The sequence below is a fragment of the Citrus sinensis genome, chromosome 4, assembly GCF_022201045.2.
Source record: "Citrus sinensis cultivar Valencia sweet orange chromosome 4, DVS_A1.0, whole genome shotgun sequence".
Classification (NCBI taxonomy): domain Eukaryota; kingdom Viridiplantae; phylum Streptophyta; class Magnoliopsida; order Sapindales; family Rutaceae; genus Citrus; species Citrus sinensis.
This window is the reverse complement of record NC_068559.1, coordinates 840,916-909,596: the sequence shown is the minus strand read 5'-3', so window position 1 is coordinate 909,596 and position 68,681 is coordinate 840,916. Positions and strand designations below refer to the sequence as shown.

Genomic DNA, 68,681 nt, shown 5'->3' with positions numbered 1-68,681 from the left:
TGATCAATCTTATGTATGGTTTGATGCAGTGGATTTTCTGGGTGGGACCATTCGTTGGAGCTGGACTTGCAGCTTTGTACCACCAAGTCGTGATCAGAGCCATTCCCTTCAAATGAAGCTGATCGCTTCATCGACGTTCGTGATTGCACCTGCATTTGTTTATGGCTGTTGCTGGTTTGCTTATGTGTATTATAAAATATTAATTAGTCCTTTGTTCAAATCTGCTGGTGCTGGACCTGGACCTGCTTCTGTGTTTTCCTTCCTTAAAACGTTTTTTTTTTTTTTTTGAAGAGAGGTCGATGATGATGACGGATGGGCCCATGGCTAAGTAGGTGGGCGCTGTCACTTTGTACATTTGTATGGCTGTGGATTTGTGCAATGTCATCTTGGTAATAATATGGACAAAACTAGTTCTATTACTTTTATTATGTGATCTTTTTACATTGGTCATCTAAATTATTTCTTTCTAGGATTTACCTATACGTATGTTATATATGTGTATAATTGTGATTGATGGATCGGTACCTGCCGTTGCTTTCATGCATCAGCACCATCCTCTTGTTCGCGTAGCGTGGGCCTTGCGAAAGAAGATAGAGCTTCTATTACTGACTCTTTTTTTTTTTGTTTGGGGGCTTAATTTAATATTAATTAGTTAAATAAATAACATAAAAGTATCCAAGCATATCCCAACGGCGATTGGAGAACTTATGTGTCCAGAGATTTCCAATATGATCCGGGTTTATAAATCATACCATGAAATTGATAAATTAAGTTACGCGCAGACTAGAAATATCTTGCTCTTATCTAATTTCTAGAGCGCTCTTCACTCATGCATACACCGCAGGGATAATGATCTCTCTTTTTAAGTCATGTTTGAAATTTAGATGTTATGGTTTTTTTCATAATTTTTTTTTCAGATAGGGGAACAATATACGCATGACATTGTTTCACAGCGCATCATAATAAATAAAATTATTATAAAGTTTTAGCTCATCATTTATTTAGTTAAACCCTATATTTGACTGGACGAATTTCCTAATCAACTAATTTGTTATTTGAGATTGTACTTAGTTTTTGAATTTTGGAAAATATGAGAAATTTTTTTCTTAAAAAAATGACGCAATAACCCTTTTAAGTTATATTTATTTTTTAAAGGTAATTAAGTGTGGGTAAATATTTGAAAACCAGTTAATTAAGTTGATGTCTTAGCAGCTTAAGTTATACGTTTATTGTATTTAAAATCCAAAAAAGAAAATGATTTCATGACATATTAAACATAATAAATTTGTTGTGGACTTAAAAAGGGGATTGGTCCACAGGGTCTCTGGATAAGCTCAAGAAAAACATGCACAGCTATAAATAAACGCGTATTAGGTAATCTATTATGATTTTGAAACTGTGCAAGACCTAACTAACCCAATCTTATATTCAGTGCTTTCTGGAATCGCGATTCGTTATACAAGCAGCCAACAATAGCAACAAGTTACAGACCTTTTTCTTCGTTCTTTTGTTCTTTTTTTTTTTTTTCTAACTTTTCAAATTGGAATGAGGCGAGCTTGGATTAGCGAGAAATTTGCATTTATTTTTTATTTGATATTTGAATAAATCTAAATATTATTGAAGTTTAAATGGATCTGAATACATACGTTAGAATAATATATTTATTTTTTATTTTTTTGACATCCAGTGTAAGGGGTAGTTTGTTTGTTTTAATAAACTCAAAAAATCTTAAATATAATATTATTACACTTATGACCCCGAAGGTAGGGACGGCAAAAAATCCAACCTGATTTTTAGTGGTGTGGGGAAGCCTACCCTATTCTCCACTCTATTCCTCAATAAATTTAGGTAGTGTTTATTTTTTAGATTGAAGTGAAAATTTTAAGGAGTGAGAATTTTAGAATTGAGAGTGTGGAGTGGGAGTGAGAGTATGTTGTTTACTTGCACTGGAATGGAAGTATTAAATTGAGATAAAAATTTAATTTATGTGTTTACTTTATTTTAGATTGGGAGTAAATAGTTTCAAATTATAATTTTATTCTTATTTAAAGAATTATAATTTTTAATTATAAAGTTAATAAAAAATATATTTAATGAATAAACATTTATTTTATTATATTTATAAATTTATAATAATTATTAATATTCTTAATTATGTACATTACAATTTTCTATTAATTTTAATTTTAATTATATAAATTAAAAATTATTGATAAGGGCAATATAAATGAAACATTTTTACTATTAACATAGTACGAAATTAATATTTTCTTAGAATAAACTATTTGTTATTATTAATTATTAATATTAAATAAATATAATACTATTATTTTTAAATAAATATAATAATATTATATTTTCAAATAAAGATCGTATATAGTAATATTATTAATTTCCTATTAATATAATAATATTATTTTTAAGTAATGTAAACTTAGAATCAAACTAAGTTATTATTTAGTTAAATATAATAATATTATTTAAATAAATTTAATATTATTTAATTATTTATTAAATTTAATTATAGTAAATTTAATAAAAGGAGGGTAAAAAAGAAGGGTAAATATAAAATGAAACATTATTTTATTTAATATAATTAAATTAAATTAAAATATAATTAAATTAAATTTATTATTATATAAAATAATAATATAATATTATTTAGTACAAAATTATTATTTTTAGAATAAACTATTTATCATTATTGATTATTAATATTAAATAAATGTAGTACTATTGTTTTTAAATAAATATAATAATATTATATTTTCAAATGAAGGTAGGATATAGTAATATTTATTAATTCTCTATTAATATAATAATATTATTTTAAAGTAATTTTAACTTAAAATCAATGCAAATTATTATTTAGTTAAATACAATAATAATATTCAAATAAATATAATATTATTTATTTTATTTTATTAAATATTAAATTTAATAAGAAAAAGGGGTAAAAAAGGGAGAGGTGGGAGTGGCCATGGGAGTCCCACTCCCACTCTCCACTCTAAAAATGGGTGGAGTCTACGGAGTGGGATTCGCAATCCTCTTTTAAATTGTTGAAGTAAACACTGGAGTGGAAGGAATTCACACTACTCACTCCCACTCCAGAAAGTAAACACGGCGTTAGTGGAGTGAAGATGAGAAATTCTCATGAGGGAATAATTTCCCCATTCTCACCCAATTCCGTATTTACATATTTTATAATAGTTAAAAATTAGACACTTAAATAAAATTATTAGCATATTATAAAATATTTAAATTATTTGAAAAAATCTCCAAAAGATTGAAATAATATCTTGAAATGATAGTAAAACTAAAAAAATGTTTGAAGAGAGTAGCATTTCAAGAGACAAAAGAAAAAAATAATAATGTTTTAGGGTTGAATAAAAATTATAATGTAGGGTTTTCTTTTATAACACAATTATATTAGGTAAAAATAAAAAGAAAATTTAGTAACAACATTGTAATTGATAAAACAAAAATTATTGAACAAAAAACTAAAAAATATTCATATATAATTAGAATTGTGGTTGGGGGTGGAGTGGGGGTACAAAACTAAAGTCCACCCCATTAAGAATTTGAAAATTATTTTTTCTCCATTCTCACTTCATTCCCCAAAAGTTATTCAAAATTCACCTCATTTGTGATGAGACCCATGAAACTCTAAACACGTGGAGGATTTTACTATTTCTACTATTGACCCAGCCTTCAATTTTGACCCAAATTTAAGAGTCAAGGATTGGGTTAGGACTTAAATATTAGAGCCGATCAAATTTGGGTCAGGGTTCAAGCCCCACCCAACTCAATCCTAACTCTCATTATAAAAAAAAAAAAAAAACAACTTCGTGAAAGACACTACACAGCACAAGCACGCATCACACACCGTGACGCTCTCATCTCACACACGCTACACACGCACATTATAGATCACACACTCATAAGTCAAATTAACAAACCCTAACATTTTCACCTTTGACAGAAAGAGAAGCGCCACTGCCGCTGCCGGCTGTTCCAACACCACCTAAGCAACACCAACATTCTTCCACCTCACTGAGAACAGCGGCCGGTGGCACAAACTCACGTTGTCACGCGTCACCGCCAGCCAACCAGGGTTCGAGTCACTACCATGTCAACAGCCGCGCAAGAGAGAGGCTTGTGTCACCACTTCCTACCGCTCTAGCCACCCGCCACCACGGCACCACACCACTGCCAGCCAGTATCCCACAAAATTGATAACCACGCATGACGGACAGCTTGTGTCACCACTTTCAACATAATTGTAAATGCGTGGTTAATTATGTTGTAATTGTAAATATATTGGTAATTCTAAATGCGTGTCACCACTTTCTTAATTATGTTGTAATTTTAAATATCATATTTTACCATATAAGGTTATAAATATTAGTTATTATGTTGTAATTGTAAATTCAGTTTAATCATGTTTATTTATATAGTGATATGTTTCAGATGTTGAGTGGAGTAATTTTTATGCTTATGTTACTTAAACAAGTTCTTTTTTTTTTAAAGGACTTAAATAAGTTATAAATCTTGTAAATTTTAATATATTGGTTGAGGGTATGCCCTTTTTTAAAATTTAACATTTTTTAAATATCAAAATAAATAAATCTTTAAAAAATTATGATCGAGCTCAAACAAAGCCTGAGCCCGACATTGAAGCCTGATCTGAATTCGAAAAGATAGACTTTTTTAAATGTAGATCCCTCTATTTTAGTTATAGGGTCGGGCTCGAGCTAGTCCATTTCTATCTCTGCTTGAAAGTTTTATATATAATTGAAGTTTAAATAGATATACATTTAAAATGTTTTCTAGTACAAAGCTTTTTCTATCTTATAAATATTTATAAGGTAAGCATTTGATATATAATTTATGAAAAATAATTTTGAGAAGAATATTTTTTTATAATTTAACATAATATTTATACATAAAAAAGTTGTTATCTAATAATAAAAGAATTTGTTTAAAATTCAAATTGAATGTATGTTAAGTATTTAATACTAAGTAAAATTTGCAATCAAAGAAAATTCTAATACAACATCTAATAATTAGTAGGAAATAAATGCATCTAATGAGAGTATTTGTGGGAAAAAAATTAATTTTCCATTCAAATATTCTATCATTTAGATAGAAATTGGAATTTAGTTTTTATTCAGATAAAAATGTCATATAATAAGACTTCACAGATACAACAAACAAGATGAAATATCAAAACATAATAAATTAAACCAGATTAAGACTTGAGACATAAAAACAAACAACTCCTAATTATTGAAAGAAAGAAAAGCAACAATACAACTTGGGGGCTTGACAGAGAAACCGCAGCACTCCAAGATAAAAGAAAGAATTTTCTTATTGAAAATGACTGCGCTGACCGTATAATTTTTATTTTGTGATAATATTATTATTCAATGGTCAGTTGCCTTTCTCCTTAGCACGACAAGGAAGCTGAGGACCTTGTATTCTTCATTTGTAGCCATATCTTCAATTGATATCTGAGTGAACTTGTCATACAGCTTGTCAAGTATTTCCTCTCCAAATTGGTGTGAAATCATGGACTCTGTGACGGATCTCATGTTCTTGAAAAGCTTATCCGATAAATTTTTGTCTCCAAAATTAATTGGAAATGTTTCCAGCTGCTCAAGTTCAAACGATCCCTCTTTGCTCACTATACCCTTGAGCTCCTTCTGTGATGGGGCATATACTGGCACATTAAAGGAGTCTAACTTCTCTTCTTGAATCAGTCCCTACATGTTGCAAAAAAACAAAAGAACAAGTATTATTGACTCTGCGTTCATTTACCGATTCTTTAACGCTAGTTAACTATTTGACCTGATTCATCTGAAAACTCAAAACAGTTACGAATAATTTGTATTCCCAATAATTATGAAAAATTTACTGTAAACCCTCATGAATCAATTGGATATTTATTATTATTTCATTTTTACATAATGAATGGCATGAGGCGTACGTACATAATAAAATACCACTACATCAATAGACTTTATAAATAGAGTATTGCTCAATATGAAAATGCTCTGATTAAAAAGTTAAGGAGATTAATATTAATTGCATATAATTTTATTTCTATCGAAAATTTTCCGCGACTTGAGTTGGTTATAAATTTTAATATCTCATTTCGTTTCTAACATTAAAACATTGATTAACACTAGAGTATTCAAAATGGGTTGTACGCATAATTAAAACGAGGTATGTATCACGCACGTCATAATTTAGAAGATAACAATAATATAATAAACCGTATCTTTGTGACAACGTACGTAACAAGAGCGAAATGAATTAAGAGATAAAATATTTTAACTAAGGTCAAAATGAAAGTGTTAGTGTTCTATCAAGTTTGAGTGAACTTAGAAAAGATTGGAAGTTACTGCGTACCTCAGAGACCATGGCAGCAATGGCCTCAGATAAAGATTCCCATGGAATTGGATAGCAGTAGTCTCTTGTAAAGTCTGCAGATGGCCGTCCATTGAAAACCAAGACAAGACGGCCATTGGGCACCATCTCTTGTGAGCGTGACTTCAAAAACAAGCTGAAATCTTCTTCAAACTGTCTAAGGTATGCTTCTTTTACAGCAACAGGGCTTGTCTTAGATATGAATATCTTCCCCTTGTTAATTAGCGGTAACCCCGCTTCATCCGTCAATTTTGGTACCTTTCATTTCATTTTATTCCATGCCATAATTAGTTTTAGCTAATCAGGAACCAATATATAAATTCTGTTCAAGTAATTAGATTATCTGGGTATACCCATCAAGAAAGCTTTTGGTGTTAACAATCAGTTTGTGAATGTTTCAAACTGATCAAAATCACTCTTATATGGTAGATTTTGACAAGTAGCGACGGAATCGCTCTGCAAATTAATTTTCTCAATAACCAAATTTTCTTCTCTATAATCATCTTAATTCTTAGCATAAACATTCAAAACCGGGTTGTCAAAATTAAGTTGTTAAAGTGTTTAGTAAATATTTTAGAAGTAAAGTTGATTTGTCATAGCTTCCATTTTAAGATTGAGAAATGCACCTTAGAGAGCCAATGGACCCCATAGGAGGAATGAGCAAGCTGCAAGCTGTTGGTCGGGAAAAGCCGGCCATAGAAAGAACCAGGAGCCCCCATCATAAACAGTGACGCATCATTATATCTATCAGCAAAGCTGGAGAGTCCCTTAAACAGTGTGTTAAAATCGTTACCCGGCAAATCATTCAAGTACAATTGAAACTCCGGTATTGGAGCATTTAACTCCACACATTTCTTTAGTACATTTTCGATGACACTAGACATCACCGAAAACGTGCTTGCATTTGAAGCACAACCCAAATCAGCTACGTTGAATACTTTGTTCCAGATAACTTCTTCTCCGAAGAGAGATTGAACTGCACTCTCGAGTACTGGCTTTGATAATTCGATCACCCTTTGCTGCATTGCATTTATATATACATGGAGACTGATGGTTATTTAACTACGAATATTTAAGAAAGAAAGAAAGAAACAAACAAACAAACGAATGCACACACCGTAAACGGAGAGTTTTGAGCATAGCTATTTTCGCCATCTCCTTTGTTCATGAAGAGCACTTCCTTTACATCCATGTTGAGTCTTATAATTTGCCTCAATCGTTTGTGAGTTCACTTTATTGGCAATATCGATATTTATAGCCGATTTTACAACTTTGCTATATTATGTAGGAGAAAAGTCTATCGATTTTACAACTTGCTATACTATGTAGGAGAAAAGTCTATCGATTTTTCATGCTTTTTTTTCCTTTTAATATGTTACATGTTAAGCACAAATATGTTGAAGATTTTAATTTAGGGCATTAATTTGTTCAAAGCTGACTAGTCTTGTGCTAATGATACAGTCTCTTATAATATTTCGTTACTATTTATTTTTATTAATTATAGTGTAGTTGTTTTTAATTAGTCAAATAAAGGTAACGGTACCTTATTTTATGTAAAATATGTTATTTTCGATAATCATAGGGTAGAGTTATGGAGCATAATGTAAAAATATATACATTATATTTTTATTTTTTAGATCTGTAATTTGTAACCTAAGTTGTATATATAAAGGCATAAATGTTATTCATTAGAAGATTGTCTTGAGTATTATTAGCGTAATTATTCTGAGATGTACGATATTTAGGAGATGCTGACCACTAAAAGTGCCAACTATATTCTTTTGGAGGCCTAGATTTCCTCCCTAATCAATTCATGTAGTTGCCAAATAATACAAAAAACACTCATTATATGACACTAGGTTTTATATACAGCTTAGCTTAAAATTGTAAATTGAAAAAAAAAAAAGTGTTCTCACGTCATGTTCTATGAGGCCAATGACTCTATTATGATTGCAAAGTAAAATATATAGTAAATTGTCAAAATAAATAATAATAAGGCAATCCCTATCTTACGTGCATGTAAGATAGGGGGATTGTATGAGTTGAATATTTTTCATTGACCATCGCGTGTTGCACATGGCTACGGTGCACAAGCTGCAAGTAACTGCTTCGAACTTTCCCATTTCCATCACCTTGCATTGGGACCTCTTTCTCTCTCCTCTAGCACCCGTGCAAGTTCCCTGATTCCTTCTGTTACTTACAGAAGTCGTAACATAGACTTGTCCTCATGTGTTTTATACAAGGTCATTAATGAAACACATTAATTGTCAAATGAAACACATTAATAATTTGTTGACTATTCAAAGCAATAACTTTCGTATTCTTCCATTATTTAAGCCATAATTTATTAGTCTACTTTTAATTTTGCAATGAAAACAATTTTACTCATATATTTGATTGAAATTTTCATACAATTTGTTAACTTTTTCTATCCCAAAGTGATGCGAATAAAATCAGAGTCTCTGTTTCACAAAATTCAAATACAATTACAAGCATTTTGGTCACTTTCTAGTAATTCTTAACAAACCAACTTTGTTGATTTCGAAAGATCCGCGCGTACTTGGTCTAGCACACATCTTTGACCTCGTGTTTGGATGGGGCATATAATATGGAAAAGTAAACAAGTTCGACTTCTTTCAGTCAGCCCCTCTTTAATGAATAGAATCATTTGTTGATGATGGGCGTTTGCAGATATTTCAATTGATTTTGCTTTGAACGTTCAATGAAGTGAAAAACTGACCGTTCAAAATGAAAATTAATGTTGATGGGGCCAACCGTCCGTGTCAACGACCTTTTTGAATACTGGGACTGCCTAGGTTACATTTAATGTATCTTACGGTTTTTGTTTTACTATTCTTGGCAAATTTCATATAAGTCCTTTCATGTTTCTTTATTTTTAATTTCTATAATTGAGGAAGTATTTGTCTTCTCACATCCCTTCTACACCTATTTTTTATTCTTTCTAAAGTTTTATTGATTTCTTTAAATAACAATAAATGATTTTCTAATTCATATAAACCTATTAATTCAGAATAAACTTCTGGTCCTAAATTTATTAATCCTATTCTTTCTTATTCTAATAAATCTATTTTTTGGTCTATTAAATTTATATATGTATTTACTATGGTTTCCCATCCTAGACACATACGTTCCATACTATTTGCTAATCCTTATATTGTATTAACAGCTTGATTCATAATGTTTCTATTTTATACCAAAATATTAAAAACTTTATGAAATTATCAATAAATTTCATTTTCTTTTCTATTAAAATCTCACCTCCTGTTGTATCTATAAATCTTTCTCTAAGCTCCTCGGTTAATTCAAGTTCTATGTTTCTTATATTATTTTTATCAGTTTTTAATGCTTTTATTAAATTTTTTATTTCTTCTTTATTATATACTTTTAATGTATATAAACTATCAACTATTGCTTGTATAGGATCCATTTTATGATTCTGGCTCTAATACCATTTTTCCGTGTTAGGAATAATAATAATAATAATAATAATGATTTATCAAAATTACAAAATGTTCAAAAATTAACCAGAATAAACTTACAAAAATTTAAACAGAATAAACTAAATAATGAATTAAACAATAATTACACATAACTGGATTTATAAAATTCATGAAAATACTAAATCAAATTAATTACAAACAAATATGTATGATTAATAGATTTATACAGATTTGGTATTCATAGATTAATAGATTTATATAGATTTGGTATTCATAGAGAGTATATTTATTAAAGATAAAAACAAGTACGTGGCGTTGTTCTACCCCTAGGTACAACGATCTAAGTCGCCCTTTGGATCGGTAGCCCGCAACCCGAAGAGGTTTCCAGCCTATATATTTTTCAAATCTCAAATTCTTCTTCTGAATTATAAGTATATGCAGGCCCTGCCTCGTAATTTCTATGCTCTATGTATGCTTTAACTATATCAATTTCTTCTTCTATTGTTAACATAATTATATTCTGTTTAAGAGTTTCTATTTCAATATTTTTTATCATTTTTCGCTTTATTTCTTGAGGTAAATCAAGAGAATATACAGCTAACAAATCTTCTGTTCTTACAAGTTCTTGTTTACTAAACATATATGAGCTCTGTTTAAATGATCCTAAATTAAAATCGATTATCATCATATAATCATTGTATGTTATTTTAGTAGAGGGATTTATCATATATTCTTTTGATTTTCCTAAGTAGAATCTGTGATTTATGTTTTAAATAAAATTTATAAAGTCTGTTTTAATTAATAAGAAAACTTTTGCTCTTCCTCCATAAATCATCCCATCAGCAACCTCCAACAACTTCCACCAAGAGATAAAAGTTGAGTATTATTACCTAAATTAACAGCTCTTATTTCCCTTCCGATCTCCTTCAAGTGACCTGCAGCCTGGTTGCCCTATTCCCTTAACGGCCTCCTGCCTCAGCGGGATCTGTGGACTCAGTTGGCTTTACTGTGTAGATCCTGATCGCTAAGTTAAAGAAGTATTTGATAGTTTAGGTTTCTCTTCTTTTTCTCTTATGGACTTTGTTTTTGATTGATGAAGTTCTGATTCTGGATTTTGAGCAAGAGAGTGTTTAGTTATTCATTGTTTATTGATTTCAGAAAATTATCAAGATTCGGAAAGCTCTGAGGTCTCTCCCCCATTTCCTCCATTTTATTTCAATTCCAAAAAATCTTTCTATTACATTATTGCCCTTCTATTATTGGCCTTTACATTATTGGCCTCTTACATCATTACATGATTACATCTCTACATGCCACGTGCCTTTCTTTTATCACGAGCATCTTCTTTTTGTTGGCCACGATCTTTCTATTTTTATCTTCTCTGTCTGCCACGAGCATCTTTTTATTTTTCTTTGTCTGCCACGAGCATCTTTTATTTTTCTTTGTCTGCCACGAGCATCTGTTTATTTGTCAGTTTGTTTTATTTTCATAAGCTGACAAGCCTGTTGTATGGTTTCGCTGCTGCTGGGAAATCTCATCGTGCTTATCTTGTTGATGAGTTCCAAAAGGATGTTTGAAGGTGTATGGCTGTCTTCTGAGGTTACAAGAATATAGTTTTGGAATCGGATAATTGTTCTATAATTTCTTTTGTAGAGATCTTTTGCAATACTCCATATTGTTTTTATTCCCTGAGCCCTTCGGGTCCTAATCCATGGTTTGGTTATTTATGGGACAGTTGTATACTCAGTCCCTACTTCTAATTGAAAGTTTTTTGTGAGATGTCCCACTGAGATCATATAAAAAGCTTGGTATTCGATATTTTGGTGGTATTCTGGGCTAATGGTATAGAATTGTAAGTATATTGACCTTTTTTAGGCGAATTTAGAGACTTCTTTGACTAATAGCTCATCTAAACTAGCTATTTCTCTTATATATGTATCTGGGTATACTAAGTCTAGATATCCGTATTTGGCTATTTTCCCAACAAGGAATGGATCTACCCCTTTTACGGCTATCATTCTGGGATATATATTTTTTCCTGGGGATTTGAAAATGGTATTATTGTGGGAACAAATAGAATATACCCACATGGAAAATTGTTTATATTCGTCTTCTTTTGAATTTAGTGGGGTAGGTTTTTTTGCTTCTTTTGATGGAGTATTGTCTATTTTGACAAACTTTTTTGAAGAAGTTACTTTTGGTGATTCAATTTCTATGGATATGGTTCGGCTGAAAGATGAGTCAGAGATTGGTTCTTGTTGTGGGAATGGTCCACTACTGCTTCCTATATTTATTAGGCTAGTATTTATTGAAAGCCCTTTTGTTAGGTCGTTTATGTATGACTCTAACAAATGTATTCCCTTCTCATGGCCCTATGTGGCCTCTTTCATGTAATTTATTGCATCGATCATGTCAGATGCCTCGGCTTTAAGCCTTTGTATTTCTGTATTTATCACTGACAAGATTTTATGTACTTTTGTATTCATTCTCCGAATTCTATATTCCTACTTAAAAAATCTGCAAGGAAATTGTTAGTTCCTTTTATATGTACGATTTTGAAATTATAATAAGACAAATAAACTTGCCATCTATGTAATCGTCTATACTGGGGTTCATTTGGTAAAATTCTACTAACAAGTGAACTTACTTGGGAATTATCTGTTTTTACTATAAATTGTTTCTGGAGTAAAAATAATGAGAATTTTTTAATTCATTTGTATATTGTAAGGAATTCTTTTTCATGTACAGGATAATTAACTTGTGCTTGATTAAACATTCCACTAGTATATCTGCAAATCTCATTTATATCAGTCTTAAGGATTGCTCCCCAATATAAATCAGATGCATCAGTTTGAATTATTAATTTATCATTTTCTTCTGGCAATTTTAATGCTGGGAGATTTTTACATTCTTCCTTTAGGCTCCTTACTGCTTCTGTATGTTCTTCGTTCCATCCCCGAGTATTATTTTTTCTAAGTAATTTTTGAAGTATTTTTCTCTTTTTTGCTAGATCTTTTATAAATCATTCTGCATAGTTTAGACATCCTAAAAACTTTTGTATCTGTTGTTTATTTTCCAATTTATTTAAGAATTCTATAATCTTTTTTCCAATATGACTTTGGAGTCTTATTCCTTTTTTATCAAGAATCATTCCTAAAAATTCTATTTTCTTATGTTCTATAACTGTTTTTCTTTCTGATAATACTATTCATTCTCTAATGCATACATTAACAAATTCTTTTAAATGGTTTCTATGGTCTTCTATTGTTTCCGACGCAATTAATATGTCATCAACATAGACTATGATATATTTATATTCTTTAAATATTTTATCCATTCGACTTTGAAAGATTTGATGGACATTCTTTAGTCCAAAGGGCATTACTAGCCATTCGTAATGTCCTTGTGGGGTGCTAAAAGTTGTATAAGGAATACTATTTTTTTTCCATTTTTATCTGCCAAAATCCTGATTTACAATCAAATTTTGAATAGTAAGTTTTATTTTTCACAAGATTTATTAATACTTCTTTATTCGGAAGAAAATATCCATCAAATTTTGTGTATTTATTTAGTTCTTTATAATTTATTACCATTCTTGCTTTTCCTCTTACCTGTTCTGACCTTTTTCTAACCATAAAAGTTGGACTATTATGTGGGCTATTGCTATTTCTAATTAATTTTAAATCTAATAGCTCTTTTATTTGGATTTTAAATTCTTCTCTATCTTCTTTTGTGTACATCATGGGTTTTAATCTTATTATCCTATTTTCAATTAATTCTATTTTTGCTCTAGGATGGTTTGGTTTCCATAATGCCAATGGGTTTTCTTTATAAACTTTTTCTAGTTGCGACTTTATTATTTCTAGTTGTATATTATAACTCTGTCATTGTTGAATTAAATAATGTTTTTCATAAATCTACTTATCACCACGCTGGGCTGGTTGGACTCTGTATGGTTAAAATTTGCGAGGAATACAAAGAATATGATTACAATGGGTTTTTAAAGTGATCATATATGTAGTTTGTTGATAATATTGGAATTGTTGTATAAAATCATTCCTTAAGAGGATATCACATTCCATATTATTGTATTGAAATATTTGATTAATACGTACTATTTTACTTCCCAGTAAGATTTCAAAATTTATCAAGGATTGATTAACTTGTTGTTTATCTCCTGTTATTCCAATGATTTTTAACTTTCTATTTGATTTCCATTGGTTTGATAAAAAGGATTTCATAATAGTTATTTCACTTCCAGTGTCAATTAAGGCACATGTATCTATATCCTTTTCTGTTATATTTATTTGTATATAAACGGACATAGGATACTTTATATAAGCTTGTTTTAACATGTTTCACAAACTATTTTTTGACCTCCTATTTGTAAGGTTATTTTATGCTTTTCAATTTTATAATATTCTAAATCATTTAAGAAAATATTTCCTAGTACTAGATGTTTTTCTGGATCTGTGGTCATAAATGAATCTATATAACAAGATACTACTATTCTAAGTCCTTCTATGATTATAGGGACTTTAACTTCGTGTTTACAAATATGTTTATTGCCATTGAAATCAGTATATTCATACGGAATTTCTTTTTCTTTTACTAAAAGTCCTTTATTTTTAGTGTGATTCATATAATTATGACTTGTACCGGTATCTATTAGTATAGGTATTTTTGTTGTATAATCTATCCCATTAAAGTATTGTCCTAGTATTTTTATTACATTATTTGTTGTCATAAATCTAACTATTTGTTTATCAGTACTTAATCTTCTAGATGAACTTCCTCTAATTAATGTTCTTCCTGCAAAGCTTATGGGGATAATGGAGTTTTCATTATTATAATCTAAAACTTGTTTTCTATCATCTATATTTAGTTTATAATTAATAGGAATTTTATAATCTTGGATTACATGTTCTATAAACGTTGCTATGTCTTCACATTCTTTATTTATTTCTATATAAGGTTTATTCCCATATACTTCTCCATAATTGGAGTTACAAAAACTGTATAATACTGAATAATGTATTGTCATTAATCTATTTCCTTCTTTCATTAAATTCTTTTTTAATAGTTTAAATGTAAATTTAATGTTTCATCTATATTTTTATCTTTTATGTGTACACAATATCTAGGGTGACATGTAAATAATAATTTAGTGTAACATAAATTTCCTTCTATTGTTCTTAAATGTCCTATACTAGGGTTAGTAAACCTCTGGTCATGTATTGACAAGACTATAGGACTATCTATTCCTTCCTTAAAAAGAGATTTTATTAATATCTGAATTTCTGCTAAATATACATACTGAATCTTTTCTTTTGTTGATTCGTTTTTTATTTTCTTTAATGCTAAATTTATAAATCTTTTATTTATTAAACTGAATCTAATATTTTCTTCAGCTTGTGTTATTGTTACAGCCTTTTCTTGTTCATAGTATTCATGCAACACTATTCGTTTTCTTTTGAACATATCTCTAAGCTGATGTATTATTCCATATTCTGGTTTTTCCATATTTATTTTCAAAAGTTTATTATATTTTTCTTTGTTAAAAGTGGCAACAAGACTATATCCACTTTTATTTTCTTCTTTTTCTATTTCTTCAATTTCTTCTATTTTTTCATTTTCCATAAGTTCTTCCTTATTCTGACTCATCTTCTAATTCTATTGCCATATAAACTTCTTTTCCTTCATAATCTGATAAATCACTTATTTCTTCTAAATCATTCTTTATATTTTCAAAATTTTCTTTTAGAAGTTTAACTTTCGTTTTTGTACAATTTATGCTAATATGTCCCATTTCTCCACAATTCCAACATTTACATTTGGATTTGTCTAGTATTTTTCTCTGGTTTTTATACTTTCTTTTATAATACTTTCTTTCTGGTTTTCTGTATTTTTTTTAAAGTTATTGTATTTTTTATATCTTTTTTCTTTCTTATATAACTTTCTTTTTCTTTTATAAGGTGCATAACAACCCCATTGGGTTGGCATTTCTGTTTTTTCACAACATATTTTTCCTATATTCTTACTTTTTTTCATTAGACTTCTTTGAATACATATTTCACTTAGTCTTGTATTTAAAAATCGTATTCTAGATCCTAATGTATCTGGGACTCTATTATTGGTAGTATTACTGTATTTTTCATATTCATTACTAAAATATCCATTCCAGGGGTATGGTAATTTAGAATAATATAAATTTTTATAAATATTTTGGTCTTCATGACTCATGAATTGAGTATAATAATATTTACTAAATTCACAAGTATGTTCTTTTACAAAACACATGTTACAAATTGTTAAGTTTATTAATTTCATTCTAGAGTCTAATTTATCATTTTTTGCTTCATTTTCTAAATTTTGTAACCAGTCTTCTCCTAAGAATTCACTAGCAATATATTCAATTATTCTTTCAATTCCTAATCCTCTATTTCTTCTTAATGCTATTTTTGTTGAATCTTTTATTAATTTTTGTGTATCTTCACTTAATCCTTTTCCACCAATTGAATACATTTCCTGTGAAACTTGCTATTAAAATATCAGCAAATATATTTATTTTTTCTTCTTCAGTTTCTACATTCCAATCATCTCTAGATCCATTAAATATAAAAAATAATTTCATTTGCATTCCCCACTCTACTAAGGCATTTCGAGGATCTATTTTGCAATCTAAATCTAAAAATGTACCTGCATTACTTATTGGTATTAGGTGGTCATTATTAGGTTGGTATTCTTTTTTCCAAGGTGTATTCTTGATGGGTGGATAATATTCGAAAAATTGTCTGTTTTTCTTTTTATTTGTTTCATACCTATGACTTGGTTCTCCAACATTAGGTTTCATTTCTAGACCTCCAGCAGTATTCATTTTTATGCAATATTCTTTTTCAAAATCTTCTAGATCACTAAGATTTATATCACTAAATTTTTCAGTTAATTCTTCTAAGGTATCTTCCATTAATCTGAATCACTTGGATTAGCTTCTTTTATTTCCAATTTTTCTTTACCTTTTTCTTTATTTTTTAATTCTGCTGTTTCTTCTAATATTCTCGGGTATTGAGTTTTTATAAACCAATCATCATAGCTTCCTGTTTGAGGTTTTTGTATGGGTTTCTTCAAACTTAATCCAATTACTCCTGATTTTAATATTTCAAATTTTTCTACTTTTTTATTTTTCTTTTGACTTATCTGTATTACAGATAGTTCTATCTTTATTTTTCCTATTTCTTGTTTTATATCTTTTATTTCTTCTTTAAGATTCAAAAGTATTTCTTTTAATTCAATTAAAGTAGTTTCCATAGAGTTTAGGGGTACTAATAGATATTTTCTCTTTTGAATGTATGTTACGTTACACGTAACTTAGTGTTAGCCTAACAGAAAAAGTAGTTGGCTGTCTAATTCAAGAACTCCTGGAGTAGTTAGATCCCTTGATACACACGCATAGATGACGTTATCCAACTTATAAACATTTGCTTGAGCAAATGACTTGTTAGGGATTATTCGTTGATTGAGATGAATAAACCAAAAGAATTGATTTTGACAACCATGTGAAATGTGATCTCACAAAGCCTAGGAAAGTTAAGATCATGAAAGAGAAGTACAAAATTATGAGCATATCTATGTAGAATATATAGAATATATGCTCATGGAAAATTTTCCACCTTTTTTATAATATCAAAATCGTCCCTTATAATTTTAAGATTTTTCACATTATTACTCATGATTTCATTTATTTATTTTGCTTAAAGTGTCCTTCGTTAACATCATAGTTCTGATGTTATATACTGATATTAAAATTTTAAAAATATACTATATGTTTTGAATTTGCATTATTCCAAAAATAAGCAAGTGACCTTTAGGATTGCCATTGTAATCTTGGAGACCAAGGCAGATATGGCTTCAGCTAAAGGTTCCCATGGATAACAGCTGTTGAGTGTTAGAAAATGCATATTTATAAAGGAGAAAATCGTCATTTTACATTTCAAGTCTTACTAACAACCCTTACTTTTATGTATTTAACCTTCTTGTGATTTAATTACATGTGTTTTATTTTAATTAAGTATTTTATGTATTTTAGGGGCATTATAGTCATTTCACAATAAAGGAGAAATCAGACGACAAAACGGACATCACTTTTGAACTCAGGACGGTCAAAAACCTTAGGAGGAGCATAAAAGGAAAAAGGGCACTATTCACATGTACGGTACTATTCACGTGTACGGTACTGTATACGTTACTGTTCACGACACTATTCACATAGACGGATGATGACGTGGCATTGACCGATGATGTGGCATTGACTGATGAGGTGTCACGATCCTGTTGGACTAAAATTCTTATGTACTGTTGATGGTGACGTGGCAGCATATCAGTGGACGAAAAATCTCGCGTACGGTGCATGCATCACACAGGATTATTTTCAACCAAACCGCGTTACTGTTCAAAGTCGGGTCAAACCGTGTTACTGTTCATCCGCGTGGTCAAACTGTGGACTGTTGACTGATGACGTGGCGCAATCCTGAGCGTCCAAACTGTTTTTAATCCGATGGCCATGATTTACTCCATGTATCTATAAAAAGGGGGCCTCTCCCCCCTAATTTGATATCTCTGAATCCATTTTTGGGATCCATTTTCTGTAATTCCCTCTCCATCTTGTATTTTCTTCGTATTTTAATAAATTCCCATTTTGCCCCTAGTTCAACTATGAGTGGCTAATTTTCTTTCAAGCTTGGGTTGAAGGTGAAGTCTCAACATGTGTCATGGGCTTAATTTGGTAAATTTATTTTCTCTTCCCCTCTAATTTTTGTGGATGTTTTGACTTCTCGTCGACAAATAATAATAGTCTTGTCTAGATACCGCCTTGGTTACACCGGCTCTCTAGTATAAGGTTATTATTATTTGGCACGATAAGCCCTTAGCACCATATTAATTAGAGCGTGGTTCATGAGGTGTGGATTCCCCCCTCATGATTTAATTGGCATTAATACGGATTATTTAGCCCATGATGCATGTTGATACGGATCCAGATACCCAAGGACGTCATTTCAATCTAATTCTCGTCAATTTATTCTCGCCATTTCAATACCAATTTTAGAATTTATCCTCGCCATTTTAATTTAAGTTTTAGCATATTCCAAACATTTCCACCATAAATCCAATCACCCATTTACAAAATTAATTCTACACAATTAAAATCCACCTCCTCGTGGGATCGACACTCGTCACCATAGATCTATACTACAATAGATTCGTGCGCTTGCGAGTACATTAAAATTTGAACAACAACAGCTTTCTTTTGTAATGAAATCTTAAGATGGCTTTTCATCTAACACCAAGACAACACGACCGTTTTGTACTACTATCTCTTGTGAGTGTGACTTCAAAAAGAAGGCGAAGTCTTCTTCACACTGAGCAAGATATGGCACTAGGGCTTGTCTTAGATATATAAATTGGAAATTAGAACTAGAAAAATAATTTTTCTATTCTATAAAATCACCAGAAGCCAAGAACTTTTTTTGATTATGTGTACATGCAATGGGTTAGAGAAATACCTTAATCTCTTGTACAAGATTCGGAGAAGATGATTGTAATCTTTCCACCACTATTATTAGGATCTACAAAATATGGCTGCAATCTTCTTTACTCTCATCATTTGTCTCCTTTATCTATATGCAAAGGTATTTCTCTTTTTTTTTTTTGTAGGAGATGGAAACCCTAGAAATATAATTTTCTTATTGAAGAAAATCTATATGCAAAGATATTTCTCTTTTCTAATTTCCTCTCCTTTAAATGGGCACTTATTAGAGTCAGAGTTTGACTATGGAATTGAGCTGACAGAGGGACTGTAGACCTATGAGCTTATAACTCCAACTTAATAGTTAAGGCTCAGTCATCTCTTAACGTACCAAAACTACTATTTTAACCCAAGGCTATTACACTAAAAGCCTAAAGTTGCACCCTGGTAACCCATGAAATTATCTCAATTAACTAAAATTCCTTTTAATAATTAAGGCACAGTCATCTCATGACACACCAAAACTATTATGTTAACCCTAGACTATTCCACTAAAAACTCAAAGTTACACTCTGGTAACCATGTAATTATCCCAATTAATTAAAACTCGTTTTAAATAATTTTAGGCTTGATCTTAGATCAATTATAACCACTAACCCTCTAATGATAAATGTTGTGTTTCTATAATTACATATTTATCCTCAAGTCATTATTTGTTCTGATGATCACTTTCAATATATATATTTGTAAATAAATTACAAATAAATATTATTATTCAATAAATAATTTACTGAATAAACTGTGGCAACAAATTTAAATGATCAAGTACGACAGATAACTTAAGTAACCATCATTGTATAGATTCCATCTTGTAAGTATATGTTCCCACGATTCATGAAATTACATCTCCAAGCTATCAAGGTTTTGACCATTTATATGGATCTCGCTCCAGGATAAGTCAAAAGACGTAATACACAAATGTGAATTCATTATTCGCCCAAGATTAAAGTCGATCAAACTTATTAAAGCTTATGTGAATATGATCAATGGCATTTATTAAACTAGATCATATATCACTAGAGTCTAGTTCAATATGCATATCACATACACATTAATTTTTCTACTCTAAGTTAAAACCACTCATAGTAGAAGTAGAAAAGTTATAACCCTACCTAAAGAAGTGCCCATTTCATTAATGGCTGTGAACAATCTTTTATTTATAAAGAACCTAAGATTTATATAATTTTATGATAGACGTCATATGCCAAATACATAAATCACATACTTTATAAATAATGACTAATAATGTATGCTCAAATAAATGTGAATAAATAAACGTTATGAAATTAAAAAAATTATTTATCACATACTTTTAGGGCACAAAATAAAAATAAGTCTAACAGTATAAATCTTCCCTTTGTTCAGTGTCAATCTTGCCTCATGTGTTACTGTCAATCTTGGTATATCTAAGACATGTAGCATCATTAAGTAGTAAAGCTAATAGTTAATAGCCCCCTTCACTTGAAAGTAGATCATCGAGAATGAGGTTAATGGTTTGAGTCTTTGAGAGATGAGCTTATGATTGGCAATTGTAAGTGTGTCTAGGCATAGAGAGACCAACATAAATATATGAAAGTGACAAATGGATAAAAAAGATAAAAAAAATGAGTAATTTTAAGGGGTAGTGATATTTGACTCCGTCAAATTATCTCTCTAATCCCTAATAATCACTTTTATTTTAATATGCATTTTATCCTTTAAAAAATAATTACTAAAAAGGATAAATAATTTTTAAGTTTTTGCACAATTTCTAGTGCCTTTGATTTAAAATAAATCAATGTTTGAGATTTTATAAATCAAATGAAACGGTTTATGTTATAAATTCTAATTTTTTTTTAATTTATTTACTCCCCCTTTCTCTTTCTCTCACCATCTCCCATCTCTTTCTTGTGCGTATCTGTATATCATCTCTTATATATAACTGCAACTTTCATCTAATCTTCTACGTCTTTCTTTAATCTATTATGCCCCAACTGTAATAGCAAAAAAATAACTAATTAACCAAGTGCATGGATGGTAGGGCGAAATAAAAGGATGAATTTTCATTAATATTTGAGGGAAACTTTCTTCTCTATTTTAGTTTGTAAGCAATCAAAGCAAAGGGGTATGATGTACTTATCAACTAACTAACTTAATGAACAAACTCTTCAGTAACAATTTATTCTCTCTAGCGGTTGGTTTCTATTTTGCTATTGAAAATAACAGTGCTTGAAAATTTAATATGCTATTTATTTTTCCTACATTTATTCTTTTAGATGACGGCAAGCTGCAAGCATTTTAAAGTCTACGGTAAATTGTTGAAACAAAAAACCCTGAAAAAGAAAGAAGAGAAAAAAATATCATAATTAGTGAGCAGAATTTTGAATTTTTTTATGCAGTGGAGCCATGAAAATTATTAAAATTATAATAAGGTTAAAATAAGGATTAGACGAGGCATATTCAGAGAGATCAATATTTTTACAATTTTTAATAGGAGTTAATTGAGAAGTGAAAATTAGTAAAATATTTTGAAAGATCAAATATCATTACTCATTTAAGGGCATCTGTGTGTGTGTAAAAGAGACTGAAACGGGTGCCTGAATGAAACAATTGGGTCAAAAAACAAAGCCCAAAAATATAACGAATTAAAAATTTGAAATAGAAAGTGTAGATGGAGTTTGCACTTGGTGAAATTGAACGATATAAGAAATTTGAGTCTAATACTGTGTCAATGATTCAGCTAACTAGATCTACAAGCTTGAGCAATCAAGTATGTACACAGCATTAATCAATGTTATCACTGTCTTAACAAGGACGACATTTGAAAAAAAGAGGGGCATATATATAAAGTCATAAAGGCACCTTAGAGCCAATGAGCACCGTAAGAGGAATAAACAAGATGCAAGCTGTTGGTTGGGAGAAGCCGGCTATGGAAAGAACCAGCAGCCCCCATAATAAGCAATGACACATCCTTATATCTTTCAGCAAAAAGAGAGAGTACCGTGAATAGTGTGTTGAAATCATTTATCCGGCAAATCATTCAAGTAAAAGTGAAGGGTGGGATTCACAATAAAGTACTTGGTTTGTATGTAGCAAACTAGGCCATGGTTCCACCGCTAAGTGCTGCTCATTTGTAACCCTATAAATAGAAGGCATGCTATTTGTAATTCATAACATTCATAGAGCAGAATTGAATACAGAAACCATCGCCGCATCTAACGGAAGCTGTCCAAGATTGTCTATTATCTTTGGCTATTCTCTTTGCGTTCCTTTAAATTCTATCATTTATATTATTTGCTTGCATAGTTTGAATACTTCACACTATTTCAAGTTAGAATTCTACGTTGAAGGGGAATTCATGATATATAAATTGCTAATTTAAGATTCTTTATTTCCATGTTTTCTACAGGTAGCAGGGTCGCACTTGTACATGCATCAAAGGAGTTGGACGAGTTGTACACAACCACGGCCGCCGGGAAGTTAGCTATTCTTTTTGTAGTATGTTGTAAGTCTTATTCTGTTACTCTTGATAAGGACTGAACCAAAATTTTATATTAATTCAATGCCCTTGTTCAATGCAAATGAAATGAAAAATATATATCCTTAATGTTCTTAATTACAAATAACTTATGCTTGCAGATGTGCCCATGTATGCTATTGCTTCATCTGCTGGATTTGAGGGTTCAACTGTTGTGGAAGAACTTCTGAAGCATGACAATCCTGACTAGGGATTTGATCGCACTAGAGGTTTGTCTCCAAACAAAGAAAATGAAAAATAAAAAATGATAACTTGTTCATTTTTAGTACTGCGAATAAGATAGCAATACTTTCATCTTTGTTTTTACCAAGTGAATATGTAGATATGATCAAAGATGCAATTGTTGATCCACTAAATTTACTTGGAATGAGCGAATTAGATAGTTGTGTAAGGTAACCAGTTCTAAAAGTTTTTTATTCTCCTGTAGTGCCTTTGATCTTTATTATCGATTGTCTGCATGAGAAACTGATTGACAACTCTTTTGAAATTGCTTTTAAGAGGCTTAAGAGTGATTTGAAAAAGCTAAAAGTTAATTTTGTTATTTTATAAGTTTATTCTGGAAATCACTGGTTTTAGTGTTTAGTAAATTCTTTTAGAAGTAATTTTTGGCAAAATCATCTTATCTTACTGCAGATTTTGATGAGTAGAGAGGAGTAATTTTTCAAAATATGATTTTGATCATCAATTTTATATTTAATAGAATGCTATATATATCCTCATATATATTATAAAAATTTAAAATCATTATATTTAAAGAGATTAATATTATTGCCAATTATACTGGGCTAAGAAAATAAAAATAAAAATAAAATTAATAATATAAAAATGATGATTTTAGTTATCAGTATACTATCTTAGTTATCAATAATTATATGTACACAATAAAAAAATACTTTATATACATGCTAATAAATGTATAAATAAATTTTATTCAACATTATATCTAATTCAGTTATGTGCATGTTTACAATTGTTTAATAATAAAATTTGCCAGACACATACGACTAGTTTTAAAACTCACAATACTTTAAAAATAAATTTTATTAAAATTTTTGGAGATCCTCTTTATTATTTATACAAAACAACTAATAGTAATTATTCTAAATATTACAACATTACACTCGTAGAAGACTCCATAAATTTAGGTGTTCAGATTCTGGGCTTATTGAAATTCACCTAATGATTAATTTGTGCTTGCTTTAGGCCATTTAGGGTCGGTGAATTTAGTATTTGAGACGATTTTTTAACACCCCTAAAAAATACATATAACACCCCTTTTGAATTATATTCCCCAAAATACCCCATTTAATTTATAAAATATTAATCTATAAATTAAAATCAACCACCTTATCAATAAAATTCATCTCAAAAAAAGTAGTAAACATTCAAAATTGTGCTGTGAAACTTTAGTTGCTAACGTTGAAAGTAAACATTTTGTTTGGGGTATAGAAATATGGCTATTGGATATTGATGTTGTGAAGATAATATGAAACATCGAGGAGAGATCTAACTGGTCGCATGTGAAAGCACGATCAGAAAGTTGCGAGGAGACCAGAATAAGGCCATTCGATTGATTAATTCTCAGATCGTTGAACTCCACCTGGAAATTCGGCCATAACGTCCAAGCACGTCCGGGTGTTACAACTGCAACTCAATAACTACGCAGAAATGGGTACATTAACTTCTAATTCAAAGCAGCGCATTCAATCTAGTAACAGCCGCACATTAAAGAACACATGATAATCACGGGTGTCTATAATAACCCGGAAAGATAATCACGGGTGCCTATAAAAAATATTAAGATCACGAGAGGAGTGATAATAGTTCCATATAAGAAAATATGATCATTGACTTGACCGTCGAGGGTTTTCATTAGAAAAAGATCACTGACAATTTTTTGTTGTTGCAGGTAACAATGAAGTAAGGTGACAATTCCAATTCCATCAGAGTAGCAGTTAGCAGTTTCCCATCAAAACAAATTCAAGTGTTGGCGAGGCAACCTCGTCGCTATCAAAAGCTCGACCAGATTTTGGCATCAACACATTTAAAACTTCATTTTAGAAGTTAAGTTGATAGCTAAGTTGTTGACTGCTTTTTGTCAACCCTATTTGTGTTGATGATCAAGAAGTATAAATTAACTAAGCGCAAGAGTAACAGATTAACATATACTTTAAAATTGGTAAACGCATCTTAGAGAGCCAATGGGCACCGTAAGAAGAATGAACAAGATGCAAGCTATTGGTTGGGAAAAGCCAGCCATGGAAAGAACCGGGAGCCCCCACTGTAAACAATGACAAATCCTTATATCTTTCAGCAAAACTAGATAGTCCCTGGAACAGCATGTTAAAATCATTGCCCAGCAAATCATTCAAGTAAAAGGGAAACTCCTGTATTTAATAATTTAACTCCTCGCATTTCTTTTCTACATTTTCAATGACACTTGATACCACCGAAAACGTGCTTGGATTTGAAGAACAACCGAAATAAGTTACGTTCAATATTTCGTTCGAGATACCTTCTTCTCCGAGGAGATCGAGATTGAACTGCACTCTCCAGTACTGGCTTTGATAACTCGGCCACCCTTTGCTGCATTGCATTTATATATACATGGAGACTGATGGTTATTTATCTATATATTTATGATTGGAAAAAAGAAAAAAAATTAAAAGTAAAAAAAAAAAAAACGAACGAACGAACGAACGAATGAGCACATTATAAATGAAGAGCTTTGAGCATTGCTATTTTCGTTATCTCACCTCTTCCCATCCATTAGAATCTTCTAATTTGCCTTGTTCATTTGTAGGTTCACTTGATCCAATTATATTTTATAGTGTAGTTATTGTTTAATTTTTATTCTTTTTTTTTTTTGGGAGAAGATAGCTGTTGTTTAATTAGTCAAAAACCGGTGACACATCTCATTTTATTGACTATAAATAGGAACCAATTTTCTTATTCTTAGATCCTTCCATTATTCAAGCCACATTTTATTAGCCTGCTTTAATTTTCCAACGAAGATAATTACATTTTTTTCACAGCTCATCGTCAATGATGTTGCTTATGACTTTTAATTGCCGATGATTACGAGTGATAGGATAAGATGCTAGTGAGCTTAATATTGTTTATTTCTATTCGTTTGCAAATTCCTGGATTATATATAATTTGAGTTAGACCTTTCATAAAATTTGTTTTCATCCGAAAGCGGTCGAAATCATAGACTTTGTGTCACAAAATTCAAATATAAGTACAAGCATTTTGGTCACTTCCTAGCAATTCTTAACAAACCAACTACGAATAACAGGCAGTAATTTCTTTCTCCATCTCTTTTGCTCATTAAAATTACTTCCTTCACGTCCATGTTTTCTAGTGTTTGCGTGTTCACTTAATCATGCAATTTCCGAATTAATTTGTAGATAATTTCAATTATTTCGCCATGTGATTGCCTGATAGGTAGAGCTGGCAAAATTTGACACGACTCGATTACCCGACACGAACACGATATCAATAAATGGGTATGGGTCGTCGAATTTAACACGATTATTAAATGGGTCGGGTCCAGGTCAACACAATTTTTTTCCGTGTCGAGTTAGGGTTAAAATTCTTGACCCATTTACCCGATCAATGACCCGATTATATTTTCTATTTTAAAATAATTTACAGATTCTTGTCATCAAAACTCAAATATTATGGTGATTTTTTTTATTCTTTAAAAGGATGAATATAGACACAATAGTTTATTTATAAAATTTTAAATACATTTAGAGCTTTAATAGTGTAAATGTATAAAATATTGGTAGACATGTATATTTTATAATATTGATATATACTATTATTTACATATATATAATTAAAACATCAATAGTGTGTGTAATATTTTAGTAGATATGTATATTTTATAATATTGATAAATTATGTATGTATGTATGTGCATACATATGTATAACAAAGTATAAATATTTGATGTAACTTTTATTTAATATATAGATATTAAGCGGGTTATTGGGTAACCCGATTATTTTTCCGTGTCGGGTTTGGGTCTCAATATTTTGACACGATTATTAAATGGGTCGGGTTTGGGTCGACCTAAATTTGACACGACACGAAACTGACATGACACGAACACGACCCGATGACCCGTTTTGCCAGCTCTATTGATAGGTCCTTGATTAGGTAATTAGAGACATTAATTGTTAACACCATGTTATGTGTGCATTCTTCTCTTGATTTAGAGAATAATTAATATTCAGAAGCGTGGAATAGTTTAGTAAATAAACAAAATACAATTACAAGCTCATAATAAATAATAGCCAATAGTGACATTGTTGAATTTGCCTTAGTTCAATTTCAAAGTGAAGATCATTACGTTCCTGACTCATAGAGGAATATATATTATGAGAGTTGACAATTAAGAATGACATAAGCTCAACTTACATTTCCTCCTAGCACAACAATGATGCTAGTGACCTTGTTTGGTTATTTGCTTGTCTAGATTAGCAATGTAATATTATTCAATTTTTATGTAATTAGAAGTCCATAACTCTGTACATGAAGGAAACCATTAAATTAGTAGATTTAGGTTATGTATATTGTTGTGAAAAAAATTAATATACTTGCAAGCGCATGAATCTGGAAATAGAATAGTGGTAACGAGGTCGAACCTATAAAAATTGCTTTAAATTGAAAAGTCTAATTTAATTCTAAAATTAATATTAATCATAACTTATTTGAGCAAATTGCATTTTAAGAGAAATTAAACTAAGAAAACAATTAAAGTAAAGGAGAATTCAATAAGACAAAAGTTACCAAAGTTTCATAATTAATTCTTAATTTTAGAGTGACAACTCGAAATCAATATATGTTATCTCATGGATATAATAATTAAGCCCAAATTAAAACTAATCTTGTGTAGGTTCTTAACAGTATGGTATCTAAGTATCCCATGCAAATTCTTGTTGGCCAGAGCTTCCATTTAATTGATTTCCAATTTAATCTTCATTACTTCTTAAATTAAATTTCTTCATGTCATTTTTATCCAAAATCTCCAATTAATTTTTTATTTAATAAAATAATTCAACTAATTAAAAATAACAAGTAAAAATAAATAGCCATTGTAAAATTAAGGGTAAAATATGTATATATTATATGCTTATCACATATTTTATTTATTTACTTTTTTTTTAAACGGAGACTTGCAAGACAGATATATGAGACCTGATAAATACGGTAAAATGTGACATCCTCATATTTTCCATTTACAAAAGATAATGTGTTACCTCACCAAAATATAGTATTAATTATTAATTAAGAGTGGAGCTTTTAACGCTCCTAAAAAATCCTTATAACACCTCCATTTGAATTTTATTCCTTAAAATACCTTAGCTTAATTTATAAAATACTAATCCATGGATTAAAATCAATCATCTTGTTGTTAAATTTCACACTACAAAGAGTATTTCTTTTAAGTTTTTATTTATAAGTCCATACAAATCTTAAAATCAAAAATTACTTTCTTACTATTACATAATTTCTATCTCCATAATTTTTAATTCTTAAAAAATTCTCAAGAAAATTTTCAATTAAAATCGAAAATAAAAAATATAAACTATGAAATAGGTGGGTGTAAGAAATTGATAAAAGAATAATTCATTTAAATATTTAATTGAATTTTCATTCTAAAGAAAAAAAAATACTTTATCTTTGCTTATTTGGGTAATTTCAATTGAAGAGGGTTTTTTTTATAGAGAATTTAGAAGGTCAAAAGGCTATAAAGGCATTAAGGTTTTACATAGGAAATTCCAACAAATACATGAGTAAAGCTATTGGCACCCCCCTTATTATTCTTATAAAACCATGTACTTTTATATTTATAGTTTAATCATGGGAGAAAATTACATTTAAAGACATGTACAATACCAATTAGATTAAATCCCAATTTATTTTTTAAATTAAAATCTCGTCCAACAAAAAATCTTAAACATCTTTGCAAATTGCAACCTTGTAATGATAATTTCTTAATTATTTATTTTAAGGATTTCAACTCAAAAATCCTTTTTTCATTGTTATTTAATTTTTACCAAATTAGAGATGGAAACAAAAATACACGAGACCAGTTAATCACGGGAAAAAAATTACATTTAAGGACATGTAGAAGACCGGTCAAATTAAATCCCAATTTATTTTTTTAAATTAAAATCTCGTCCAACAACAAATCTTAAACATCTTTGCAGAATCCTAGCTTATAATTATGATTTTTTAATTATTTATTTCATGGATTTCGATACAAAAATCCTTTTTTCATTGTTATTTAATTTTCACAAAATTAGAGATGGAAACAAAAATTCACTAGGTTAGCACAATCACTTTAAAAATCTTTGTTAATCAACTTATTTTTGTGGAGTTAATTACTCAACAAACCAATTGAACTAGTAGTGAATCGAAAAAAAAAAACAATGAAAGGAGATGAATTAAAATTTTGTAGATATAAAACCACAAAAAAAAAATTGTCTTCAAATTTGACATATATTTATGAGTGATGATACAGCCACAAACTCTTGTACAAACTTATCTTATACAAACTGATGTGTCATTAATTCATTGGTTGAATGAAAATATAAAATAATAGAAATAAATCATGTGGGTCAAGAGATATTTAATTCAACCAATGAATTAACGCCACATCAGTTTGTACAAAATAAGTTTGTACAAAATAAGTTTATACAAGAGTTTGTGGCTATATCATTACTCTATATTTATTAATGGTCAACGTGAAATAATAATTTCAAATAATAATAATAATAAAATCTGAAGATATTAAAATGTTTAACTGTAACTCAATTTGTCATTTTATGTAATTTTGAATTAATATAGATTTGTTAATGCAAAAGCGACGTTTGATGAGAATTTTACAAGGGTGCCAATGGCTTCACTCTAAAAGTATCTTCAAAAAGCTCTATTAATTTTACTTTTTAAATATCTATTTATTTACCTATGTAGTAAAAATACAGGTGAAAAAATTTTTTATTCTCTAAAAAGCTCTTTAAATAGAAATAAATTAATATTATTTTAATCAAATAAATATGTTTTCAAAAGAAAAATAAATGGTAATTAAAACACTTCTTTCTCTCTCTCCAATAAATAAAATACAAATTGAAGAGGGAGAAAACAACTCTATAAAATTGAAGAGAGAGAATTATTTTTTATTTAAAAAATCTTAATTGAAATAAATATTAAATATTGAGGTGGCTTTTTAAATAAGTAATAAAATTTTATTTAAAAAACCTTTTAAATACATATGTGTTCCGGGTATTGCAATTTAGCTGAATTATTTTTTGGGCTTGCTTCACACCTTTAAAAGTTCAATTGAAAAGTCGGTGTATTTAGTATTTCGAGGAAATATTTACAGTAATTATCTTTAGAGGCCCAACCCAATCCAGTACCACGAAGGTTTACGATGCCAGTAGTAAGTGGTTATAACTCTTCGGACTGTCCAATTCGATATTTTCAAAACCCTAGCTCTCGCTCTTTGCTTTTTGAATCGAGATCAGAAGAGAAGAAGAAGAAGATAAGAATGGCGGCAAGCGACCGCACGGTGCTGCAATTCGGACCTTCATCAGCGGCGACGTCGAATGTAACGGCGAAAGTTCACCCGTTGGTTATTTTCAACATCTGCGACTGTTACGTCAGACGCCCCGACCAGGCTGAACGCGTCATCGGCACGCTTCTTGGCTCCGTTTTGCCCGATGGCACCGTCGATATCCGTAACTCCTACGTCGTTCCTCACAACGAGTTCTCCGATCAGGTCCTTATTTTTGTTTATTTTTATTATTTTGTCTTTATTTATTTATTTCTTTTTTGCGTTCGTTTGATATTCTTAGCTGGTAGGCATTGCTTTAAGTTGTTTTGCTTTTGCTTATGATCTGTTTGAATGCTAAGAAAATTACTGAAAGGAATTTTTTTTAAAAGAAAAAGGAAAACCATATCCTTCACCAATTGTTTGAGGTAAATTTATGAATAAATACTAAATTACATAGTTTGGTGTTTTGATTTTGTAGCTATGTATTAGGGTTGCATTTATTGATTGAAAATGATTTGTTTATGTTTATGATATGTTTGGAAGCTGAGAAAATTACCAAAAGAATTTTTTCCCCCTAGAAAAAGGAAAATTATAACCTTCACTGATTGGTTGGGTTAAATTGATGAATAGATACAGAATTACTTATCATCAAGGTTTTGAGTAGCAATGTATCAACGTTAGCTAGGTTCAGAACTATAAATGACTACTATTTTGGTGAGAGGTTACTGAAATTATTTGTACATTGATTATTTATGGGATATATGGTTGTGCTGAAGTCGTTCTGTTTGAGGTTACTGAAATTATTTGTAAAATGCTTATTTATGGATATATGATTGTGCTTAAGTCATTCCGTTTTTGCAATTATGTTTGTGAATGATGTTTTCATAAATTCCGGTAAATAGTATAGTAGGAATTGTGTTTTTGTTTAGCCAGAACTAGGAAGCTTATGGACCCAATGTTTATTATTTGCAGGTTGCATTGGATATTGAATACCATCATACCATGTTAAAGTCACATCTAAAGGTGAATCCTCAGGAAGTGATTGTTGGATGGTACTTCTCGTCTCTCTATGATTTCTCTGCCGTAAATCAAATTTGTTATGTATATGAATTGTTGATGTCTTATGCAATTGTTCTTTTGTGAATGTGTGCAGGTTTTCTACAGGGTTGGGAGTCACTGGTGGCAGTGCCTTGATCCATGAATTCTATTGTCGCGAAGTCCCTAATCCTGTCCACCTGACTGTAGATACAGGATTCAGAAATGGAGAGGGTACTGTAAAAGCTTATGTTTCTGTCAATTTGTCTCTTGGAGATCGACAGCTTGCTGCACAATTTCAAGAAATCCCTCTTGATCTTCGAATGATTGAAGCTGAGCGAGTTGGATGTATGTATATGCTTGTCATTTTGGTTCACATCTAATATGCCAGGGGGATTGTTTGATCTGCCATTATATTACTGATTCACTTATATGAAATCAAAAAAGACTGGTATTAGCTTCCTGCAGAATATATGATCTAACATAACAAATAACCTTTAGTGGTCCATGTTTATATCATCACTATTTTCAGCTCTGTCTTGTTTTTTGTCCCCCTAATTGTTCGTAAATTTAGAACTTTCATACAAGCTGATTTATATGATGGTTGGTATCCTGATGGGCATGCAATTGAATAACAAAAGTTTTATCGTGATGGCAGTCGATATTCTGAAGTCAACATCGGTTGACAAACTCCCTAGTGATTTGGAAGGAATGGAAGTCCTGATGGAACGGCTACTAACTCTTATTAACGATATCTACAAATATGTTGATGACACTGTGGTAAGTATGATAATTTTCCTGTTCTTATTTTATTCTCAGATAGTTTTAATCTGATTTGATACGAGCGTTCCCCTCAGGAAGGGCGTGCTGTACCTGATAATAGTGTAGGGCGTATTCTTTCAGAGACTGTAGCCTCCCTTCCCAAACTGTCACCTCCAGCTTTTGACAAGCTTGTAAATGACAGCCTACAGGTAAGATTGAGTGTAACCTTCTTTAGTTTCTACAGAACTAGAACTGATGTCAATGATTATGAATGTAGCGTCTGTGTTTATATGGTCCAATTAATGACTGTTCTGTTCTAACTTGTTCTTGGACTCTTCTGTTCTAATTTGTTGTTGGACTCTAACTTGTTTATCTTTTTCTTTTTCTTGGTTCTTCTAGGACCAGTTGCTCTTGCTATATTTGTCAAGTATCACCAGGACCCAGCTCAGCTTAGCAGAAAAGTTGAACACTGCTGCTCAGATGCCATAATTTCTCGCTGACAGATGAATTCATGTGCTAAGGTGATTTGAGTTTGAATTAATATATCACAAACTCTGAGGAATGTGCTTATTTACTTTCTAGAAAGGCTGTATTTTATAAGCTAGAGTTTAAATTAGTTGCACAATTTTAACAAAATTGCTTTGTAATGGTTTGGGTTCTATTGAGAAACAAATATCCATTTTGGTCAGATTTAGCATTACTTTTTTTCCTTCACCCATCGTCCCTCAAAAATTATTGATGCTTTAAGAATGCCGCTGTGCATCTGGAAGGTCTTGATTGTCAAAGTGTCCTGCTGTTATAAGCAGTTAACATTTGGGAATTGGAACATAGTATGAGATTGCACAGATCATTTATTCGACGGAGTTCTTGTTTATATGCTATGTAGAGGGCATATTTTGAACTGTAATCTGATATGAACGAATCATCTGCCTCTACAGATTGTCGATTGTCTAATATGCGCTAGTAAGATGGATCACTTGATTAGATGTTGATCTGCAAATGCAACTTGTCGTTTTCACTAGGAGAATAAGATTTTGCAAATTATTTAATTTTTGTATATAAGGAACATTTCCTTAGTTTCATCATGTCGGATAGATTTCTTATTATTTATTATTATTCATGCCAATTACATACTTACATGTATTGAGTGATCGACGAGGACGCGTACAAAGGACGTGCTTCTAGTTGTGTTTCTTATGTTTTAATATTTCTTAATTTTTCTAATACAAACCCATGTTCGGCAAAATTGACGATGAAGGAAATTAATAACCTTCACGATTTTGGAAGGTTTTTATAGAACTGTTATTGAGAATGACAATCATAGTCAGTATCCACAAACTGACTTTATTTTCAAATCTTTGAATCATGAAATAATTTTATAATTCACAAACTTGATTGGTGTTTTCACATTATGAATGTATATAAGATTCTTAAAGCCATCGCTATTAAACTTTGAAAAACAAAAAATAACACTACAGAGACTCCACACAAAAAAAAGCCGACCCAATCATATTGCTTCTATCATTTATGTTAAGGGTCCGGTTACCTTGTAACGGTGATAAGTAATCCCCTTATTTTATCTCTTAGAAAAGCTATCGTTGGATTGAAACTCTTATAATCTAACGGTTAAAATATAATAGGTTAGATGGAAGAGGTTAAGTGCAACTGGCTTTTCTGGTAGCAATACTTTTTGGTCTCCGATCCACCAACGTCCGTTAAAAACAAAAAGAAAAAAAATTGTATTTTGTTCATGTGTAACTGAGAAATTCTGTGGCTAGCTCCCAATTACCATCAACCATGTTCTTGAAATCGCGTGCTCTCACCCTTATTGTTTCACGTTCAATCACAACCTTTTCCCTTTCTGTTTGTTTATTTTTTTCCTTGGATCTGTTCTTCAGTAGCTCGTCGAGCTTGCCCCACAAATGCCTTATTGATGACTCTTCTCCAATTTTTTCAAGCTCTTCGTTTTTCGGTCTGTGATAGTCATTTTCAGCCTGTATCAACTTCTTGTCCATTTTACAAACATGTCTGTAACAAATATAATTAAGCGAACCCCAAAACATAAAATGCTACATGGCTGCATCCTCTTTCTTGCCAATTCATCCTCGTAACGAGCCATCTTGATTTTGTTTGTTTGTTATACTGACCTAAATTTATCTGCTCGTCACAAATTACCATTTGCCTCTCCTTACCATAAACAAGAAAAAATTTCGTTAACCAAAATGTTTCAACTATGTTCCAGAGCCAACATAATCAATAATTACAAGCATAAACCAATTATCTTATGTAAAGATCAATTATTTTAACCTCCAAACTAAAAGACTAATTTACAAAAGGCTATCGAAGGCAATTAATACACAAAAGAAATTGTTCCAGAAATTAAATGTGAATACTACTTCAGAAAGTATAAAAAAATGCCATTAAATTTATTTCTTCAAATTCACACAACCTTTATGCTCGAAAGGACGTTTATAATGCAGCCAAGCCGCAGCAGGAAATCAAATGTTAATCCTAAACTTCCCCAACTCTAACATGTTAAACAACTTCAATGCAAGAAATTTTATTTATGAGCCTAATCGATAAACAATCCCACTTGTACAACCAAGAGATGTTAAACACTACATATATAAAACTTTGCTAAAAATATCCGATAGGCATCCAATTGAAATGAACAATTTGCCTAAGCTTCAGTAAAGAAACAAACGGGTTCATACATCTCCAATATTATATTCTTCTAACGGCACTGGAACAAGCAAATTATTCTTTAAGAACCTCAAAGACGAATAACAAAGCCAGTTCAAAAGTAAGCATCTTTCATTTTTGGCTTGAGCCTCCATAGTCTTATATTCAACGGCCTTTGCACATAGTTCTGCTTGTTATGCCTCCCCTTGCTTCTTCATAAATTCAAATGGCTATCACAACATGGGTGTGTGTAAATCACCAAAATAAAGCAAAAAAATCCCATGTATAAGGATTTCAATTTAATAATACAAAAAATCAACTGAAATTCGATTACTTCTTCACATTAGGAGATGCGCCGATCTCCCTCAAAAGCTTGGCACCTCGCTCTAAGGGTTCCAGGTCGAAGCTGGCAGAGGTTGCCTTGGGATTATCATTCCTTAGCCTTGGCACGGGTAGGAGCAGAAGCGGACTCATCTCAATTCGCTGCTGCAAATCACTAAGGCTATTTCGATGGTTGAGATTGGCCAGATTGAGAAGATGTAGCAAAGGAGAAACGGAGATGTTCAAAGGGCCGTCAGCAAAAGCGGTGTTGGATTGGGAACTAGTAGAAGCAGAGGTTGCTGCCAGGGTGATGATGTTAGCCATTTTTTTCTTTCTTTTTCTTTTCGCCAAGACTTGGAGTTCTTTACCTTTCAGTAGTAAATAAATTGATCTTCTTCAAGACATTATTTGATAACATTACATGTGAATTTTAGTCCAACAGAAATTGGTATGGATCCAAAGAGTTGTTTGCAACGTACAATTGCATGTAACGAGTTCTTGCATTCAAGAACGTCTTATCTGTTTCTAACCGGTTACTTGTAATTGCGTACCACATAATTGTTAAATTTTTTGTCACCGGCTTCTAACTTGTTTATCAAGTTACTCTCCATTTTCTATATGTATGTTTTCCAACCGTTAGATATTATCCAACGGATGGTTCGTTAAAGACAAAATTGGGGGATAACGTATCACGGATGCAAAGTAGCCGGCTCCTGTTGTTAATAAGTAACAAATAGATGAAAACAGAAGCAAATGATATCTTACTGAGTGGGACAAAGTTGTACAGCTAGGAGTGAAGAAGCAGCAATTACGGTCAGCATGTCCGATATTTGGCAATTCCCAGAAGAAATTTTAATGAGAAAAAGTTTATAATTGATTAATTAGAGTCCAAATCAAGAAATTTTCAAGCTGTAGTTTAATTTTTATTGCACCCTTTTGTAGATAGAAACAAAATTTTTTTTTATATAGCTGAAGTAATTGCCGCCATTCAATAAACAAAAACGATATCAGCCAACAAGTAAACTCCAATTTTGTGAATTTCAGGATGACATTATCAAGAACAACAATATAATTGAATCATTACTTGGTGTTGATCTCATCAATATTAATTTATTATATTTATTGTGTTAATTTTGTGTGTGTGTGTGTATATTGAATATTATAATTGGACAGATGTCGTGTGAAGAGAGTGAGATTGTCGATAGCACAACGCGACAACTCATTCATTTATCCTAACTATTATAGCAGCTAGAGATAACAACGTCCTTAATTAGGAACTGGTGAAGTATATATCTGAAATATCCTTTAAATTTCAGTCGAATGCCCTTGTCAATAGAAACTCAAAAAATGTGTATCTCTAGGAATTGCCGCCATCGAATAGACCAAAACTATATCAGCTAAGAAGTAAACTCCAATGTTTCAGGATGAGTCGGATGGGATGCCATTAATTACCAAAAACAATTAATGTTATTGACTAAGATGTAAACTCCAAGATTGTCTTTAATCTCAGGATGATACTACCAAAGTGTGTACACACACACACAAAGCAAAGAAATAGAATTGAGATACTGTGTACATTACGTATATATTAACATGTATGAGGATCCATATCCATACTGTAGATTGATCTTTATTCCATTTCTATCTTTATATATTACAATCATAAAAATAAATAACATGGTATAGTATGGTATAGTAGAAGAATTCATATATGAATCTTTCAACTATGCTATTGAATTTCATAGGTTATTGTTGGTTTTAGTCCATTCGTTGCTTAAATCCTTGATAAGAACTAAGAAGTCAAGTTTCATTCAGATTTATCACTTTGACGAATCGTTTTTACGTATATTATAAGCAAGAATACAGTAGAAACTAAAAAGAATAATGTAGTACGTAGCAATAAATGAGAGAATATTTACTTCCATAGTCTCATTTTTCTTTTTAAATTTTGCAATAACTCGATATTTAATCCTATAGAGATAATAACCCTTTAGCTTGTAAATTTAATGGAATGAATTACATTTCAATGATATAAATGATAGACAAAAACAGTATCAGCCAAGTAAATCTTCAGTGTCTTTTGGATGATATTCCCTAATTCCTCATCAACTACCTTAGTTGCCAAAGTCAAACTATAAGAAAACTCCAAACATTTTTAAGGGCATCTTTTAAGAGGTTGATGCCAATAATTATGGTTCTATTTGTGATTGAAGTGATATAACTTTTAAGGCACAACTGTTGTGGGAAAAAAAATGTAACTATCAAACAAAAATTAATAATATATAGTAAATATAAATTTTAAATGATAATTTTGACAAAATTATTAAAGATATAATAGATTTTTCATTATACAAGTGAAAAATTATATCAACATAGCTTAAAAGCTACAACAATTAGTATTTATCAAACACTTTAGTACTGTAGATTTTAAACTACAGCTGCCCAAGCTCGATTTCAAATGCACCCTATATATACATATATTTGTAAATAAATAAATAAATTGACCACTTATTAATTTTCATGTTTACGTAGTTAAAAAATGTATTTTGGATAATAATATCCCTAAATATCACATGATTGACAAAACACTTTTCTCTCTCATAAACATGCACAATTAATCTATCTATCTTACACCACATGATTTTTAATTTTAGTGTATAATTAAAATTTAATTACTTTAATATTTTTGTTTACTAACCACCAAATCACTACATGAACTTCATTCAAGAGAAGTTCAGATAACAAGACTATCTTGTTAAAAGGGAAAGAAAAGAGAGAGAGAGAGAGAGAGAGAGAGAGAGATAGGAGAATTGGGCTACTTTTATAAATTGACCCTAAGTTTGGGCTTTCATACTATAAATGTGCGTATGCCCGTGGCTAAGGTTGAAGAGAAGAAAAACACAAATGGCTCCAACAGGTGAGAATGGATGCGTGCAAGAAGATAAAGGATTAGGTTGGGGAAAATCTTTACCTGTGCCAAGTGTTCAGGAGATTGTGAGGAATGACCCTCAGTGTGTGCCTGAAAGATTCATACAAGAGAAAAAGGACAGGCCACTTGATTCCGAGTTGTATATTCCCGCAGATTCATCCGAAATACCAATCATAAACTTTTCCTTGATAGCCAATGGAGATGAAGATGAGCTAAAGAAACTAGACAGTGCTTGCAAAGATTGGGGTTTCTTTCAGGTGTGTGTGTGTATTCAATCAAATGAGCTGTTTCTTATATATACACTTCTTAATGAAACATATTTAACCCATAATGTAATTTTTGCAGCTAGTAAATCATGGGATATCAGAAAAGGTGTTGCAAGATATGAAGGCAGCAGTAGCAGCATTTTTTGAACTTCCTCGTGATGAAAAACTGAAATATGCTATGGCAGCTAACGATCTTCAAGGATATGGACAAGGCTTTGTAGTATCTGAGCTACAAAAACTCGATTGGTGTGATCTCATAATGCTTATCACTCGCCCACCTAACCTCAGAAAAATGAAGCTCTGGCCAACCACAGTACCGGGTTTCAAGTATGTTGTCATCTTTTTCTGACATATAGAAATAAAGTTAGAAACTCGAGTTCTTCTATATTGCGGAAGTGCAGATGTCCAACTACTTGTAAAAAAAAAATTACTAAAAATAAATGTTTAAGCTGCTAGCAACCCTTTGTACAAAGAAGTGAACATTTACTTGTATTTTAAAGTCGAGCACGCATCCGCACTTGGGAATTTTCATATAAAGTAATAATTTAAATTATTAATTATATTTTTTTAATAGGGATGCAGTAGAAAAATACTCAGAAGGAGCACAAAAAGTAGCTGAGGAATTATTAGCCGATTTATCATTGTTGATGGGAATGGATAGAGACGGTCTCAAAAAATTACATGGGGAGATGAAACAAGCTATGAGAATGAATTACTATCCAACTTGCTCCAGGCCTGATCTTGTTCTCGGTATCAGCCCCCATTCTGATGGAGGCACAATAACATTACTTCTGCAAGGAGATGATGAGATCACAGCCCTACAAATCAAGAATAAAGATAGATGGGTTCCTATAAAACCAATTCCAAATGCACTTGTTGTAAACGTCGGCGACGCGGCCGAGGTATTTGATAATTAGAACTTCATTTCTGATAGCATGTAGTTGAATACATTAAACTCTAAGTATAGAGTTAATTAGTTGAATCTTTGTTGGTTTTAATATTCAGGTTTTTAGTAATGGGGTGTACAGAAGCATTGAGCACAGAGCTCTGGCAAATACGAGCAGGCCAAGAATGTCAGTGGCAACAGCTATGCTTCCAAATGATGAAGCAGAAATTGGCCCAGTAGAATCAATTGTGAATGATGATCGACCTAGAGTTTACAGAAATGTTAAGTACGTGGATTTCCTTAGACACGTTTTCGAGAATAAAATGGAAGGCAAAGCTCACACTGACTTTGTGAAGATTAAAAGTTAATAATTGCCAGCCATATGTACAGTATGCTGGCAAGCTACGAAATGTATGTCGGGCCGTACGTCAACTTTGGGATTGGGCGCTTGAGTTTTGCACGGGTGCTGAGAGTTTATTTATTTGTTATTTCAAATAGTCTTATATTTCGCCAAATCTACAAATCAAAAACTGTTTATTTATTTTATATGGTTTCATATTATATTAAAACAAACTAAATTGCAATTTCCAATATACATATAATTAATCATTATTTGAATTGTGTATGTTGGGGATTAGACCTAGGATTTTTAGGTATCTAATCCAAAAAATTGGCTTATTAGATGAAAGAATCTATCAACTTATAAATCCAAATACTTCCTCTTTATTAGTTAATGTGAGACACAACTCCATAATGTACTATTTATTGCAATATGAAAAACCATTCAAATGATTTTTTTGCCTTTTGTCTTCATGTGCTTGCCTAAGGCTTTGCTTAGTATAGTTTTTTCAAGTAGAGCTTATTTAAGTAAAGTTTTTATTTAAAAAATTTAGTTGTTTGATTGTCAATGAGAGTTTCTATTAAAAATTATAAAATTACTTTAATAAGCAAAATTTTTAAAATATGCTATGAAAATAATAAGATGAAACTGTCAAATAAAATGAGGATATTTTAGATATTTTAACATTTAAAATGACTTTTCAATCTCTATTTCCAAAAGTATAAGATTTGAGTTTTTACTATTAGAGGTAAAATAATTTATTTAATCTTTAAAAGTTCTACTAAAAAGACAACAAAAATAACCAAAAAAAAAGATTCATAAGAAATTATGGGATTAAATAATTACTTATAACTATTAGATAACATGTACCAAACTAACACTAAATAATAAATTAAATATAAAAAAATCCTTTTTAATTCATGATTCGTAAAGTCAATGCTTTTAATGGGCCATTAATTTAATAGGCCTAAATCCATTAGCCAAAAGCCCAACGCCTCTAACTCTTTTCTAACATCATTTTTTTGTGCACATTTTTTATTTTTTATTCCCTCGTCTATTGTATTTCCTTCTAATCTTATAAATGCCTTTGAACGTGACTAACTCACATTAGTCCTGGGCGTCTAATTTTCCGAGTCCTCAGTTCTGTTTACTTTTCACCTCTATTCTATCTGGTGTCTGTTTTATGAGCAAATCTTGAATCTACCATTTTCATCATCTATTTGGAATAGATGACACTATTTTAACTCCCTTAGATCATGTTTAGTATTGAAGTGGAACAACTGTAAATTAAAAAATACAATACTAAAGAATTTGATATACACTTGCTATGTTATAACTTGAGAGCTAAGATGATTTAATCTTACACTTGTATGACGAAAATCCTATAATACTTTATTATTTTTGACAAATTATTATTCAAAAGTTATATTTACTAAACATTATCAAAATGACTAAAATGTGTTCATATTCCCAACATGTTTGTAAGGGTAAATTTTTCCAAAATAATAACAATTGTAACCCCGTTTGGACTTAAAAGTATATGGATCGTTTCATATCTATTTGAAGTCCAAAGTTAATTAGTTTTGATTGATGTTATGAAGTAATGTAATTTTTCTTTGAGTTTAGCTACGTTGGAGCATTTCCAACTTAGACCAATCTCCAAAACTGTTGGATGCACGTTGTTATAATTGTTTCAGATTCAACTACATGTATCGAACAATTCTAGGGGCTGCTCTATGTTAGAGATGCTCCAACGTAGTAGCTGCCTTTTTTCCTTTAGTTTATATAACCAATAACTTTTATCAGGTTATTGGCATGTGCTAGCTAAATTTCTTCTTATAGGATGAACATCACCATTCATTGATTGACATCATATATAATCAATTATGCTATTTTAGGTCCTACTTAGTACTGAAATGTTGTACTTCTTAAGATCCAATTGTTGTGGAAAAAAGTTGTAAGTATAAAATAAAAATTAATAGTGCGTTGTAAATGTGATTTAATTTAAATAATAATTTTGGCAAAAGTAATAAAGATATTATAAGTTTTTTTATTATACAATTGATAAATCAAATGAACTTATCTTTCAAGCCACAACAAATAATTTTTATCGAACATTATAATATTGTAACTTTAAAACTACAAATTTTAAATTTCAATACCAAACAAGTAATTATTGTTCTTCCATTTGCAGTGATTGCAATGCCACTGCTTCTGTATAAAATTGGCCGAAAATCGATAATTCACAATTTTTATACGAGTGCTATCAAGCTAGCTAGCTAGCTAGGCTAAGGTAAGCTAATCTTCTTCTTCACCTTTTTGTCTCCATTGTTGTTATTAAGCTTCCAGCATTCCTTCCACTCAACTAACGCATAAACAGACACATAATGGAGGAGACATGAGAAAAGCGACGTCGTAAAATCTGGGGCGACCTAGATTTCACGCGTATCCTAATACATATTTCTAGTCCTAGCTAGGTAAGAACCCTATCAGAGACTTGTCTCCTCGTTTCTCACTGAATTTTAACATTTTCTTCAGCTTTCATGTCATAACATGCGTCCATGTGTTGCAGGATCCACGTGGACACATACAAAGGACAAGCAACAAGACAGAGATGGCACTTTTTTCGATCTCAGTTACCCGGTCTTAAATCCTTCTTCTAACTTCTTGTGCTGATTTCTTCATATTTTAATAAAGTTAATTGATTTCTAATTCAAATATCCATGCTATCTAAAGCATAAATTTATTGAAAATGATCAAGTGTTGCGCTTAACCTAATTTTAGATAAGGGCTATTTTAAGCTCACAGAGTTAATGTAATTAGGTACACGTGTAATCCCCCTCCCCCAAAATGCTTATTTATTCTCACGAAAAAAAAATTATATTTTCTTTCATCAAAATAAAATAAACTCGTTCTTTCTTTAAAGTACTTGAACGTTCTTTCTTCAAAGTACTTGAATTTACTTTCTCATTTGGTAAGAAAATTAATTTTTAAATTATGCAGTGCATAATCTTAAATATTTTGTTGACACAGTATGATTGAATAAAATAAAACCTCCTTAGAGCGAACATTGTGATTTGGATCTTATTCTTCTAACAAAAATTAAAAGAATATGAAAATGGACATCCTAATCCTGATCGCCTTGCACTTATTGCTCCTTAGAATAATAAAATAACAAATAGATAAAAACAGAGGCAAAGAATATTTTAGTCAGGAGGGCAAGTAAATACCTAGGAGTTAGAAAGCAGCAATCTTAGTGCCAATTTATCTGCCAAGTGCTTAGTGACAAATTTTTATTATTTTAGTGAGAACATCCTTGGGAATTGATGATATTAAGCACGCAAAACAATAATTTGCCACTGCTACTCCTTGACTAAGAGAAGAAAACACTGCAAAAGAACCTAAATTTTTACACAATTCAATTTAAAATTATACCCCACTGGATCAATAAAAATTATTGATGGATGTAGATGTGGAAAAAGCAGGAAAACATTTAGCCAAATTTTGATTGATTAACAATAAAGCTGGCTTACCAATGGGCCTTTGGTTTAATGGGAGAATCCTTACACTTATAATGTTAAGTGTAAGATTTTGAGTCTCCATAAGAGTTTTATAAAAGTTAGTTTCAGTACTCCCTCAATTACCAGCTAATTGATCTGAGATAATTTATCCTTTACGAAATGTGAGTGGAGTAAGCATCTCTCGAATATTATAGAGAGTTTAAAGTATTTGGACAAATGCTTCAGTGACTTAATGTATAGCGGTGGTCCCAGTTATTTAGTATGATTGTAAATATTAATTGTAATGTCTGATGTAATATCAATAATAATATGAGTATAACAGAATTCAAAAAACAATAAAACTGGCTTAAGTATATTTTAGCTTCTGGTGATCAAATTACAGAACCTGCGGTAGCAAGTGTGTGTGTATAATATATATAAAATTTCTTATTATAACTACAATCTTTTTTTTATAACTTTTTACCAATCTTTTTTTTCTTTTTACCAATCTTATATGTACACATCTGATAAGCATAGTTTGAAAATTTAATTTGATCACTCAATTGTAGAGAATCCTATCCACATTTGGATTTGGTGAGAATTAAATCTCTTCTCGAAAGTGAGAAAGGAAAGTGATTACTCAACTCTCAATTTCTCGTTTGAATTTTGATTTCCAAGGATGTGAAGTAAAATATGAACTTATAGAGGATGCAAACTTACCCAAATTTGATTAATCGATATATTTGCTTTGCTGGCATATTTTTAAACAAACTGAAGATTTTACCGCAATAGTCTTGCAAAAATTGAAGCTAATTGTGCTAAAGGTCAACAATTATGCTATCTCATCATAAACATGCTTGCTGTTTTCACATTACTTGTATGTCCAAATCTTTTTATACATACTTGTCCTATATATGCTTCATCTAGCTAGTCTCTGAACTTTCCCTAGTTCCAACAAGTCATGAAATAATACCCTCAAATCTCTATCTCGTTAAGCGAATCCCAAAGTATTTAGTTTCCATTACTCAAATAATTAAAAATCACGCTTCGCTTATGCTCAAATTTCTAGTCGCAAGACAAACCCTAATGTACACAAATGCTCGCTTACTTTTGAGATCGTGAGCTGATGAAGCAAAAAGATGAAGCAACCAATTAACAATGAACTTACGACATGTAGTTGCCTAAGACAAGAGCCGCATGACAAAAAAATAATCTTAATTTGCTTACCTTTTGGCTGGTCATGAGTTGTCCCTCAAAATCAAAATTCAATTTGGTGGCTTTATTGTCTTCTAGTTTGTGTTCCCACTCCCCTTAAAAGAAGGTTCAGGATTAGCCCTAACTTTATTTGACTGTATTCTAGTGATTTGGTCAATTTAATTTCAGATCACAACCGTCCAACAAAGATCAGACAATGTGATCACTTTGACTTTCACTTACATCAATTAATCTTCTTTTTTATTACACGCACACCCACTTAAGATAATTAATAATTAATATAACTATTGTTCCCATTATCATGTTCTTTAGCATATATGCTCTAGTTTAAAAACAAAGCTTTGGATTTATTCACGTGTCGTGGTGATTTTGGACTCATTAGGTTAGTCTTCAAAACGCATGCATGACAAAACATTAACACACTTAATATAGCTTATAAACTTTACTGAAAAACACAAACACCCTAACTCAAAAAAGACACAAATTTAATACAATATAGTTTATTAATAATTAATTAAACTTACTTCTTTGTCTGCTCGCCGACCAAAACGTTCAACAGTGGCAGCTTTTGCGCATGTCTCTTCTCTCTATCTCTGCACAAAAACCGGGCCAAAAACTCAATCTCACAAACCCTAAAATCAAAGCATATTGATATTACAAAAGGATTGATTCAGTGATTCTCTCATCCTTTCATTACCAATTCGATAAAACAAAACTTAACAAATCAAAAATAATTATTTACTCGTGTACTTGTTACTATATAAAGAGTAATGCACACGAACTCATTATCTTTTGTGTTCAGAAAGAAAGTTAATTCACAGACACTTCCACAATTCTATTAGATCAAATTCAAAATATGGACGAGAGGATCTCAGGCTTTTACGTTAAAGCTGGACATGTTCGTGCTGGTAACGGTAACGATAATAGTGACACTGGAACAAAGTGTGGGCGGTGGAACCCGACCAGCGAACAAGTTAAAGTCCTAACTGACTTGTTCACGTCGGGGCTCCGAACGCCGAGCACCGATCAGATTCAGAAGATCTCTACTCAGTTAAGCTTTTATGGTAAGATTGAAAGCAAGAATGTCTTTTACTGGTTTCAAAATCATAAAGCTAGGGAGAGACAGAAGCGTCGCAAAGTATCTGTGGATTATGACCATCAAAAGGATCTTATTCGCCATGTCGACAAGATTTCATCCCCAAAACGTACGCTAAAAATTGAAAAAAAAATTTCCTTATGTTCCCTAAATATATAGTTTAATTTTCATCTAATTAATAAGTTATATTTGTTCTTTTTTTTTCCCCAGATTATGTAGAGTTTCATAATAGTCATATGCATGTAGCAGGAGAAGCACATGATGAGCCTGAAAGAGTTATTGAAACTTTACAACTTTTCCCGTTGAACTCTTTTGATGATCAAGAGTCAGAGAAGATGAGGATGCATGGAGACGAATTCAAGGAAGAGGGTACAACATTTTCTTATACAATTGGAACAGAAATGGATCATCCACCATTGGATCTGCGTTTAAACTTCCTGTAGAACAAAGCTTTCATTGAAAAAGAAAAAGAAAAAAGAGTTGGGTTTAGAATTAAGGATGGGCCGGGCAGGAATTAAGGGATAAAATTTGGAAGCTGTATTAGATGAAGATTCTGAGTAGTGATGATAGTTTATTATTGTTTAAAAAATTAAAAATGCTTTGGACATTCTTCTCTACCTGCACATAAAATTAAGATTGTTTTTTTTTTTCTGTGAATGCTTGGAAATTGGAATTTGCTTCCTCTCATGAGAAATGTCTTCTTGAACTGCTTAACTATTATTGGTATAAATTAGTAGTATATACTACATTGGGTCTGCTTCCATATTTGAATTTCATGCATTACTAGTTCGCTGAGTAATTGAGTTACCTCACATTAGCTTAAAAAACTGTGATACGTCAACAACTAGGTTGAAAGGATAAAAATGGTGGGGAGTAAATAGAAACACTGTTTTGAAATTGGGTTGGGCCTTTTTTTTTTAATTTTTTTTAATTCTGTTTACGATTTAATTGGAGGAGTATTACTACATATTACTTAGTTTGCATGGGAAATTCACCGAAGAGCAGTATAATGATTCTTCACAAATTATTGTCTCCGCTTTGTGGAGAATATTCAGTAAACTCAATTTTTTCATCATCTATTCATATGCCTTATGACGTCAATCGATATATGTGTTTTGACAACCATCCCAGATGCTGGAACAAGCCAAAGTGCCCCCAAAAGAAACCAAAAGGAACCAAAAATAATAACAATAATGATAATATAAAGCAACAATCAGTAGATGGGACCAATACAGGAGAAAGCAAATTTTCAGCTTCAAAGGAAAACCACCAATGTTGCACATAATGAAGGGCTCTCCGTAGTTAATTGCTTGGGCAGCATGGCAGAGCAATCATATCATCAGATTTTTCTGAGTTATTTAACATTGGAATATCAACAAAATATTTAAAAAACTTGAAAAGCATTGCTAAGGAATTGATCATCATCCTTTGATGAGATAGAGCTTGATGAAACATTTAGCATGTCTAATACATTGAATAATTTTACAATAACTCATGAAGTCAGATAAGATATGTCAAAACGAAAACTTCATCAGACAGGAAGCTTGAGAAAGTTTCTCTTTTATCACCTACTAGCAAAAGTGGATGGATCTGCTCCATGTTCCAAGCAAGGGTTGTCGGTTTTTCTGAACATAGTTGATATCTGGTGGAGTTGATTTGTCAAAATTTAAGATAAGAATATATAACTGAATGTATTCAGGAGTTGAGGACAAGAAGCAATTGCAATGTGTCCGCTGTTTATATTTGACTCTCTACAAACAAATGTGCTTGGCAAAGCCTGATGACATTCCTGGCCCCTGCAATATATTTAATCATCTGAAAGAATCACCTTAGTCAGAAAGAAAGCAGCCCTTTTGGACCAAAAAGTTAATTTTCTAGTGTCAAGGATGATGCAGTTTCTGCGAACCTATAGCAAGGCGCGCCTCTTGTCAGAAGTTGAAAGTTGCATTATGTTCAGCATCAGCATCCTTTATCTTCTAATTCTTAGGTTGCAAAGAACGAAAATTAATTAATTGAGTTTAAAGAATTCAATTAAGATTGATTGGTGGAAAATTTTGAATTCTTTATGTTAATGGCTCAATTACATAAGATAAAAATAATTTGCAATAAACTAACAAAGCTCAAAATGGAAGTAAACAACAGAAATTCCTTCCAAGCTTCCACTTGCAAGTTTGGACAAGTGACATGTAATATTCCTTCAAGAAAAAATCTTCACATGACTGACACCAAGCCTGCAGCTCTGAAGTCAATGTATGATGAGCAGCATTCTCATTATCAAACATCTTGTACAGCAGCACGGGCTGGATTTTGACCCGGTGGCATTAGCTCCAATGTGAAAGGAGTAAGAAAGGACTTGAATCGGTACCATATTTCAAATAAGAGAGAGCCAATTTCAGCATCACTAATATCTAATATCTCTTGAGATCTTCTTGCTGAAACTTTGAAAATTTATCCATGTATATGCCTGATTGACAGACAGTAAATTATTGTATATTCCGAAAACAGAACTGCATTGCCTTTGCATATGCCCAAGAAGTTTCTATATATTGCAGTTAATATTTTTTTTCTTTCTTTTAACATTGAAGCCGTTGGAGCACTCCATACTCCCAAATTTTTTATTATAAACCTACAGGATGTAGACTTTGATAAAATGTTATTCCCTCTGGGAGCCTCATTTTCCTTGTCTACGATAACTTTTACTCTTTTCTGCTTGATGAAGCTTTTAACTTTGGTGCCCTGTTATTGGTTAGACTGAAAAAAGCATAAATGAAGTAATCAGCAAAAGATACAATGCAAATTTATATCACCTGGGCAAAAGCTATAGGAGAATATCGTGTCATCTAGTTACGTTTTTTGCCTTTATATCACTTGGGCAAAGGATACAATGTAAATTTATATCACCTGGGCAAAAGCTATAGGAGAATATCGTCTCATCTAGTTACCTTTTTTACCTTTTGAATACAGTTTCAGGTAGAAGAATGTTGTTGACTGATTGTAAATCATGGACTGCATTAGGTACGTTCATTCGATCTTGTGATGACCCCATTGAACAAGCAGCTCCAATTCTTACCATAAAAATGAGACATTCTAATCTGCTGTTCATTTTTGTTTTCCTTAGCATATTGCTATTAGTACCAGCCAAAACTTTATTATCATTTAGAAGAACTAGATTCACAATATCCATCACACGATTAGGGAAGGCCATTCTTGCGAAATTATGAAGATTCAAGTCTCCCTCAAACATAAAGTCTATTGGTTTTCTTCTTGTCACCATTTCCAACAACAATATTCCATAGTTGTAAGCATCTCCATTTGTTGACACCTCACTTCCTAAGTCATAATCTTCCGTTCAAAAACCTAAAATGAAGCAAAAATTAAAAATAAATAATAAATAAATAAAATTAATGGGATTTGATTATGTGTTATAACCTAGAGCCGTATAGCCAATTGTTCTTCTTACTCCATTAGAGCTGCTTTGAGTTGGATTTGAGACTTCTTGACGAAATCTAGCTAGTTCGAAATCACCAATGTGAGCAAAAAAGTCATTGTCGAGAAGGACATTGCTTGGCTTTAGATCACAATGGAGGATCAATTCTTGGCAGTGGTGATGAAGATAATCTAGTGCGGATGCCACATCAATTGCAATACTTATAAACTAGGGCATCTGGATGCAACCATTTTTCAAGACTTCCATTTTGGCATGTACTCATAAACTAGAGCTTTGAATTCATTACCTTGAAAATCAATACTTGAGTATGAAGTTATAACCCTGACAAGATTTCTGTGACAGATATTTTTCAAGTCTTTGCACTCAGCCATGAAACTCTTAGAAGCTCCTTGGCATTGAATGCTAAGAACTTTGATTGCAACAACAGCTCTATTTAGGTCAAATACTCCCTTATACACAGCGTCAAAGCTACCCACACCAATCAAGTTAATTAATGGAAATCCATCGGTTGCTTTGACGAGACTTTCATAATACTCTTTTGGAATTGCGTTTCTAAGTGTGAGTCTTAAAGGTTGCTTGGAAGGTCCCCTCCTTTTTTTGAACCTACAGAAAATGAAAAATGACAAGATGACTAATCTTGGAAAAGCTCAGTTAAGATTATTATTTTCAGTCCTTGAGAGAAGTTCCAATTCATTGAATTGTTCTTGGTGCATTTGGGTAGTTGTAGTTCAGCTATGCCACCATAAAGACTATTACAATTACTAATAAATAATACTGCACTAGCATTTGCAAAAATTCTTTTTGCTGGTACTTCGCCCCCTAAATCATTAAATGATAAGTCGAGATACTTTAAGGAAATACCTACGAAGAAAATTGGAATTCTTCCAATCAAATTATTCCGAGACAGATCAATCTCTTGAGCAACTCTCAAAGAACTTAGTGATGAAGAAATGGATCTATGAAAGAAGTTTCTCACCAAATAAATCTCTTCAATGCTAGAACAAAGACCTAGTTCACTTGGAAATTCACCAGACAAGTTATTCCTAGACACATCAAATCTCCTTAAAGATTTTACATTACCGATCTTTGGAGGTATAGATCCAACCAAGTGGTTTCGGGCTAATTCAGTGACTCTGACAAATACTCTATGTTGAATTAAAATTTCTTCTGGAATATTTCCAATGAGGTCATTTTGGAACAGGTTCAAAATTTCCAATTACTTAAATTTTCCAAGATTAGAAGGGATGACTCCAGGGGATACAATATCTTACACTTGGCTGATAGTGACATAAACAAGCTTAGAGAGTAGATGCAGAAAGAAACATGCAAAAATGACAAATGATATTATAAGATAATGAGATTCCACAAAAGATTTATAGCCAGAAACATCTAAACTAAAGCTGTTGTTTATGTTATTTAATATGTCAGTTTGGTGAAAATAAGGTAAAGCAAATAATGAAATGGAGAATCAAAAGAGAGTTTGAGCACTAATTAAGCAATTAAACAAATCCAAAAAGAAAAATAAAGAATATCGGGAAGAGGCGTTAGAGAGAGAAAATTGAAAGGTCGATTGTAGTTACCCATATTCTTCCAAGTTCAATTTGTTCGAGTGGTTGGATTGATTCATAGAACAATCATGCAAAAAGCGATGACTTTCCAGACGATACTCTAACAGGCATTTGTGGCTTTTCAGCTTTCTGCCAAAAAAAATTAATAATAATAGTAATAGTAATAGTAAGAGGAAAAAAACATTCTTAACGACATAGAGTGGGAGCTCCTCTCCGCGCGAAACAAAGAAGCAACGAGCTAACCGGTGACATGTCACTCCAAATCGGTGTTGTATTAGTGCATAAAATCTCATGGCCATCATCGTGATTGAGTGATGGATTGGATGGGGTTGATTTATAGGTCCTGTTTGCAAGAGAGACAATGGGTAGTAGGAGTATCAAAGAAGAAGGGGGAGGTTCTTTGAAGATTTAAAATATGTAGGGGCAAGGATTTTAGCAAGTATTTCTTTGTGATCTACACATTTTATAAATGTGATTTCAGATCCAATAGAAGGGTCAAGTCAAGTTGTGTCAACTTGACATTTTATAATGCTCAAAGTAGCCCTATATTTTATTTGAAGTATATATGAATGAAATGTATTTTATTTCATTTCAAGTAACTACTTCAAAATTGGTCAGCACACAAACAAATAATTCAAAAAAATTAATAATAATAATAATAATTACAAATAAAAGATCAAACAGAGAAAATTAAATTTAAAGAATAATAAAAGGAAGAAAATCTTCTCAACGACATAGAATGAGAGCTCCTTTCGACTCAAAACAAATAAGTAACAAACTAATTGGTGTTGTGTCACTCTAAATTGGCTCTGTATTAATTCATAAAATCTCATTGTGATTGAGTGATGGATTGGTTAGGGTTGATTTATAGGCTTCGTTTGCAAGAGAGCCAATGCTGGAGAGAGCAGCCAATAGGTAGCAGAATTTAAAAAAACAAAATAACCTATTAAAAATTTAAAAACGAAAAGCATGATACTTTACAATTTCACCGGAAAACAAATATTAATTAAACAACTTAGAACACACAGTTTTAATTTTTTATTAGAGAAAAAACGAATTAACACACACACACACACACCTCAATTTCATTCAACTCTTCATACACACACACAAACGAGTAATTAGATATAAACCTTCTATATCTTAGCTCTCTTTCCCATATGCTAATTTTTTCAACTTCATGAGTGCAGTTTGACTAACAATTTTTATTTATCCTATCATTATTTTGAAGTACTCATGAAGGAGTATCTAAAACGACTTCAACTTTTTCACTTATACTAAGTAGGTTCTACTCAAAATCATGCCTCAAAATAACTACTTTACACTAGTTTTCCAACGTTAAATTGGTGGGCTCTCTCTTTTTCTTTGATATCCTTGACCGCTATTTCTTATGTGGTATTTAAATGATACATCAAAATAAAGGTGGCTTAAGTAAACACATCCTTTAATGTAATGTGGCTCTCTTTGGTATAACTATTACAAGTAGGACTGTTATTATTGAGATGCTGAATTAATTGATGCCAATGAGCTTCCCAAGAACTGAAAAATCATTTTATAAAGAATTAAAAGAAAAAAAATTTACTAGAAATGCTAGTTTTGCTATTTCCTGAGGATCTCGAACTAATTTTGTATATGTTCCTTGCTCGAATCTGTTTTATGCGCCTACCATTTGCCACTTTAGGGCGCAATCAGTATTGTTTTTAAATTTGCATTTTCTTAGAAAAAAAAATGAGAATAAAAATGATGTTTTGAAATTGTTACATTTTCCATTAAAGTATGCGTTTAGTACTATTTTTGTTGACTCTTTTAAGCCTTTACAGGTTAATTCTAACGAATCTTGATGAATTAAGCACAAAGAAATTGAATTAAAACAAGAAAGCAGAACCCAGATCAAGAATCCAGAAACATGAACAGAGACACAAGCAACCAAGGTTTGAAGGAAAAATCCACTCTCCTTATTGATCAAAACTATTCAAGCTCAGATGGATTTTTCAGAAGACTTTGCATAGATCACAATGAAACAATTCTCAGATGTTTCTTCTTTCTTCTGCGTATTTGTTTCACGAACCTGCCACATTACACAGTGGACTTTTCACATTATGCAGAAAAATGGCTCAAACTCATCTGTAATGCAAGATTCACCAGGTGAAACAGAAAATGGCTCAAATTCATTTGAGAGTACCGTCTACCTACAATTTCTGTAAATCTTTTGTAAAATTAAGAAGGTATGCAGTAGATGACAAGAATTGTTACATCAAAAGTTGTACATTGGTGATGATTATATACGTTAGTTTCACTTAATCTCCTTCATTGTAATCAGGCTGAACAGATTGTTCAAATTCAGCATCCATAATCACCCCATCCATTATATGTATTACAATCTTCCCTTTCTTGAGATCAAGCCTCTCTGATTCAACTCTGTTAACCAACAGCTTTCCATCTGAACTCTTTGAAATGTACAATGTTAACCCAGACAATGAATCATAAGAAATCTCTTCACCAAAAGGAACCATAATTGAAGAAAGAGTCCGAGGAACAGCCGAGAAACCCAAAATTCGAGAAAGTATAGCATATGTATTGTTCACATTGTCTCCTACCAGACTATCATTTACTTGTAGCTTCAGCTCACGATCAAAAGCTTTCACCGAAGGAACAAAGATGGTAAAAGCAAGATCTTCGGGTAGCATCTCAATCATCATCTCTGCGAACTTCCCAATCTCCTCACGTCTAAAAACCTCTCCATGTATTGAGGTGCTTCCTAATGATATATCTGGAAGCCTAAGCATTGAAAAAATCAGAATCGACAGGCAACAAACAGAGACCACCACTAACACAAAACAAATGGAGTTCTTCAAAATGTGGCATCTCCTTTTCTTTGTCAATTCCATAACTCTCAGTTAATCTTTATTTCTGAATATCAGTATCTACATTTAACAATTTACCAACTTGAACTGGCATGAAAAACTTATTTTTAAGGAATCACTAGAAGCATAATCAACCCACAATACCAATATACTTATCTAATACCACTTACAGATGCTCATATCTTTTAATCCCTGAATAACAGCAAATGGCCATCCAAACTCTAAGTTGTTTCAAACATCTCCAAGCTTTAATGCCAAAAGAAACTAAAAAGTTTGCTCTTGGTCTCCGTTACAGAATCTCAGAATTTACACTGTCAATTTCTGAAAACAGTCCATAAAAAACAAATAGATTACTTTTCATCATTCACAACAATTCTCTATGCCATTACTAACAATCCAAGCACTTTCAGTTCTCACCAATCTCATGAACTACAAATCTCACCAAATAGCTCACCGTGAACCAATGGAGAAAACCCTTCTGCAAGTACCCACGAAATCCAACCCAAAAAATCCCATTACACCATCAGAACAACTAAACTCTTTTCTTTGGACTTCATGTCGCATACTAGTTCTATCGATTTCCCGAATGAAATGACAGTGAGTCTCAAAAGATCACAAGAGAGCAGCCTATTTCACTTGTTTTAGGTTCACACGTGGTCTTTACTTCTCGGAGCTATAGCATAACCTACAAAGTAAACCTATGAAGTTATGGATTCAACCAATCATATTCAGTATGTGATCACGAAGAAAACTTAATATCACTTGTCAAATATAAAATGAAGTATACCATTTGGCTCAGTTGACTTTACATTTTTAATTCTCAATGTTAAAACAGCATAAACTTCTACATCATTCATTTCAGAAGTTTTTAATAGTCCCAATCGTTCTAAATAACGAACTGATAAAATGAAAACCCACGAAGAAATTCAAAGCAAAATGACGAATGAAGCAGCATTATTAAAGTCAACAAAGATAAATTAAGGTAGTACATAAACTTACCTTAACCGAGATTACCTACATCACTTTGATTGCGAAAGCTTATACTTTTTGGGTGATTTTCCACTGAATTGCTCAAAATTTTAGTTGATTCGAACATAGAATGAGAATCATGGAGCTTTAAAATTAGGGTTCGAAGCGAACGAGCTTTTGATCAGGTGCACGGGGAATGATACACATTGAAAATAAAATCATTTGTTTTAAATATATATATAGAGAGAGAGAGAGAGAGAGAGAGAGAGAGAGAGAGAGAGAGAGAGAGAGGGAAATAAAATCATTTTTTTTAATAAGCGAAATAAAATCATTTAAGTTGGTCAAAATGGAGACTAAAAAATATTCAGGATAAAACTTAGGCCTGACCCAAACACTGATTATCTTTTGGGCTTATAATTAGGCCCCAAGTCTGTGAAACTAAGTTCTTTTTTTTTGGGATATTTAGGTTCAATTCAAACTAATTGATTTCAATTGTTTTATAAATAATTGACATATTTATTTTCTTTTTCTTATTATTAAATATTTATAAACTATTGACAATAGGGGTCATGACCTACGTAGGTTTAAAAGTAATACAATTGTAGTGTAACCTAAAATATTATGGAACATAGATAAAAAAATCAAGACCAAAATAATAAAGATATCTACTCCACAATTGTAAATATAGGAAGGAGATGAATCTTTATATGGGTATTAGATTTTTTTACATTTTAAAGATAAACAATTGATATTTTTATTGCAAAAAATTCATCCGCACCAAACCAATAAATCAATTGTTTAAAATTATTTTATTAGTACCACTTGTGAGGTATGCAATTGAATAAATTTATTCTATAATAATGTTAAACTTAGAGATCAAATTTTGAAGTTTTCAACTTTTTCCAATTGCAAAATTAAATTATATTTTCATTTTATATCAACAAATCATGGGCATTCGAATAACAAGTCGATGATGAGATAAGATAGTAAATATAAAAGTGGATTTTGTGGCAAAAACACGTCTCAATTCAAAGTTTGTGTTAGTTGGGTTCCGGTTCTTGCAATTTTTTAAGAATATCGGCTTTTGTTGGGTTCACCATGAAATAGTGCATTGGTTCAAAATGGACAGAAATACATGGATGTCCTTGTCATTAAAGAGGATGGGATGGGAACAAAAGAATCTAACTCCAATTTATTCTTACAAACTTGGCAATTTGGTGTGCACAAATTTGACGTCCATTTATGTCCATCAAGCTTTGTCTTGATTGTTTGGCCTTTAGAAGTGCGAGAATTGAATCCCAATAGATTTTTTAAAGATTTTCAGGGAATCATATAATTGGAAGAACAAGTTCACTAATTGTGAAAAGTTTGTTTGCCTATAATTTTTTATTTGTCTTCTTTGGAACAATTTTGATCAAAATTATGTAGCCATTGAGGTTCACGAAATGTGGATTCAGAGCGCTTTATGAATCGAAAAGAAACTAGCTCTCATTCAAGTGAAACAGAATTCAAACTCAAAATCTCTTGTATGATGTCAAATTTTTAGTAATTAAACCAACATGCTAATAATATCCATCAATTTTATTTATGGATATGTAATAAAATAAACGGTAACTATATACACTGAGATGTAGTTGAGACAGTACTAGATTAAACAATTTAACTCAAGTACTTCAGTCTCCAATCACGTTGCCGAATATTTATCATAATTTCGAATGCCATACGCTATGGGGAATAGAGTGTTCAAGAAATACAGTTACGAATGTATAGAAAGATCTTGCCTTAGTGAGTGAAGATGGGATTTTGGCCCTATAATTTAGAATGAATTTTGATTTCACTTTTGTTTTTTATAACTTTTTTTCAGTGTATTAAATTATTTAGTATTCGAAAACTACATTAGATCTAGATTTTAACCTCAGAATTTAGAATGAATTTTGATTTCACTTTTGTTCTTTATAACTTTTTTTCGGTGTATTAAATTATCTAGTATCTGAAAATTGCATTGGGTTTTAACTAATTTAGATTCCGATCAAGCAAGACACTTAAGGCGGTAAACTCTCCTAATAAATACTTAACGCAACTGCATTCGCAAATCTTAAATCGAGTACCTTAATTAAACTAGAACAACCCAATACCAATTGATCTACAATGTTTAATGATTTGTTCTTTATAATTTAATGCAAAGAGGCAAGTCGCACAAATTTTTAACAATTTTCTTACGTAAGAGAAGTCAACTGCCTCCTTATCCAACACTATAGTTGCTCTTATAATAATTTCAAATAAAAAAAAAAAGGAAGAAAGATTAACCAACCGGCCAAGTTCATAGGGAGCAACAAATTATATTCATTAGAAGGCAAAATAAAAGAGCAACAAAACTTAAATTTAACAATAAAATACAATACAAAATAACAACTATATATCACAACTAGACAAAACATCCCCTCCCCTTATCCTCCTACACTCGATCACCACCCTTAAATCCCATTTTCCCCAGTTCAATCCGACGGTCCAAAACAAATCACGATACATACTGCATGAACTCATGATCAGATTCAATCCCAGCCATTGTTTCTGGCGCCAAAATGACCTCGAGATCAACGGTGCCACCACCTTCTCTCCCTGGAAAAGCGGAGATCTTACCGTCAAATTTGTTTGCCTTACCGCTTCTAACTGCCAAAGGCCGGCCCCACCCAAAATCATTATCGTACATCGGGAATCTCGGAGAGCTGCCCATCGTGATTGATGCGCCGTCAAAGTTCCCTAACGGAAACACCCTCGGGTTACTCTCCCAATCCTCGACAAAACGACGCACCGTTTTATCGTCATGAGCATTCACATTCTTGTTCAGCTGCTCCGCGCACCACCGAAGGTCCTTGGACAACACGTCACCCGCCGACGCGTATGTCGGTATGCTCTGAATCGCGTTACCAAAATATAACGGATCCAGCTTCGGGTTCAACCTGTGACGGCAATTAACAGCCATCCTAAACGTCGTCATTTTGTTCACATGTAGTTTCCTCGCACGCGTCACTGCCCGCCATAGAAGCGCGGAGAGAGACTGAAACGACGATATCTCACCGTTTGACTCCGTTTTCTTCAACCAATACGTGTCGTTACTTTGCTTCCCGAGTAACTCAACGGCGTCAACGTGGCCGTTATCGATCCATTTGTTGTTGTTCACTCTGGCTTTCAGTTTTAAAATTGATTCTCTGCTGAAACTGAAGATTCTCTCACTCAATGGCTCGTTCTCATCAAACGTCACCTTGAGTCCGCCGTCCGGAATCATCAACACCGCCGGGGAAACCAACACCGAGTCACGAGAAAATTCCGGCTGCTTGGAGATTTTCTTGATGCCTTTAGTCAATTCAGCAAATGTATTGAAGAAATTCCAAAACGACGTGCCGTCCGCGACCGCGTGGTTCATTGCACAGCCAATGAACACGCCATCTGCTAGTTCCGTCACTTGAACTGTCAAAATCGGCTTGTAATGGCCTTCGTAACTGACAGTTCTATCAAGAGCGAAGAAGCTCTTGACGTTTTCGGGGACGTGAACCGGACTGAGGATGTCACGGACGGACCATACGGTAGCGTTTTTGTGGATGAAATCGACACCGGCGTCGTTGGAGGTGATGTAGATGTAGCCGTCGGAGTCGGTGGTGAAGCGGCCGGCGAGGGGAGGGAAGTGAGAGAGAGTTTGAGAGAGAGATTTCTTTAAAAGGGAAATCAAATGGTCAATTGGAAAAGGCGGGCGAGTGAAGAGGCAGCCTTTCTGAATGTAGTGACAAGAAAGCATTGGAAGGTCAGAGACTGAGAGCTTCAAGTCCCCGAGATTTGAATTTTGTTCTGGCAAAACGGTGCACTTTGAGACCAAAGCAGGAGCTGATAAAGCTGAGGAAGCAGCCACCATTTTTTTTTTTTTCTTATTCTTTTTAATCTCGATAGAGAGCTCTCTCAGTCTCGCTCGCTGTCGCTGCAAAGCTTTTTGAAAATTTGATGTTTAGCGAGTGAGTGAGTGTGGGAGAATTGACGAGATGATGAGCCAATTTATAGCGGTGGGGGGTTGGGACTTGGGACAGGGTGCATGAACTTGCTGAGTGGCATCAATTGCTGTTGTCACATCTATTTTTTTAATTTTTAATTTTGGTTTATTTGGCCTTTTTGTTTATGAGATTATTATTATCTCAAGTTATGATTGAAAGCCACGTGTACATTTTCCTCTTCCTCCTCTATCAACGCAGCACACGCCTGTTTCTTGACTAATTATTTCTATAGTGACCATTATTATGCCGATTCTCTCTTAAATATGAATTTAATGCAAATCCTAAAAGCAATTATTCTTAAACTATTTTTTGGTCAAATATATTTTAAATTGAGGTCTTTCATAACATTTAAAAAGAAATCTAATTGAGGTGCGATATATTTTTTAAGAGTAATGATACAGCCACAAATTCTTGTACAAACTTATTTTGTACAAACTGATGTGGCATGATAAGATTGGTTGAATTAAATATCACTTGGCCCACATGATTTGTTTTTATTAATTTATATTTTCATTCAACCAATGAATTAATGCCACGTCAGTTTGTACAAAATAAGTTTGTACAAGAATTTGTGGCTGTATCATTACTCATTTTTTAATTATAAAAATCGGTAAATTAATTTGTGATCTCATATAAAATTTCGTGAATTGTTTTTTTAATTTATTCAAGTGTTTTAGTTCAATTATGAAAAATTATGCGCGGTTAACTTTGTGATGACCTTTTCTAACAAGGTCCGGCAGCAATGTCTCTAGTGGGGGTGAGTTATAAGCTCGTGTGATTATAGTAAGAAATTAGTGACACTCATCAGCGGGGTAATGACACGTGTCCATATTCAAGGGCAACATTATCATAAAGATTGTACTTGGAAATCGGAAATCACAAGGGGAGCCAAATTGACGCTAATTTTATGTCCTTTTGACCAACAACAAGATTAAGAGGGAAAAAATCCTGGAAGATTTTGCCTTCAGATCTCAGCCAAATCAACTTGAGTTACACAAAGCCCACATATACGAGATATGCATGCTTCACAAGAATCCAAATTTGTATGCAGAATCCATTGATGCAATCTTGAAGCTGATTCACTCTTGAAAAGTGGAGTCCTCCGTGGCATTCTGCATGCGAGAGTTTTGATCGTACGTGGCACGCATGCAAAAGCTCAATATTGGAGCAAATGCCAAATTGGTTTCATTTCATTGGACAATTGGAGAACAGAAAGCAAAGCAGCAAAGTTCTCCCCTCTCATAGTCTCATTGGTGAACTGAAATGAAGAGGAGTTGCGTATTAAAATTTCTCTATTTTTTCACTCTGGGTTACTTGTCAAACTTGGATTTTTTAAATTAAAAGAAATAATTAAATCCCTCCCCCCCCCCCCCCCCAAAAAAAAAGGGAAAGAAATATCAAAATATCAAATGTGTGAATCAAATATGCATTAGTTTTGATTAAAAAAATAACGTTATATTACTCAAGAAAGTGTTCTTCACATTGACATCCATTACACATTTTAAAAATATGAATTTTAGAATTTATTTTTGACTTATTATAATTTAATACGATAAATATAGATTCTGAAATCTAATAATTTAGTATTTTATTGAAGCTAAGCTAGACGGTACTATCAAAATGTTTCTTTCAAACAGAACTTGCCTGTTGTGGTTCCAAAACGATATTAGATATTCCGGTGGAAAAAAATATTAGTGCATAAGTTTGTTCATTCCAAAATACAAATTTGAAGTTACATATTGTAATTTAATTACATAGTTTAAGATAATATCATAACTAAACATTAAGTGATTGTCGAAATCTCAAATTTACAATTTAAAACGTAGGTGTCTACTCTAAAGAACTCTTTTATTGTCTAATATATTGATAAAAAGAAAAAAGAAAAAAAAAGACACCATCTTTAAAGAACTTATGTTTTAACAAAGAAGAAGCAAACAATCAAGTTAACTAATCAAATTGTTTGACTTCATAAAGGACCTCATGCTTGAATCACATACGATGAAATAATTGTGAGAGTTTAATAAAATATTTTGGTATAGGTTCGTTAATATTTCCGAATTAGAAATGCCACAATTGCATAATTAATTATAATTGTATAAAATATCTCTCAACAAAATGGCAAGTTGATGAAGCTAGTAGCGCTAGGATCTATACGTTAAAATTTTTGCTTAAATGATTCGTCAACCGCTTGCCTAGTAGAGAGTACAATAAACTTAAGATTATTAAGAAGATTCGATGACCAAATCTATAAAATTCTCGTGCGAAAAAATGAACTTAAAAATCCAAATTCCAATAATAATATTGATTCAAATGAACTGCGCCGACTATTTACGTTCTGTATGTTGGCTGTCATTCTCTCAAACCCAAGAAAAGTCGGCCAGAATCTTAACTGTCTTACCTTAGCTTTAGCTTACTAATTAATCCTCAATTTTTATTTTTATTTATGACAAGCTACTGGGGATATTTTAATTTTAATTTTATATTTGTCTGAGGATGTGAGCTTGCTTGCAAATAAAGGTCGGTTAATAAAGTTATATTAGTATCTCCTAAAACCGGCATTTCTGATTTGTCGGTTTGTTGCATTATTTAAAACATTGAAAATGTGTATTTTATTGCATGACATATTTGGTTTGATTAACAAATTGTTTGACTTGTTTTGTCGAAGAAGTGCAGAGTCAATTGACATCTGCCACGTGTATGACAGTTCAAGACCAACTGATGAATGCTGATGAATAGGGTACCATGAAATATAATTGGTTTCATTAATTAAATAATTATTTGTTTGTTTGATTGGAGCTCAATGTACGCTAATTTTTTAAGGGAGATTCATTGATTCCAAGGTGTCTTAACTGTCTAAGTACTAGGACTCATTTCATTTAGGATTGAGTGGAGTTGTGTTACAGTGAACCATGGCATCTGTTAATAGTGACAGTTCAAGACCAGCCATGCAGATTCATATGGGGTCTTTTTATTCGAGTTAATTTGCCCAAAGATAATTTAATTATTGGGATTTTAAAAGCACTTTTTGCAATGCTTTTAATAGATTTTATCTTTGGGCAATGTTTAACAAAAATTGAGTTTTTGATAGGTTTTAAACATAAAATAGGGTTTAACAGGGCAAAAGCTCGAACCTTTCCACAAAAATTTGTAATAGAAGTATATTTTTTTGGCTGGACTCTGTAAATTTTTAAGTTGACTATAAATGTATATAGCTGATTGAGTCTGAATAGACGCCAAAATTAATCTATTAGATTATTATCATTAAATCAATAGAGATTAACATGTACTTAGGATAGATGCTCTTTTAGTTTTTTTAGATTTGAGGTAAATATGTCTCTCTAATTTTAAAAACTATCTAAAACATTTCCCTTTACTTTCATATCATTGCCAAACATATATCGTAGTTCTACTTATTTCAAGTTTGAATGAGTACGACCTCTAATTACAAGATCTAGAGGAAAACTCATCATTTTTATGCTTATCATCTAAATACAACTCTAAAACAATTGATTTCAGAATTTAACAATTAAATTTCCCCACACAAGACAATTTTACAACAGTTATAATTATCCACAAAACAAATGAACGACACTCACTTCTGCGTTCTTTTGCTTCTTAATAAGATGACATAATTATTCAACCAAAACAATGAACCTTTTTTTTTTTTTTAAATGACAAAAAAAAAAAAACTGTTAATTGATTAACGATTATATAACTAATTATCTCATTATATTTGTCATGCTACCTACTGCTTGTCTGACGTTGATAGCCCATTTAATTAGTTTATTTGTATTCCCATTAACCTCTCTTTCCTTCACTGCATAAGTCAAAAGCTTTGAACATAAAGTAATAATATATACATTTTTTAATTAATTTAATGGGGCTAGGGTTTGCATTCATGTACCTAAATTTGAACTCTGCATGGATTCCCATTTACATTCTTTGACTTAGGGCTTTGGCCGGCTAATACTTCATGCTTCATGCTTCTTCTTGCTGATAGGTTCAGGTCACCAAACTCAGCCTGAAACCAACACAAATTCCATTACTATAGCTTCATGCATTCACTCCAATTTTGTAAACAACTTCATGTGTATTTTGCTTCCTACGTATTTTGGGTAATTTTGAAAGTGACTAGATATAGGCTTGAAAAGGTTCATAATCAAATTTGAGTAAATAAAATTGACTGATCTATTAATGATAACACACTTATTTGAACATCAAATTGAATCATATCTTCTTTGACCATCTAAACTTGAACATAATTGTTTAAAATTTAAGAAATTAGTTTGAAAAGTTTTACTTATTTAACATGTTTTCATGCTTTTCAAATTTAGGTTAAAAATAAAATAGAAACGTTTGTATTTAAGAGTATTTTCATTAGTTTTGAAAAGAAACAAGAAAAGAAGAAGAAGAAGTGGTGTTTGCTTAGCCCAAGAACTATTCTTGATAGATTTGAATATATCGCATTAAAACTCTTACTCACCTGTAGACTTTTTTTTTTTTTAATTAACTTTTGTCAAGTGGAAAGGTAGTTTGGATTCTATTCATGCATGATTTAACTTAGGCCGTATTTGTTTTTTTTTTTTATCTTAAATATGAATAGACCTAAGTTGATCTAAAATTTTAATAGACCTAAATTTTGAATCTAAATAATATGTTCTTTTTTTTTTGTCTGAATATCTGAAAATAAGTATTAAGTTATTTTTTTTAACTTTAAAAATTAAAAACAAGTATTTTTATATTTGTATCCTTATTAAATTTGAATGTTATGCGCGCACACAGACACACACACACAAATATAATGATTTTAGAATTATAATATATAAATTTTTTTAATAAAAATAGATTCTATAATTATATAAAAAGTTGAAGAATAACACCTTTCATCACCGAAAATGAGAGATTCAAGAATTTGATGAGAGCAGCAAGGTGAGGAGGGATTCCACGACGGCTGAAGAAAAAAAAAAGATGAGATTATAAGTGGGTAAAAGTGTAGAGGCGTGTTTTAGAATTGGCATGAAAAATAAATATTAAAGTAGGGATATTCTTTACATTAGAAATTAGTTGGCTGATTCATATTTCTTTATTCAATAAAAAGCCAAAAAAAATGACTTATTTTATTAAATCAAAATTATTTAAAAAGTTTTATTAAATTAAAAAACAAACACCTCTAATTAATTTGATTAATTAAGTCAAGTTGCTTTAAGTCATTAAGTTAAAAGACTAACACCCTCTTACCTTCTATATTAATCGTTCTTACAAGTCTTTCTTATATAGAATTGTAATTTGGACTCGCTCATGCTTGCATGAGATGACTCTCGTATAGTCCAATCTTTTTTATTGATATCTTTGTCATTCAGAAAGGTAGTTTGTTAGTTCACGACCTGTTAAGCCGATATACTGATTAATTAGCTCAAGAATTAGCCGCATCCTTTGTGGTTGTGCACTTGTGCTAACTATAAGGTTGGTCCGATATACTTTTTTACAGCTGTATAATTTTTTTAAAAAGAATTGATGTTCTATAAAAATAATAAAACGATTGCAAAAATGAGAACTGTCTGTGTCCAAAAATATCTAATATGAAAACAGTACTAACCGGATATGAAGTCAAGAGAAGCAAACGTTATCGTTACACTACTAAAACTATGCAAATAAAGCTTCAATTATTAAAGGCATCTTCTCTGGATATTTCACTGTCAACAATGGGGTTCTTTTGCTTTTTCATTTCATGAAGTCGACAAGCGCCATGGCATAGTAGGCAGCTAGCAGTTTACAAATTAAGAACGAATTTAAGTAGTTTTAGTTCAATTACATAAATAGTGGAGACTGTGCCTACAAGGTTAGCTGAACTTGGCCTTTCTCTGTCACTTTTAATTCGCCGTTAAAATTAAATCGTCTCGAAGCAAAGAATCGTCAACATGCATGGGGTGATCAGTATTGCTAAATGTTTGAAGCAAAGATTCAAAGTTCAAGTGGAGATAAAAACTGAAGAGCTACCAAGTAGATCTAGGAAACCCGAACCAACACAAGCTAGTGATTAGTAGTGAACCAATTAAAGCAAATAAAAACAACTAGTAGTGAATCAATTAAAGCAAATAAAAACAACTTATTCCTTTCGGTTTGATGACAATTATTAAGTTTGAATTAGGTTAAATAAGTGTTTCGAATTCTAAGGGTGTTTAAATTTTGGCATCTAATTTGAGAAGGGTACGTGCTACTCACACACAATTAAGTGAAGTAGAACAATAAACTGACGATTGGACGAAATTAAAAAAAATGAATCAATCTTCAGATATAGATATTAATGACCTCTCAGCTTGGACCATTCTCAATAATTTTACGAACATGGCAATTCTTCAAATAAAAAATTAAAAGACACTTAGAAAGGGTGAATTCTTCAAGGCTATGTAGTTGCGGAAAGTTTCACGTATATTTGCCATCTGAATTTATTCACAAAGTATAGGTCACTTGTAGGCTTGTAGTAATCCAATCATTGACCTTTTGAATGCAAATATTGATAGCTAAGGCAGGGGCGCATGGCTTTATGATCATGTCATTCTTATAGGAAAGAAGATAAATGAGTACCAACAAGGCGTGTGGGTCAAAAATCTTAGCAAATCTTTAGCTATAGGTAGAGTTGTAGCTTCAAAATTTGATGAGAATCCAGAAACATGTCTTCTTGTTGTCCATTTTCATGATTTTGGGTCTATGGTTTTTTAAAGGTACACGTTCCTAAGTTGAAGATAAAAACACTGAGAAAGAGTGGGGTGAGCGATGATGTGACTGTGCAATTTATGTAAAGCATTCGTTGGTGGCCAAAATGCAAGTATTTTTTTTTTTTTTTGGAATAAATCGACAATGTCTCTGGTAAAAGATTTACGGTCTTTTAAAAATCTTAGCTGCACCTAGTCAGTTTCGAATTGCTCCAATTCAAATGCATACCCAGGAATTCAGTAAGGAGAGAATCACGATTTTGTAACGAAGGTTAAAGAGTTGATATAGTGTCAAATATAATAATGCTGTCAGATCCTTACCAAACAAATTTCAATTTTAGGTGTAGTAATTTTTGTAATACTTCACTAAGATTAAGGTATTATGGTCACTTTATTTCAACAATTTAGTATTCCACCTTTCTTTGATCTCTTAAATCTACGTTCATTTTAAAACTTTATTAAATTAGTGATGAAGTTCATTATGTCCCCTTTAATTATCTCCATTAGTTAAAAACTACGTAGCTAATAAGCCAAATCAACCAAAAACTTCCCATCTATTGTTATTGGTCATTTCATATAAGCAATCAAACATGATTTTGTGAAGGTTTTCAGGAAAAAAAGAAACAAAGAAAAACGTGATTTATGTTGAGTCGGAGTGGGGCATATATTCCATCTAGTAATTGGTTACGAGAAAGAATGCAACGAGAGCCACCAACTTCATTCAATTCATTGAAAAGTAAATGCATGAACCAAGCAATATACAACGTGTATAACGAAATGAAGATTTGATGTTAACATTAAAGGTATTGGTTAATTATCTAATGATATTGCCAAATTCTTGGATTAATGCATTTTGAAGCTCTTTGATTAGCTACTTAGTCCCAACTTTTCTTTCTATTATGCTTAGTTATTTTAATTTTAGGTTAGACCAATGATATTATGGGAACTTGACAAACTTACTAGTTTTCGGGTAGGAGTTTGGTAAAAGGCTCACTCCAAACCTGCAAATGAGGGAAGAGAGTGTTAGAGGAGGTGCCAGTGTGACCGTTAGTAGCACTCCAATGTAAGTCAGTGAGGGATATTGGGTTTCTCAAAAACCATAATTCAAGGTTGAAGATGAGTCTTTTTTATGTATTTAGTGACCTTATCTTTAGAGTTAACCTTACGTTATATATTGGGAGTGTCCCTGAGAATATTGTTACGTCTTTTTGGATAAGTGGTGAGTCATATATGGCTATTTCCCCCTCCAGTAGGGCAATTGCATAATCTTTTCGTAGGTTGGACACTGGGCAAGTTTAGAAGGGAGTACTTCCTTTTAAGCATGTGACTTATCCTTGTTGAACAGTGGATAGCTTCCTTTTATCGTCTTTTTTTAAATAAGATAATAAAATTAAGAGAGCACTTGAATTTATTGGTGCAGGTACTATTCATATTCAGTTATGTCTTCTTTTTATGATTTAATAGCTGTTAGAATGATATTTTTTATGATTGTTGAGGTGATCTAAGTGAGACCTTCTCGCTCTGATGTGTCATGAGTTTTGTGGAGGCATTATCTTAATCATAGTGTCCCCTTAAGGAAATGTGGCAATTTTGGATATCATCGAAAAAAATTTCTAACTTTACTAGGTTTATAAGCAGGGGCGGATGGAATTATTTTTTAATTAAATTATTTATTAAATAAAAATATATAAGTTAAATGAAAAAACATAATAGAATTAATTTAAAAATATATAAGTGAAGCTAAAGTAATATATATATATATATTGGGATCCACATTATTTTATGTGGATTTGTAGTGTTTTTATAATTTTATTTGTGGATTTGTGGGAGTTAGATTTATATTTATGTTATTATTGATATTTGATTTATGTTGTGATATTTTTGTTTGTAAATTTATGGTGTTGTATGTTATTTTAGGTATTGAATTGTTGATTGTTAATTATGATTGGATTTTATTTGATATTATTAGGTGAATTGTTGAATTTTTAATTTATTCGGATTTGTTTATTTGGAATATTCACCCGTAATCCATGCGGATATTACCCGCATCCATATCTACATATTTTTTTTCGAATTTGAATCCAAATATAAAAATAACTATGTGAATCTAGATCCGAATGCACCTACATCCGGATCTCGATCCCGAACGCTATCTCTAAATACAATAATTTATACAACTAGATAGATTGGAAGTTAGTATGTTAATCCCAAGCAAATCCCAATAACTAGGGTTTGCAACTAATCAGAGGTTTGATTATAAGTTTTACAAGTGGAACTGCTTTGGGGTGGGGGGCAAAGCTGCAAGCAACTATTAATCGTGTAGTTGCTCCCAATCAAATGACGTTGTCAAATCAAATTAGTGAATCAGTTAAAGAATCGTGTGGATGCATCAATGTTTAATATACAGTTGTTACCTTTGTATCTAATACTTGATTTTAGTCAAAATAATTGTCTTTCTTAAATGCAATACATTGAAACAAGTAAGATCATTTCTCAATCATCCCACTTTCAAGTAGATAAGCCAACTTTGTTGGCAATTATGCCTTTTGATATATTGGGAATTTGTCCAATTCCTAATCGTCAAACTGCACATATCTAATAAATCCTGGAGAAAAGGAGATAAACCACCCATTAGAAATTGAAATAAAGGCAAAAGTGATATGATTATTTGATTCTATAACAAAATAATGGATCTTATCGGTACAAGTACATTGGACGCCATGATTATTTTTTCTGCCACAAAGATCTCATATCAAAATTCCAAGAGAAGAGAAAAGAGAGAGAGAGAGAGAGAGAGAGAGAGAGAGAGAGAGAGCAAATGCTTTGTTGTGGAAGCACAACCATATGTATTAAGACAAATTTAGTGATCTGTACAAATGATGTGAGAATCCACTTTTATTGAACAGTATGATGTTGAATTAGTCAAAATAAATTTATTAGAAAGCACCCATTTGCATAATTTTTATCAATAATTTCCAAAAAAACATGTGGGGCATTCGTTCCATTACTGCACACTATAAAAAACCATGTAGCTAGACACATTTGACCAATTGTGTTTGTGATTGATCGTAAATATTCATTTCAACATGTTGATATTATATAACAAAAATTAATAAATTATCAAGTAGAAATGTATATCCACAGTCAGTTCCATTAACAAATAGTATAACACTTCAAGATATGATTTGCCTGGAGGCAGCGCATATACTACAAATTTTCTTCTATAAAGACATATTTTAGTCAAAATAACATTTTTTTTTATTAATTTATGAAACGTCTATGTGTATTTTATTACGTTTTTTGAAGGAACGTGTGGGGCATTTGTCCCACAAAATTGTTGGATCCCTCGTGAATTACACAAATTTTTTTAAGATACTTTATAATAAATTTCAAGTAATTTGAACGTTTTTCTATTACAATTTAAACATTCTTTGATGGCAAGAAAAATCAAAACATATTAATGAGTAGAGTTAGCAACTTTTGT

At 31.6% G+C, this 68,681-nt stretch overlaps 7 protein-coding genes across 15 annotated transcripts in view; 4 read left to right on the top strand and 3 right to left on the bottom strand.

Annotated features, from left to right (window-relative positions):
• LOC102616710 (aquaporin PIP1-2) overlaps window positions 1–425 on the top strand; it is a 1,577-nt gene extending 1,152 nt beyond the window's left edge. The window contains exon 4 of the mRNA XM_006486294.4: window positions 30–425. Coding sequence (XP_006486357.1) covers window positions 30–116 — 87 coding nt within the window. The 3' untranslated portion in view covers window positions 117–425. The remainder of the gene's footprint in view (window positions 1–29) is intronic.
• Window positions 426–5,098: 4,673 nt separating this feature from the next.
• LOC102617008 (7-methylxanthine methyltransferase 1-like) lies at window positions 5,099–11,096 on the bottom strand. 2 transcript variants are annotated; one of them, XM_025101385.2, is made up of 4 exons: window positions 10,784–11,096; window positions 7,059–7,451; window positions 6,415–6,690; window positions 5,099–5,765 (listed from the first exon to the last, which is right to left on the bottom strand). In XM_025101385.2, the coding sequence occupies exons 2-4, from the start codon at window positions 7,314–7,316 to the stop codon at window positions 5,427–5,429; spliced, it is 873 nt and encodes a 290-aa protein (XP_024957153.1). In that variant the 5' UTR covers window positions 7,317–7,451; window positions 10,784–11,096; the 3' UTR covers window positions 5,099–5,426. The 2 variants fall into 2 exon arrangements, with proteins under 2 accessions (XP_024957153.1, XP_006486358.1); XM_006486295.4 differs by lacking the exon at window positions 10,784–11,096 and adding an exon at window positions 7,550–8,054.
• Window positions 11,097–30,496: 19,400 nt separating this feature from the next.
• Window positions 30,497–33,045, top strand: LOC102577985 (putative eukaryotic translation initiation factor 1). Its single transcript, NM_001288875.1, is given in 6 exon segments — window positions 30,497–30,788; window positions 31,536–31,615; window positions 31,717–31,946; window positions 32,257–32,378; window positions 32,456–32,569; window positions 32,760–33,045. Coding segments are annotated over 6 exon segments (867 nt in total). The 5' UTR covers window positions 30,497–30,557; the 3' UTR covers window positions 32,850–33,045.
• Window positions 33,046–38,184: 5,139 nt separating this feature from the next.
• Window positions 38,185–39,942, top strand: LOC102618268 (protein SRG1-like). Its single transcript, XM_006486469.3, has 4 exons — window positions 38,185–38,549; window positions 38,638–38,885; window positions 39,133–39,460; window positions 39,564–39,942. The coding sequence occupies exons 1-4, from the start codon at window positions 38,223–38,225 to the stop codon at window positions 39,810–39,812; spliced, it is 1,152 nt and encodes a 383-aa protein (XP_006486532.2). The 5' UTR covers window positions 38,185–38,222; the 3' UTR covers window positions 39,813–39,942.
• A 5,413-nt stretch (window positions 39,943–45,355) lies between these two features.
• On the top strand, window positions 45,356–46,087 carry LOC102617601 (WUSCHEL-related homeobox 7). The gene is made up of 2 exons (XM_015532661.2): window positions 45,356–45,704; window positions 45,806–46,087. The coding sequence occupies exons 1-2, from the start codon at window positions 45,356–45,358 to the stop codon at window positions 46,036–46,038; spliced, it is 582 nt and encodes a 193-aa protein (XP_015388147.1). The 3' UTR covers window positions 46,039–46,087.
• A 6,670-nt stretch (window positions 46,088–52,757) lies between these two features.
• On the bottom strand, window positions 52,758–54,671 carry LOC102617887 (uncharacterized). Of its 8 annotated transcripts, none has more exons than XM_025101556.2 (4): window positions 54,475–54,671; window positions 53,893–54,160; window positions 53,646–53,796; window positions 52,758–53,389 (listed from the first exon to the last, which is right to left on the bottom strand). In XM_025101556.2, the coding sequence occupies exons 3-4, from the start codon at window positions 53,687–53,689 to the stop codon at window positions 52,909–52,911; spliced, it is 525 nt and encodes a 174-aa protein (XP_024957324.1). In that variant the 5' UTR covers window positions 53,690–53,796; window positions 53,893–54,160; window positions 54,475–54,671; the 3' UTR covers window positions 52,758–52,908. The 8 variants fall into 8 exon arrangements, with proteins under 8 accessions (XP_024957324.1, XP_052296197.1, XP_006486364.1 ...); XM_052440237.1 differs by having other exon boundaries at window positions 53,930–54,160; XM_006486301.4 differs by having other exon boundaries at window positions 53,646–54,160.
• Window positions 54,672–56,746: 2,075 nt separating this feature from the next.
• On the bottom strand, window positions 56,747–58,473 carry LOC102618731 (uncharacterized acetyltransferase At3g50280). The gene has a single exon (XM_006486302.4). It carries the CDS (start codon window positions 58,349–58,351, stop codon window positions 56,963–56,965), a length of 1,389 nt encoding a protein of 462 aa, XP_006486365.1. The 5' UTR covers window positions 58,352–58,473; the 3' UTR covers window positions 56,747–56,962.
• Between the last annotated feature and the right edge of the window lie 10,208 nt (window positions 58,474–68,681).

What these genes read in the sequence shown, in the direction of transcription:
- LOC102617601 (XM_015532661.2), top strand. Translation starts at nt 45,356, where the DNA reads ATGGACGAGAGGATCTCAGGCTTTTACGTTAAAGCTGGACATGTTCGT. An exon ending in CAAGATTTCATCCCCAAAAC is followed by an intron (nt 45,705 to 45,805) that starts GTACGCTAAAAA and finishes TTTTTTCCCCAG; the next exon opens with ATTATGTAGAGTTTCATAAT.
- LOC102617008 (XM_006486295.4), bottom strand. Translation starts at nt 7,624, where the DNA reads ATGGATGTAAAGGAAGTGCTCTTCATGAACAAAGGAGATGGCGAAAAT. An exon ending in GGGTCCATTGGCTCTCTAAG is followed by an intron (nt 6,691 to 7,058) that starts GTGCATTTCTCA and finishes ATGAAATGAAAG; the next exon opens with GTACCAAAATTGACGGATGA. An exon ending in TTGCTGCCATGGTCTCTGAG is followed by an intron (nt 5,766 to 6,414) that starts GTACGCAGTAAC and finishes TGCAACATGTAG; the next exon opens with GGACTGATTCAAGAAGAGAA.
- LOC102617887 (XM_006486299.4), bottom strand. Translation starts at nt 53,499, where the DNA reads ATGGAATTGACAAAGAAAAGGAGATGCCACATTTTGAAGAACTCCATT.
- LOC102618731 (XM_006486302.4), bottom strand. Translation starts at nt 58,351, where the DNA reads ATGGTGGCTGCTTCCTCAGCTTTATCAGCTCCTGCTTTGGTCTCAAAG.
- LOC102618268 (XM_006486469.3), top strand. Translation starts at nt 38,223, where the DNA reads ATGTGCGTATGCCCGTGGCTAAGGTTGAAGAGAAGAAAAACACAAATG. An exon ending in AAGATTGGGGTTTCTTTCAG is followed by an intron (nt 38,550 to 38,637) that starts GTGTGTGTGTGT and finishes TAATTTTTGCAG; the next exon opens with CTAGTAAATCATGGGATATC. An exon ending in ACCACAGTACCGGGTTTCAA is followed by an intron (nt 38,886 to 39,132) that starts GTATGTTGTCAT and finishes TTTTTTTAATAG; the next exon opens with GGATGCAGTAGAAAAATACT.